This window comes from Perna viridis, chromosome 12, assembly GCF_037379345.1.
Source record: "Perna viridis isolate PV_CMFRI_1.1 ecotype Kerala chromosome 12, ASM3737934v1, whole genome shotgun sequence".
Taxonomy (NCBI): Eukaryota; Metazoa; Mollusca; class Bivalvia; order Mytilida; family Mytilidae; genus Perna; species Perna viridis.
The window spans coordinates 37443373-37504320 of NC_142456.1; the positions used below are offsets into that span (position 1 = coordinate 37443373).

The 60948-nt window shown below is 32.5% G+C and overlaps 1 protein-coding gene across 1 annotated transcript; it reads right to left on the bottom strand.

Moving 5' to 3' along the window:
* Positions 1-15497: 15497 nt before the first annotated feature.
* Positions 15498-41344, bottom strand: LOC148602194 (uncharacterized). The gene is made up of 2 exons (XM_088556385.1): positions 40963-41344; positions 15498-18291 (listed from the first exon to the last, which is right to left on the bottom strand). Exon 2 carries the CDS (start codon positions 18210-18212, stop codon positions 17061-17063), a length of 1152 nt encoding a protein of 383 aa, XP_088412511.1. The 5' UTR covers positions 18213-18291; positions 40963-41344; the 3' UTR covers positions 15498-17060.
* Positions 41345-60948: the final 19604 nt, after the last annotated feature.

The window sequence follows — 60948 nt, forward strand, 5'->3', positions numbered from 1 at the left end:
CACTGTTCAAGGGATGGTAAATAGCAGTAAATAATCTACAGAAATGTAATAAGTTTATTCTAATATTACAACAAAGATTAGTCAATCCAATTTTTTTTTTAACAATAAATCTTAACAATCGTGTTTTAATAAAAAATAATCCAGATAAGTTTGTTTGCACATTTTTTTAAAGAAATTTAATGCAGTTGGATACACAAGACATGTGGTATATGGTTTATTTCTTTCCGTCCTTCTTTGTTGTAAGTCATGTTAAGATAACATTTCGCTTGTATTATTCCAGGTTCATATTTGAAAAAAAAATTCAATGTTACTTCTAATAATATATCACTTTGATAAAAATAATTTCATTTTCAAGGAGTCTTGCTTTTTGTTTTAAAGTTAATGGTTTTGTTTGTCAAGGTTAGACGTATTTCTAAGAATTATTATTTGCATCTAAGTAATCAAGTGTTTGCCCTATTGTGCCCTACGGTGTCTTTCTTCGTTGAAAAGGAAAAAAAAATGAAAAAAAAAAAACATAATTCAGTCTTATTAAATGTGCCTGCTTTGATATAGTTTACAAAATATCATTTTTCAAATAAAGACATGTCTACATGGCTTTAGGCTACATTTTGTGAAAATCAACGTAAATTAAGACAAGCGTGTTAAAGTGTTTAAATAAAATGTTTCCTTTTTATTATATCAAATTACGTTTGTGTCGTAAAATTATAGTAAAGAGTCAAACTATATAATGACATGATTACATCAGACATGTCATTGAGTACTAAGACGGCTTTGGTAATTATAAAACTTCACAATTGTCATTCAGTCACGTTATCTGTTAATGTTTTCAGCGTCTATTATATTTTACTGAGATACGACCAGTTATCATTTGAATGTTTCTTTTTTAACTGGTAATCAGTTCATACCAAAGATGATGATTGTGGTTTACCGTCTATGTACTGGATTCCCAAACTCTACAAGAATCCATACAAACAAAGTTACATACCTGGATCTGCAAAATGTACCACCAAACCTCTTTTAAAACTTTTAGCTTCTATACTCACAGCTGTCAAAGAGGATCTGCAGTCCTACCACAAGACTTGATATTCCCGAAGTGGTATTAATTCAATGTCGATCCTGAAAAAATAGAAAGATCTTTTTGAGTCAATCAGATCAAGACTATTGTCAGAATATAATAGCATTTAAACCTATGATTTTTCAACACTGGATACTTGTATTCTCCATACTCAGTTAAAATCCCGACTTAATACATTTTGGATTTTTTCATAACATATGGTACACATAGATACAAATATATAGTACTTGGTAGAGATTCCTCATACTTTGTAAGAAATGATTCCAAATCATCTTCAAATATACAGAAGAAGATGTTTACAAAATGCTGGAATTTTTAATCGACAACATATTTGTCAAGTGTGGTGAACGCTACTTTCACCAAACGGTCGGCATTCCAATGGGAACAAATTCTGCTCCTCTACTTGCTGACTATTCCTTCACTCTTATGAGGCTGACTTTAAAGCTGATCTGATCCGAAAGAAAGAATATCGTTTAGCTAGTTCCTTTAATCTCAGTTTCCGCTATATAGATGACGTATTATATTTAAACAATCCTAATTTTGGGGATTTGATACATCGTATCTAAGAACCTGAGATAAAGGATACTACAGACACTGTAAAGTCAGCCTCATATCTTGACCTACACTTAAAAATCGATGGTACAGGAAAACTATTGACTAGACTTTACGACAATCGTGATGACTTCATTCAGAATTGTCAACTTTCCTTTCGTCTGTGGCAGTTTTTATATCACAACTCATACGTTATGCCAGAGCTTTCCGAAACTACCCAGACTTTTTGTATCGCGCTGGTATTCTATCAAATAGGCTTCTGCAACACGGTTTTGTTGCTACGAGATTGAAGACATCGATACAAAATTTTTATGGTCCTCACCATGAACTCGTGAATCGTTACGGTGTATCCATCTGCACCATGTAAACTGATTTGTTTAACGTGTCGTAGTTTTCCTTCTCTCTTTCGACTACAGCGGACTTGACTTTTATTAGCAACTCGGCGGGCGTTTCTAGATAAGCAGAGGACGCTTACCCGACCGGTGCACCTGGTCCATGCTTCCAGTTTTTAGTCCGAGTTGTTCATTTGCTTTTGTTATTTTGTTTGTATGATTTTAGTTACGTTATGTTCTTTGCTGTGTATGTCTGTTTTCCATGTCTGGTCTTTGTCCCTGGCTTAATCTTTTGATTACCGCTATAACCTTGGTTCCCATGATTACTCTATAGCATGGACCTTTAAAATCGTCTTAACAAAACTATAGGAAATTTAATAGAAGCATATATAGATTTAAGCAGGGGTTGACTTGTGAGAGTGTAAGCAGTTGTTAATTATCCGGGTAGTTAACCAATTGTGAACTATAAAGCTAACAAACCCTAATTAATGAATTAATTTGTCCTTGTCTGTATCTTTCTGATAGAGGGTGTTTTGTCCAGTTGTGTGTTTGATTTACACTTTCTGTATAAAACAGGACATGGCTTACTAGTGTTTTGTGAAATAAAGTACAGTGCTTCCAAGTATTTTGCATGATACAATAAATGACATCTTAGTGTTTCTACAAACGTCGGCGATTCTCTCCACGATTATGCCTTGAACACTTGTTCCTTAATTCAGCGATGATATCCACCCAATAGGCCGTGTGCAAATGAATTGTGCTGCATTTTTTTTTAAACGGAAGTCAAAGAAAGTTAATTCGAAATTGAATAAAAGCCACTGTCATTTAAAGCTATTCGAAATGATGGATCACTTTTTTCCAATTAAACAGAGTCTCTCTATGTAGACTGATCGTAGACAGAAGATACGATAAAAAATAAGGGTGGCTCGAGCAGATAAATGAATCAAATATCAACTCCAATGAATAATAAAACAATTGATACATTATAAGACGAAAGACAAATTTACGTTTTCCGTTCCATTTTGCGGAAGATTACTTTGAGTTCAGTAATGATGTTCGCCTTTAGAAATACATTCAGTTTGTCTTTAAAGTTTTACATCGCTTTCTCTACAGGCAACGCAGACATTTTTTTTTACAAGTAACTGTTAGTATAAATCATCTTTACATCGAGTTGTTGTACAATTATAAAGAAAATAATAGGATCTAAATTAATGAGACCGTCATTTTATTACATTGACAATATCATTGAAGTGGTTTGTTGTTTTGTGATAGATGGTGATAGGTAAACTGTTTATAAACAGGAATTTGCTGCTGTGAGATAAGACTATGAGTAAAGTTTGAAGGTACAGATAAATACATCATCATTCAGTTCTCCGTATGATGTCTCATGGTTCTTGGTTTAAGAACAAAATAAAATACAAGCTACCAAAACATTATTGTGAAATGACATTTTATTGTAGATCCTTATAAAATTGTAGCTACTATCATTGTTTCCTTGAGTAATCAAGGGAACCAAGGTTATAGCGGTAATCAAAAGAATGTAATCCAGGGACAAAGACCAGACATAGAAAACAGACATACACGACAAAGAACATAAAGTAACTAAAATTATACATACAAAGTAACAAAAGCAAATGAGCAACTCGGACTCCACTAAAAACTTGGAGCAAGAACCAGTGTAATGTGTAATTGAACGCCATTTATGCTGGTAATTCATCATATTTATAATTTAATAAAAATGAAATAAATCCTACCATATGTTTAAGTGTTCTGCTACTGAAAAGTTCTCTCGGAGAACAGTCTGAACTATTTTCGTGTATTTTGATATAAATACATGCCTTCTATCATGTTGATATATATATTATTTTGTTTGTTTTTATTCATATTTTTTTTACTTGTATTTTTTACTTTTTGAAAAATTACAAAATTCAGCTTCTACATGATATCCTGTTTTAATATGTGAACTCTTACTTTGCCTTAAGTACCAATCCAAGTACTTTCAACGGTAGATGGTTCAATGTAGTCCAACGAACAATGTTTTTAAGTCCACATATACAGTATTTTTCGTTACTATGGTTCTGTTCTGTAATGCTGAGAAAATAATACACTCGTACTCTTCTAAATCAAGCAAATTAAAAACAATAACTCTTGAAAAACTTCTATTTTCTAACAGCTTGAAACCATCCAGAGACAAACTAGAACGCGTTATAGTGTCTGCTACTGATTTTGAAAAGAAGTAAAAGTAATCATTGCATGTTTTCTGTTGCTACAAGATTGAAGTCATCACTACAAAAGTTTTATGGTCGTCATCATGAACTCGTGGATCGTTACACCATCCATCTGCACCATGAAAACTGATTTGTTCAACGTGTCATAGTTTTCCTTTCCTCTTTCGCCTACCCTGGACTTGACTTTTTATGAGCAATTCTGCGGGTGTTTCTAGAAAAGCTGAGGACGCTTACACTACCTGTGCACCTGGTCCATGCTCCCAATTTTCAGTGGAGTCCGAGTTGCTTATTTGATTTTGTTACTTTGTATGTATGATTTTAGTTACTTTATGTTCTTTGTTGTGTATGACTGTTTTCCATGTCTGGTCTTTGTCCCTGGATTATATTTTTTTTACTACCGCTATAACCTTGGTTACCTTGATTACTCATTGACATATATAAGTCACCTCCTGTACTGTTAAATACTGCTACCTTCATTACGTACTAACATATGTAATGATCGAACTGATCAATAGCCGATTTCCAATTGACAACTAAAATATCAACAAGACAAGTAAGATCCTAATTATTATTGTGTAATATCACGTTAAATAATTTTTGGATTTGTTTCCCTTTAATTTGTTTTTTGTTTTGTCATACATGACACAACATATTAAGTTAAGCATGTGCATAAAAAAATATTGCGTAGCTGTAATAGTAATCTAGGTACCAAATTTCGATAGGAAATCAAAAGAATGTATTCCGAGGATAAACATTAGACAGGAAAAACAGACAAACACAACCAAAACATGACATAACAAAAATAACACGTACAAAGAAACAAAAATGAATGGACAAACAGGACTCCACACTTAAATCTTTGAGTTGGCCAGATCGACCGGTAGGTTAAAATGTTAACATTTTTAAGAATTGGAGAGAAACGCCGTTGGATCGTTATGGTGTATCCATCAGCACCATGAAAACTGATTTATTCAACGTGTCATAGTTTTCCTTTCCTCGTTTGTCTACCCCGGACTTGACTTTTTATGAGCAACTCGGCAGGTGCTTCTAGACAACAGAGCACGCTTACCCTACCGGTGCACCTGGTCCATGCTCCCAGTTTTTAGTGGAGTCCGAGTTGCTCATTTACTTTTCTTACTTTGTATGTATGATTTTAGTTACTTTATATTCTTTGTTGTTTATGTCTGTTTTCCATGTCTTGTCTTTGTCCCTGGATTACATTCTTTTTGATAACCGTTATAACCTTGGTTCCCTTGATTACTCTTTGATAACCGTTATAACCTTGGTTCCCTTGATTACTCTTTAAATTTTATACAGCTTTTACTGGCGATGTACTGTTCAACTATACTTCAAGTAAAGTTTAAAAGTGCCAAATATGTAATGTCAAACCACATTGAAGTTTATACTATTAAAGAACTATAACAAAAGCTATTTCAAACTAAACTGAATTTTTGTGGAAAAAATACATCGATGACAGGCCAATCAACTTGTTTTGATCAGAGACATAGATTCAGAACAAATGTAGGCTGCAATGAAAAGATAGCCAGACTATCTACAACCTGTCAATCAGTTAAAAAGAAGACGAATAAAGTTGTCGTTAAACACGTTGTTTAGTACTAGGGAATCATAGTTTAATTAAATGGAACTTGAATCGATTTATTATCACACACGAAAATAACGAAGACATGGTAACATAGGGTAAAAAGATGCTTGGTTCATACTGTTTATTTTTTCTTGTTGTACTTTCAATTACTTTGTGATGTAAACGAAATCTTTAGATTCAATATTGATATCTTTTGAATGAACCATTTTAAACAAACATCACATTATCTTAAGAAGTGAAGCACATTTTTCGAGTATTTTGTTTGTATATTGAATTATGCAATGGAGTAATCAAGGCAACCAAGATTCTAGCGAAAAAAAAAATGAATGTAATCCAGGGACAAAGACAAGATAAACACAAGAAAGGACATATAGTAACTCAAATAATACATACAAAGTAACAAAAGTAAATGAGCAACTCAAACTCCCTAACATTTGGAGCATGGACAGTTGCACCAGTAGGTTAAGTGTCCTTTTCTTTTCTAGAAACACCCATAAAAAGTCACGTTCGAGGTAGACGAAAAGGGAAAGGAAAGCTATGACACGTTGAACAGATCAGTTTTTATGGTACAGATGGATACACAGTAACGATCCACGAGTTCATGATGACGACCATAAAATTTCTGTATTGATAACTTCAAACTTGTAGCAACATAACCTTGTTTCAGAAACTATTGCGCTGTTGTTGTATCGGTTTGTCTGGTAAATGTATTGATTTCATTCGCTGAACAGGTATACCACCCGACTCGGACACATTATTGTGACTCAAAGCTAACCATTCCTCACCGTTTGTCTTTAATACAGCATGATTTGCGGAGATGCCTTGACTTATTCCAATATAAAATCTTTGGTGTGACTCGGCCGGGAAACGAGCCCATTATCTCCCGCACTGGAGACTAGCATATTTCCCGTAGACCACATATGCGATGTCACGTGAATGTATAAATAAGTTTCTATTTTTTCTATTTCCATTTTAGATTATCGTTTTTATTACAAAATGTTCTACATACCAAAAGTTTCAATTTACCGTGAAAGTACTTTAATTCATGGATTAGAAAAAAAAAACATTAGTTCGTGGATTCTTGAATTCGTGTTTTTGAGGTTTTCAGTATTCACATCAATGGAAATCTCCGTTTCGTGGAGAGTTCTTGTTTGTGGTTTCGAAAATTGGTGCCCCACGAAGCGTAATACTTTCACAGAAGCGATGTGATATTAATGAAGAAAAAGTGACATTCTGTACTTTATTCATAGGTAAATCAAAGGAACCAGTGTTCGAGCTGTATGAAATAAAATATCATCTAAGGATAATGATTAGACAGAGGAAATACTCACAAAACAAAAAAAACATAAAACAACCAAAACACCTACAAAGAAAGTAAATGAGCAACTTTGATTTAACTGACAATAAAAATTGGAGGTTTATTGGTAAGATATGCTTCTTTTTTATTTTTTCAGAAAAACTCGCTGAGTTACTCATAAAATATCACGTCCGGATAAAACGAAGGAAGACTTAATAAAAACTATGACATGGTGAACATATCTGTTTTCATGAAGCAAATGCAAACACAAAAACGATCCTCGAGTTTATGATGACCACTTTAAAACTTTTGTATTGATGAGTATAATCTTGTAACAAATCAACCTGTTCTAGAAGCCGATTGTAAAAAAAGATTATGTAGTGGTCTAAAGAAAATAATTGGACACCCTAAGCTTATGATATTTTTTTTATTGTTTACTCAAATTCGAAAGCACGACTTTGTTGTCGAGATGACTATTCTTTCAATAGTACACAAACAAAATACTACGAGTACGCGTTAAATTTTGATACCTTGATAAAAGATCGCATCGGCTTTCATTTTTCAGAATGTGTGTGTGTGCTTACGCCTTTTTAATTTAAATTCAACCCTTTAAGTGACAGTTTTTGGATAATCTTGCGAAACCCATTTTACCATAATTACAAATATATATAACTGATATATTTACTGATAATTTAGTTAATAGTAATAGTTAATAATTTAGTTAGATAATAAATCGATAGATATCCATATCTTTATGGGATAAAAGGACTTTAGTGTGAAGGTTTTAAAAGGTTATTCTTGTCAATGTTTTCTTGATGTTCACTTTTTGTAAAAAATAATTGACAAAGTAGACAAAGATTTAAGTAGATCATATGTTGCAATGCTTATTAAGCAAACAATATAATATTTGCTTTTATTCATATCAGAGATAGTTTTGACAGTATTAATTATTTTAGAAACTAAAGTATGTCTCAATTATATTTCTGTTGAAGTGGAAAAATGGTCTGTCATGTTTAGGTGAACTAATTTAAGGAACAATTCATGCAAGACATGCAAGGTCAGAATAATTAAATAATCAGCCAAACACGTCTGACCTTAGATACGCATCAGTTAACTGATGGCTACAATATCGATTTGTTCTCTGATTACACCAGAGTATTCTAGATTAGTCAGTGTAGACATTTTTATTTATTTATTTATTTATTTTTTGTATGCTTTTATGTTCATTTGTATGGTTTGTTACATGATTATACACGACTACAATTGTGCAGAGCCAGCTTCAGCTTCTCCGTAGAAAGTTGAACGCACAGAAACAATGACATCTTAGTTCAGCTATTTTTGTGATTTACTGATTTACGTGTAATTGATCGAGGTTTTGACCAGTTTGTCAATGAATTATCTGTATGTCTTTATCAACTAAGATTTAAAACCTCAAGGATTGTCAGATAAAAACTCTATTATCATCTAAATATAATATGCCGCGAATATATAATCCAATATATCCCTAACTAACCAGGCAATAAAGAATACGTCTAGACTTTTAAATCCTCTTCGGTACTCATCTTAGGTAATTATTATCGGTGCTGAAAATTCTGTAAATTATTAAATAAATCCTACAGACCTCTTACTCAGAAAAACCTTGTTTCTGATTGACATTCGGTTATTGCAAATTATATATGGATTCTTCCAAAACGAAACTACAGTGGATTCAAATTAATGCACTTGTCAAATTAAGCTCAGTTCATGTTGATTTAACTCATAACACATGCTGTAATTAAGCATAGGAACTGATATGTATTATTATATCGCAATTGATGAATGCTTTTGTCTTATTGTGATCAGTTGCGTGTCAATTGAAGCACTAAGATTGTGTCGACGAAATGAAATTATGAAATCAGCAAGTTCTTGAGTGTAACCAATAACATGACCTGATACAGAAATTGTTGACTGTTTTGTTGAAAGGGTAATCAAGAGAATCAAGATTCGAGCGGACATCAAAGGAATATAATCTAAGGACAATAATAAAACAGAAACAAGAAACAAAAACAAAAGTGAATGAGCACATTATATATTTCAGTTATTTTATTATTATTTTGTTATTTCAACACTTAAAATTGTGCGATATGTGTCCGGTTTTCCTACAAATGTTGTACTAGTATTTGTTTGAGAGAAACTACTATAAATTGCTTTATTTTGAAATTGAAGATAACTTGTGTAAATAAATATTGCTTCTTAGTGATTCTTTCATATTATTGTACGACTATGCTCAATAAGTATTTTTAAGCGTTCACGATCTGCATAAGACATAAATCGGACCAAATAGATGGCTCTTCGGACAAAGAAACCAATAAAAGTAATGGGCATTGGCCCTCACTTTAATTTGGTTACTCTTACTTGCGCTATTTTTATTTAAGAGCCAACATCTATTATGGCTCATTGGAATTTCAATTGATGCATAGTGCAGAAGACCCTAAATAGAATTTGGAGACAAAACTTATGATATAGAAACAGATGGTTAACCATTAAATGCTTGGTTAGAGAAGTATACATTGGCACGTAGTTATTGTCAAAACAAACTGCAAACACTAGTGCCCCGTGTTTATTTGTTATGCATTGGCATGTACTTATTGCCAAAGCAAACTAAACGTTAGTGCCCTGTGTTTATTTATTATGCATTGGCACGTAGTTATGACCGAAGCACTGTAAGGACTAGTGCCCCGTGTTCATTTATTATGCATTGGCACGTAATTATTGTCAAATCAAACTGCTAACACTAGTGCCCCGTGTTTACTCAAACTTCCGGTTCAATATTTAGGACATGTTTTGCTCATTTAGATTTTATAGCTAAGAGGGACCTTTCCAAACTCATTTTGGTGTTCCTTACTCTACTATTGATGTTTGGCCGGAAGCTGCATTTTTTAATTCTTGGTTCTAGCATGTAGATATGACAATTTGAGTATAAAAATAATCACAAAAAAATGGACACTTTGTAGCCTGCCATTCAAACATTAGAAACAACGAAAAACGTTAAACAGATTGAATGGATCGCATTTGTCAAATTTCAAAAATAACAAATACGTCAACCAGATTCAAGGTGCACTATATGATATCATTTCAAAAGCTTGCATTGTTCGGAAAAAATATATATTTACATGTATTAAGTACAAAGTACATTTGTATTAATTACAACAATCGTTATGCAGGTTGTCATTTTATCAAATATTAGTTGACAAGGTGAGATAAAGATGAAAATATAACGGGGACAGGATAATTATGTGGGAGAGTGTCACATCAGTTCCACCCTTCAATATCGCAGGAATAAGGGACAACCATGAGTGATTTTTAATTGTTCCAATTTGACGCTTACCCTACCTGGTCCAGCTGTTCATGATCCATTTTTTTTAGTTCAGTCCGAGTTGCTCTTGTTACGTTAAATGTATTGTTTTGGTTATTTCATGGCTATCCACATATATTTCAAAGATTTTGAAATATATTTTATAGATTTTACAAAAGGGCATTTTGGAATTAATGGTTATTTATTTTTTGTTTACATGGGTGGGCTTTTATATAAGAGCCTAACTTAATGCAAAGATCGTCTTTTCCTTTAAACGGCGTTTGATTGTCGTCAATATTTCTCCATTAATTTAAGTAGCAGTCTCTATATATAAAAATCAGACAAGATGGATTAATGCATTCTAAAACTCAACAAATTCAGTATAATTTCTTGTAATGAAACAGCAACTGATCACATAATCAGTCTCATTTAAAAATAATTCAAAATTCAAGTTTTTCATTTGATTGATTGCTTTTGCGAGAACAAAAAATATATAGATTTTTCATGAAATTTGCACTTTGCAAGAGAAGTAATCAAGAGAACCAATGTTATAGTGGTAATCAAAAGAATGTAATCCAGGGACAAAGACCAGACATGGAATAAAGAAATACACAACAGAGAACATAAAGTAACAAAAATTATACATACAAAGTAACAAAGGTAAATTATGACTCCACTAAAAACTGGGAGCATGGACCAGATGCACAGGTAGGGTGAGCGTCCTCTGCTTTTCTAGAAACACCCGCCGAGTTGAATTTAAAAAGTCAACTATGACACGTTGAACAAATCAGTTTTCATGGCGCAGATAGATACACCGTATTGATCATGATGACGACCATAAAACGTTTGTAGTGATTGCGTCAATCTTGTAGCAACATAACCCTCTTCCAGTAGCCTATTTGTTAGAGTTCTAGCGCGATACAAAAAGTCTGCGTTATTTCGACATGCTCTACCACAATGTATGAGTTCAGATATGAACAATCCATACGCAGATGCTGAAGGGATGTTGCCACAGATGAAAGGAAAGTTGACAATTCTGAATGAAAAGTCATCACGTTTGTCGTAAAGTCTAGTCAATAGTTTTCCTTTGCCATCGATTTCTATGTGCAGGTCAAGATATGAGGGACAGTGCTTGTAGTATCTTTTTTCTCAAGTTCTTTTGAGTAGATGCGATGTATCAAATCCCCAAAATAAGGATTGTTTAAAGATAATATGTCATATATATAGCGGAAACTGAGATTAAAGGATGTAGCTAAAGATATTCTTTCTCTCGGATCAGATCAGGTAAAAAGTCAGCCTCATCAGAATGAAGGAATAGGTCAGCTAGTAGAGGACCAAAATTTGTTCCCATTGGAATGCCAACCGTTTGGTGAAAATAGCGTTCACCACACAGGACAAATATGTCAGCGATTAAAACCTCCAGCATTTGGAACATCTTCTTCTGTATATTTAGAAGATGATTTGGAATTACTTCTTACAAAGTATGAGGAATCTGTACCAAGAACTATATATTTGTATCTAGGTGTACCATCTTTTTTTGGAAAAAACAACGTTGTATAATGTTTTTTAGTCGGCATTTTAACTGTGTATGGAGAATAGAAGTATACAGTGTTGAAAATTTATAGGTTTTAATGCTATTACATTCCGATAATTGTCTTGAACTGATTGTCTTCAAAAGATCTTTCGAATTTTTTTCAGGATTTACATTGAATTAATACAACTACGGAAGTAACAAGTGTTGTGGTAGGACTGCAGACGATCTTTGACAGCTGTAAGTATAGAAGTTAAAAGTTTTGAAAGAGGTGTGGTGGTACATTTTGCAGATCTAGCTATGTAACGTTATTTGTATGGACTTGTTTTGTAAAAGGAGTGTGGTAGAAAGAGTAATAAAGGAAACCAAGGTTATAGCGGTAATCAAAAGAATGTATTCCAGTGACAAAGACCAGACATGGAAACAGACACACACAACAAAGAACATAAAGTAACTAAAATTATACATACAAAGTAACAAAAGTAAATGAGCAACTCGGACTCCACTAAAAACTGGGAGCGTGGACCAGGTGCACCGGTAGGGTAATTTTTTTCTAAAATACGAATTTTCATAGAGAGGATTGAATGATCTTGTTGATTACAGTGTTGATAACCGGTCGGGAATTTGGTGATATCTATGAAGGACGACCACACATTCTTTTGTTAAAAAGTTGCTGCCTTTCACCGACATATATTAGACCGCATAAGTTGCATTCTAATCCATACATTAAGTTTGTTGATTTGCAACTGAAGTCCTCGTGACTTCTTGTACGGAAGGTTTTTTTGTATGGAAACTAGAGAACTGAGATTTGGTTATAAGAATGTTGCATGGTTTGCAATTTTTGATTACCGCTATAACCTTGGTTCCCTTGATTACTCTTTAATACCACATTTTGTTATAGTACATTGTGGTTCGTCATCGTTGTAGTCAAATATATCATTTAAAGTGATGGAACATGGTTTGATTATTTTGAAGTAGTCAGATTTTTTGTAGTGGAATAGATGGTCTGCAGACTGAACGTGTGATTGGGTACTTTTTGTTGGAATGGTCGGAGCACTTTCCATACCAGATGTGAGCGTGCTAAGAGTCCTGTCTGGAGACACCACAGTCTTACAAGACAACAGTGTGTCAGATCGAACCTTTCTATACTGGGCGACGTCCGAACCAGTTCCTCTTGTTAAAGAATAACCAAAGGAACCAAGGTTATAGGGTAATCAAAAGAATGTAATCCAGGGACAAAGACCAGACATGGAAAACAGACATACACAACAAAGAACATAAAGTAACTAAAATCATACATAAAAAGTAACAAAAGCAAATAAGCAACTCGGACTCTACTTAAAACTGGGAACATGGACCAGGTGCACCGGTAGGGTAAGCGTCCTCTGCTTTCTAGAAACACCCGCCGAGTTGCTCATAAAAAGTCAAGTCCAGGGTAGACAAAAGAGGAAAGGAAAACTATGACCCGCTGAATAAATCAGTTTTCATGGTGCAGATGGATACACCATAACGATCCACGAGTTCATGATGACGACCATAAAATTTCTGTAGTGATGACTTTAATCTGGTAGCAACAAACCATGTTTAATTTTAGTGGAAGATGAGTATCTGATTATTCAAACAATACAGACTGAATACAGAAAGCATTATCGTTATATAGATAAATAGCATATATAGGCTGAAAAAACATCCTTTGTTCGATGGGTTGTTCTACACCATGAATTACTTTACCATTGGTAGTCTCCAACTCTGATATGGACTAGTACTTAATACTGTTTAATAGTCTATGCTTTTTTTAAGATTTAGTATCTCTGGCCTTCAGTCTGTTTGTATTTAAATATGTCACTGTTTGCTTTTTATTTGTGTTGTTATTTTTTAAGATGATTGCTCATCTTCTCATAGTTCATAACGTTTTATTTATTTGCGGTAATCTTTACTTTTCCCAATCTCTTGTACATGAAACGATATTCTTAAATATCGAAACAGTGATTGTGTCGTCATTAGATCTTCTTTTTTAATGTTTTGAATGTTTTTGAATGAGTTTTGAATGAAAATTACGTCGCGTACTAACTGTTTGTAGTCTAACTTCTAGATTTGTGTTTCGATGAAAGTACATTAAAATGATTAAAAAATATTGGATTACCGATTTCATATCTAAAATGATAGTGACCTACAATAAAGTAATATCGTTATCACGCTCTACGTGATATTCCACATGATATTGTAAGTATCAAAATCGAAAGTAACTATTATTCTATATGTCTGGTTTGCAATTAGAGATATAAAGAAGCCTGTAAACAAAACAGAGCAGTTAAGCGAGAAAAGCTATCATTGAGATGTTGAGTTCACCTTGTATCTTCTCTCAACCCTGACATTTAAGTCACAGACATTGCTATGCAATTGACGTCCAAGAGAAAATACTGGCTAGTTGCAGCACGAGAGATTGATGGATTAGCCTCGATTTTATTACAAGTCAATTATCTTGGCATGTCATCTTGTCTATTTTGATACAGCCCGAGATGAAAATTGTGAACCTTTACACGAGAATGCATTAAGTTTGATATTTTCTTTAATATAGATGCTAAAATTTCAATTGATTCCACAGCTTACCCCTGGTTTAGTTCATTGGAAGTCTAAACGATATATACCTTACAAGAAAATACCAATAGCTAAATGAAACATGTATTGTAATTGTTTAATCCGTAAGACATTATCATGAACATATTTCGTACTTTTTTTATGTAAAATGCTTTCAACACAAGTAAAATTAGCTAGTTAGATTAAAACATGTAGGGGCATTATACCTTTTGTTAGTACAGTTTAAAATCCACCATTGATATGTTTTTCGGTTTTTACCGACAGTTACTTTTATTGACGTTTTTACTGTTGCCTAAAACTTTGATAGACTTATTTTATCAGATTCAATCATGTAGGTCAGAATTACGCGTGATGGAGCGATGATTATAGTGTTGACAGCTACATAACTTGGAAATAAATTGATTTAAATTGTACAAATATTGAGTGTTAAGCACTTGACTTAATAAACATTTTTATCTTATCGATTTTGATTACCAAGAGTCAGAAATTAGGTCGATGCTCGGGATACATCGTAATATAATCTGTTGTCTCTCTTGTTTTGTCCACTTCTTAATCGACATTAAATTACATGAAAAATTGTAACAAGAACCTGAAATTCTAAAATTCGTTATGTGTGAGGTATCCGTCTTGACTTACTTGTATAAAATATATGACTGTATCCAACAACAATAAATTAAACATTAAGGATACCTACGATAAGGGACACAACTCTTACAAATCATTGACACGTTTGTATTCAACATTTTACACCAGTCTCATGTAAGCATCAAAGTAACTTGGACTTATTTCACCGTGTTTCAAATATAAGCTTGATAAGCTGTGGTAAAATTTAATATCATACAAGATGTCATTGATTTCAAGAGTTATGTCCCTTACCCTAGTTCTACCTCCCTAAGGTACAGAAATGAGATAATCAAACATCTAAATTATTTAATGATAAAGGCATAATACATAATTCTAGTAAGATGTGTAGAGCAACACTCGTTAATTGATAACAAATGTCCAAAAATATTTTCAATTCATTGCCAGACAAAGACAGATCTCAGAAAAGGCGGGTAACATATAACAATGCACAATTGACGCAATTACTTTAGTTGGTCTTACTTTGTACATGTATCTTGTTTTTATTGTGTGCCACTGTACAAACCCCACGGCGGACAGTTTGAACAGTGTTTTTCGAATATTAGAACAAACTAATAAACTCTACAAGCATTAACTATACACAGTCGACAATATATATCACCTGTTCACATATATATACTAGTCAACAACAGAAACAATGTAAATTTGTCAATATTTATATATTTATCCATTTAAAGAATCTTTAACTGTTGATATCTGCACATATCAAAGAAAAGATATAACTTTTTTTCTTTATTTATTAATTAATTACTTTTTTTTTGTCTTTTTTGGAAATTAAACTTAAGCTAAAACAAATACAGTCATTCATACATGTAGACATTAAGTGTTGTTTTTTATATTTCTTCCCTTTTAAATGTCCAACATAAACACGAAAACAAACACAACGTTTAGAAAACAAACACAACATCCCAGTTTTTAGTGGAGTCCGAATTGCTCATTTGCTTTTGTTACTTTGTATGTATGATTTTAGTTACTTTATGTTCTTTGTTGTGTATGTCTGTTTTCCATGTCCGGTCTTTGTCTCTGGGTTGCATTCTTTTGATTACCGCTATTACCTTGGTTACCTTGATTACTCTTAGATAAAAAGATCAAAGTGCTACTTCGCATTTATTAATTTTTGAATTGCAGAAATATATTTAAACCTAAGAATTTCTTTCCATTTTATGGAAACATTCTCGCAATTAATCACATTCCCAAGTTTGTTTTTTTAATGAATATTGGTTAATGTATAGTGGAAAAATATAGGAAAAATAACTTGAATGTAGGATAAAAATTCATTATATAAGTTCCAAAATGAAAATAATCTTCAAATATTTCATGTTTAGAAAAAATTGTTTACTCCTTGAATCACGTTTACACCTTATTGCAATTAGCAATATTCATATGATTGATATTTTTTTATGTAACGAAGTATATTTCTTGCATTGTTTTATACAACGCTTAGGATCTTCAAATAGTATAATAATATTTTCGTCAAAAGGTAGACAAGTTTCTTCAAATATATAACACATCGACGTTCATATCCTCGCATTCATCCAATTAATGTAAGCTGAACTAAAATCTGTTCGATAGTGTATCAAATATTGATTTTGGTAATGACCACGGAGACAAAATTGCTATTTCTTCAAGATGCATTAGATGTCTATAATCTGCTAAATGTTCTAAATTAACAAGTAAATTCGAAGAATTATAAAATACGGTTAACACATTTCGTGTACAATGTATAATAAGGCTTTTCACGCTTTTTATATGAAATAGTGTCTTAATGTCCATTTAAAAAAAAACAAGTTGAAATTCAAAAAAAAAAGAAAATCGAGTCATTTTACATATACATGTAATGTAACGAGTTAAATCTATTTCCTGATTGGTTACTTTCTATTGCAAACCCGTTTTAATAGCCCCTGTAAATCATCCCTAAACGATGTATTCATAAAAGCATAAATTATAGGGTTTCCAACATTATATATAAAGTACATGTAAAATACAATCATGTTATACGGTACTAAGAGATGGGCCATCAGCCACGCGGGCAAAAATGCAATGAGAAATACAACAGTCACTATAAATAGCATGGCAGCTGTTCGAATGTTGGCATAGAACACTTTTTCCTTCAACCCAAGAGCTTTCTTTCTAAACTTTTTTTGTCCTTGATTATCTTTTCCATCTATAGGATGACCGTTGTTAAGGACGGTCATTTGTGTATCAACAGCTGAAAATTCATGAGGGTATAAACTAGATCTTTTCCGTTTTGCTTTCAATGCCCTACGAATATGAATAGAGCGGTATATTAATCCGTACAAAATTAGCACAATAAGGAACGCTATTAAGTAAAATAAAGCATATATCTTTTGATATATATACACGAAGTCACCTTCAATCAAACCGGAAACACCTTCGACACATTGTCCAGGCATTATATCCATCTGTGCACTTCCGCTTCCGTCAGAAGAATTTTGGGTTGCCATTACAACGGAAGTAACATTGTCCATCAACGTCGTCTGTTGGTTATAATTGAGGTAACTTGTTGTCACTGTATTATTCAGGCTTAACATTTCAGTGACGTTTACTGCGTCCGGACCAGGAAAAATGCCACAGCTTAAAGCTGTTATGACACCGAACGAACAAGCAATAATCCCCATTACAAAAACAATAATTTTAGCACGGGGGATTGTAATGACATGTAAGAATGGATGGCATATACAAAAATATCTATCAAATGCTATGGCAACCATCACAAAAGCGGAAAAGGGAACGTTACAAGTGATGAGAAACATATAAAGCTTGCACGGAAAATCATACATCAAAATGTAGTTTAGTTTTAAGACGATCATATTGAATGGTATGATTACTAGACATGTGAAAAAGTCGGTTCCGGCCAATGTCAGGATAAATAAAGATGAGGTTGTTATGTCTCTTTTCTTTGAATAAATATATAAGACTAATGTATTACCAAGTGTTCCGATAACACTGAATATGCCTAACAGCACAAATACAACATAAAACTGTATGTTCTCTGACATTTTTGTGTCTTTAGTTGATAACACGTAGCGCTTTGATAGTTTACGCTTCCATATTCACAAGTATTCCATAAAAAGATCCCTGAAAAATAAAACAAAGACATCATTGTTAAAACATTATTTATTTATGCTATGACGGCACACAAAATATATAATAAGTACTTTGAGAAACTCAGAGGCGTATATAATGACTAAACTGGATAAAGTGAATGAACTTCAGACAAAGAAAGCACGCTACGTTGATCAGATAAACTTTTTTTAATCGGTCATGTCCGTAAATCACATTATATAAAACGGTTATCAAAACTTGGAACAATGACGTTTTGATATCTTTTTTTCAATATAGTCAAAAATAAAGTTCTTATATTCTATATATAATATTATTCCAATTCAAATTGTATAACTGCAAGAGACTCTTAGGCTTGTTTAATATACTTTGTAATGTTTTGTTAATTAAGTAAGCTGCGGACGCTGTAAGAGGTCATTTTAGACATTTTTTTTATTTCTTGCCTAGTTTTTTTTCCTCCTGTCCCTTATCATTGATTTAAACAGAAATCTGCATTACTAGAAATAGAAAGAAAGATCAAGGTAACGTAGATTCGAGCGGTATTAATACGAATATGTTTCAAGGATGAAAAATAAACATGGAATATAGACACGCAAAACAATTAACATGAAATAACAACAAAGCACGTACAGCGAAACAAGAGGAAATGAGCAACCTGTAATACACTAAAACCCTGGAGCATGGACCAGATGCACTGGTAGGGTAAGCATCTTCTACTTTTCATGAAACATCCGCTGATGTAGTCATAATACTTCATTTCCAGGGCTGACGAGAAAAGGGAAAAGTGAAACTTATGACCCGGAAACAAAAGACAAATCTATACTGATGAGGAGATTTACTCATATGATAACCCTCTCTTTTTTGAAGGAATTTTGCACAAAACAAATTAATTGTAAATATCATATTTTATTATTGAAATTTGCCTATAAAAGTGTCTAAATTCTAAGGTGAATAAGAATAATATCTCAGATTACTTTTCGAAAGATGAAATAAACATGTGTGCATAAATCCATTTCTAATGCTGGAATAAAGAGTTGTGTATAGCAAGTTAAAGGAAACGGAGTCTTTGATGTAAGATCTTAGTCCTCAATTTTATTCTAAATTTTGTTACTGTTCGGATTATTACCTAAGTTATTACGGGAACCAGTTTCTCAAAAGGATAATGATTATTCAAATCGGTCAAAATTTCCATCAAGTTGAATAAATCGAAAGGTACACAAGCAATTGTTCTAATCAAAAAGTAATTAATTAATGTTAATATAAAATAACATAAAAATGCTGGAAGTATCTTCAAATATTCCGCGTCTCTAACTGAGCTTTTATGGTTTACTGACATTGTGAATTCCGTATTTAAGACCATACAGTACTTTAGGTCAGTGAAAATATGTTTTTGGTTCATTTTATTGATATATTTAGTGTGTAAGCTCTGACAATGGTTTATAGATTTACAAACCAATCAATCATAATCGGGAAGCTGTTTTGATATGGCCAGGTTTTTGTTTGTTTGTTTGTTCCTCTACGTTTACTTCAACTCCACAAGAAGTTAAACCTACTGACGTACTGTTAAACGTCATTACGATCGACAACATTTAAGTGAAAGTCGTTGTAAGTCAGGCAAATGGGAGAAACATCGAATATCAACCATTCTAACAATATAATAGTTTCATGGACGTACAGTAAATAGTAATAAACGAAAATATAGAAATAACAATACTACGGTTTCAAGCCTCATTTCAATTTCTAAAACAATGAGGTCGTCAACTCTGAACCAAGCAATTGCTAAATTCGAATAACTAAATTACACACTATTGTAATAAAATTTCGTTCAGCAATCCAAAATATGAAACAGTTCAAATTAAAATGGCCTACTGTTATTCCAAACTTTTTCCAAAATTGATCGCCACTAAAATCACAAAAGCATTTTCTAAAACGTTAATATTTTAATAAAAGCTTTGATTTCGTCAACATTGCTGGCATATCAATTCAAGGCAAATCCCTTCAGATGTTTTATAATACCGAACGAACTCTCTTCAATTTGCTATTTTTACAAAAAGCCAACGCGTAAATATGTTTTGAATATTAACATTAAGAACATTATGCCAATATTTTGAAGTAACTCAAATATATTTTTTTCGTTCCTGTTCAAATGTTATTAGAGGTAATCTGAATGTTGTTAAAGACCAAGAATCGAAAACATTACTCCAAAAAAGACCTAAGTATCGTCCTCTAGCCACTATCAATCGACAAAATTGTCGTACCATCACCCAGGACTAACTCCATTCGTATTGTATGAACTGGATAAAACGTAAGGCAGTAGACAAGAAATATGACACCAATATTTCTATTGAAGATATCTATCCTGTAGAACTGTCTTTTAATTAAACAAATATTGATAATAATAGTAATCAAGCCTAAGGGAACCAAGATTCTAGCGAAAATCAGGAGAATGTTATCCAGGGACAAAAGACCAGACATGGAAAACAGACACACAAAACAAAGAACATAAAATAACCAAAATAATACATGAAAAATAACCCCCAAAAAGTGAGCAATTCGGACTACATTAAAAACTGAGAGCATGGACCAGGTGCACTAGTAGGTAAAGCGTTCGTCAATAAAGAATGTCTGTTTATTGATCTTAGTATTCATATCGATAATGGAAAACTTAATAGTAAAATTTACGATAAACAAGGGATGATTCTTCGATCGCTTTTTTCAACTATCCGGTTTAGATGGTGACGTTCCCTTATCACCATCATATAATGTTTACATGTCACAATCTTTATATAACCGAGAAATTATTACACCAAGGTATTCGATATCACGAGCTCATTAAAACATTCACAAAATGTTTCAACTGATACAAGGAACCCACTCTCAAATACAGATGTACTTGTAAAGGATTTATAGTTGCGGGTATATCTTATCCTTTGATCTACACAAAGCATGAACAACTCGATACTCGGTCTTTAACTTAACCATTGAATAAGCTCATTCGTAAGAAATATAGTTATGATATTGTTGTCAAATTGTTAAGGATAGCATTTTTTAGCATTTTGTTTAGATTCGCTCATAGGGTCTTTACATAGAAATTACAGCATTATATTTAATAGCAGGTTTTGGCATGACAATAGGTTGTGCCCTTATTGTATGATGTACCATGATTATCATCCATCCCCCACCCCCATGGGAAGAATTGGGATTAATTTTACCTACGATGGGGACATAACTTTTTTTAGGTTTAAACTTATCTGAAGCTGGCATTTTAAGAGAGAGGTTTATGATGCTGTCAAAGGACTTCAATCCCGCCGCATTTTTGTGCCTGTCCCATTTCATGAATTACGGGCCTCTGTATGTCTTGTTTCGTTTTCACCTTTAGTTTATTTTTTTTATGTTACGTGAATATATAAGTGCAATTCTTTCGCTGTATCTATGAATTATGATATTTAGGGCCAGATGTAGCTTGCCCTGTGTTATGATGACTTCCTCGTCGTCCACCAAGTCCGCTATTTACGCCCACTAGTGTTCAAATACAGTACAAATATCTCGTAATGGAAGATAATTGAGAGTAACCTATTTTGTTTTGAAGGTAATTTCAAAGATTTTTTTACAAATGAAACAATATTTTCAGCTGTTGTCAGTTAAAGCACTTAATGAAACCTGTTAACCTGGGTAAAGACAGGAATATAACTAGCAACTGACTTTCTTGTATTGAATCGGATGGATTTACTTGTTTTTTCTCACCTATCTAGAATGAACGATTGATACTTTGGTTATCAATATTACCCCCTCTTTTAGAAATGATGTCATGGCATGTTGCACTTTGATTTTGAAATAGAGTTTGATATGTTAATGGAGAAATAAAACATAAACATACTTTTCTTCGAAAATAAGATCCCAATCTTTATGCTAGAAAATGTATGTAGCAGACTGGACGTCAAATTATTTTAATATTTTCTAAGAAGTCCGGACTCTATTATCCCACCGAAATCTTCAGAAGCTTTTAGCCGAAAAAATTCACAATGCAAATTTATATTTGTGAACAAGAACACACCATTAACCATGAAACAAAATTACATTGAGTATTATAAAGTTGCATAATGGTTTTAGTTAAGTTTGATTTCATTTTGTCATCTTAAGAAGGCATGCTTAATATCCTACCGTATTTCATTCCTTCCAACATCCCTAAACATGATAAACTGTGGAATAAATACATGATTTTAATCAAATGGTGTAATTTAATTTTACTTCAAACTTCTTTTATAACAGATGAAAACTGAATAATTTATTCCAAATTCAATAACCAATGAAAAACTTTTTTTTTAAATCCTGATCAATAAGATTAAAGATATTTTTCACTGAATAAAAAAGAAACAATCACTCTACAGTTTCGACATTATTCATTTTTTGGGATGTGTTGCAGTCCAACTCTACAGTTTCGACATTATTCATTTTTTTGGGATGTGTTGCAGTCCAAGAAGGTTTGTACAGAAGAACAAAGATGATTCTAAAGCAGGCTAAAATTAGTATTAATTACAATGATGTGCACTTTTATAAATCAGAAATGGGATTGAATTAATGATATGAACAACTCTATTTAACAGAAATATATGGGAATAACTGGTAGATAGAAGATATATTATTGATGCTGTACAGCAACTGATGCGGTAGTCAGACATATCTGACATGTAATCTGTAAACACAGTTAATTAGTTTCGCTTACTTGCATTAATCGCAAATTATTATCCAAATACTAATTTTAGGTCTTTAGCATATAATGAACCCGAATCAAGTACATTTTGCAATCATGTGCTTGGATATTTGATTGTTGGATGTATGGTTGGAGACGCAAGTATCATTAAACTTACCGGTTTAAATCAGAGAATAAAAATGGAAATATATTACAATAATGTAATTTGTTATGTTTTATCATGTAGTTACAAAATGAAATATTTGCTTAGCCTTACAAAAACATCTTAACTGAGAGCAATCAGGGGAACCAAGATTGTAGCGGGAAACAAAGGAATGTAATCCAGTGAGAAATACTAGACATGGAAAACAGACACGCACAACAAAAAACAAAGAAAAACCAAAATTATACATACAAGGTAATAAAAGTAAATAAGCAACTTGTACTAAAAACTGAGAGCATTGACCAGATGCACCGGTAGGGTAAATTGCATTATATAACTGTACACTGCACTCGGTCCATAGATGATGTTTTCGTAACTCTAGTAATAACAAAATGTCTTTTTAAAGGAAAGAAAATTAATATGGTCCATGTTAACAGTAATGAAAAACAAAGCGAATTTTCAATCTACACACATGCGTTTTGAAGCAAAGAACTAAAGTTGATTTAGATTTGGTATGCCAAGAGTTAATATTTCAATCAAATTAATATAATATAAGAAGTTATATAAAAGGGTAAAAACAGTAAATTTCGGATATAATTGTCATTATCATTTCCGGATTAGACCATACTAATAGTACTTCTGTCGTCTACTTATACTCTCCATAAGCAGATTTGTCAAACGGGGAAAAAGTAAACAAAATAATAATCTTATTACGATCATCAAGACCAAACTGTGAGACAACATTAGTGTACCCCCATAATACAAATATATTATTTAAGCTTAATTCGGGGATAACAAAATTAACGGGCTCTCAAAGCTTTTAAACAAATTGAACAAAGCTTTCACAATACAACTACCCCATTATGGTGCCCCCCTCTTCTAAAAATATAATAGTTCCTTCCAAAGTACGTCAAGAAAACAGTAGCTACAGAATTTCTGGATTTGAATTATCACCAAGTGATGATTTGGTGATAATAGGATATATGTACACTGTTTTTAAAACACTTCAGAATACGATTCTGAAAGAAAGAATATCGTTTGGCTAGATCCTTTACTCTCAGTTTCCGCTATATAGTTAATGTATTATTTTTAAACCATTCGGGGATTTGATGCATCGCATATACTCCAAAGAACTTGAGGTAAAGGATATTTCAGACACTGTAAGGTCAGACTCATATCTTGACTTACACTTAGAATTAGATGGTAAAGGTAAACTATTGACCAAACTTTACGACAAACTTGATGACTTTTAATTCAGAATTGTCACGGTCATAGTTTTCCTTTCCTCTTTTGTCTACCCTGGACTTGACTTTTTATGAGCAACTCGGTGGGTGTTTCTAGAAAAGCAGAGGACGCTTATTCTACCTGTGCACCTGGTCCATGCTCCCAGTCCGAGTTCCTCATTTGCTTTTGTTACTTTGTATGTATGATTTTAGTTACTTTATGTTATTTGTTGTGTATGGCTGTTTTCTGGTCTTTGTCCCTGCATTCTTTTGATTACCGCTATAACCTTGATTCCCTTGATTACACTTTCTATTGAATGAGTAATCAAAGAAACCAAGATTCTAACGGAAATCAAAAGAATTTAATCCAGGGACAAAGACCGGTCATGGAAAACAGACTACAAAGAATATAAAGTAACGGATAAAACAGATATATCATAGATAGACAAAAAAGTCTATCGACCCATGTTTTATTTGGTTAATTAGAAATGGAGAAAGGATGTTGCTTGAGTCTATAGATTAAACTCCTATCTCAGGTGTGACAAAAAAAAAATCAAACCCCCATCTCGTGAATGACAATAACAGAATAAATCCCCATCTCGGAGTCACAAAAAGAGATCAAACCCGCATGGGGAATGACAAAATACATGTAGTTTAAACTGCTATTTCAGTAATGACAATAACAACCGGTAATATGATAAGACTGGATATCGTAGATAGAAAATATGTTCTACAAAATACAAAACCGATTCCTGGAATCAAAACCCCCTTGTCAAGTTGGGTATATCGAAAATTTAGTAAGAGGATAGCTGAACCCATGTTTAAAGTTAAACGGCTATAACCGTGTTATTTGGTGCAAATCATTATCAAAATAAATCAAGAAGAACATGTTTAAGTTGAAAGTTAAAATAGGCAGATCGGTTTGATTAATGATTAATTTATGTCAACTACAATCAGACAGGAATATTTGTTGAATTATATCAGCTAACTTGGCAACTCTTTTGCTTCACCTGTGTAAAATGATGGTTTGACGTCAGCTTAAGTCTGTCCACTGGTATGGTTTGGGGCCAGCTTCAGTCTGCCCTGTGATATGGTTTGGGCCAGTTGACCTGTGGAGAGTTTCTTAAACTTGATATATTTTTTAGTGGTCCTGTTCGTCAATATAGATTGTCAGATCTGCACTGAGGTTAAAGGATTGTCTATAGTTTGGAGAGACAACCTTGAACTTAAGAATATCATTCGGATCTTTGCAACGAAAATTACTGTCTATATATAAATTTACCGTTTATTTATTATTTCTTTACTTTTGTCATTTTACTAAAATAATAAAAATCATACTGTCGTCTTGAGAAGAATCCAACATTACTTTCACATATTGTATCGTAATTTCAATTATTGCAAGTAAGTCGCATTTTCGCAAAAAAAATAATCATCTGAATTTCAGTACTTAAGTTTATATAATGTGTGAAAACCTAAAATGTGTTGATGTACGTTTAGTGTTGATAAGATACGTTCAAATGTTTAACGGTTAATTCTAGTCTTATAAAGGTGTAGTGTAAAGTATCTTTATGGAGGGAACGCTAGGTTAGAGCTTAAAGACACGTTCAGGTGACAGGATATTGCGAGCAAAGGCTTTATATTTTTCTGTAATTAGAGTGCGAAACCACATCATATGTACCATTCTGGCGATGCCATAGTTTTTTAAGCTGCGTGTTATTAATAAAAGAAAATAGAAATTCAGCCTTTCGTTCTGCTAAAGGATGTTTGACCAACCATAGAAATTTTTTTTCTTCAAATAAATTATACTTTAATGTAAAAATTATATCATAACCTTTTCGTTCATTGTCGTGCTTTGAAATAAATTGTGTCGCAGTAAGCATCTTCGTTAGCGGGTCTGGCACAAATTTAAATTTAAACAATAACACTTAAACGACAAAATCCTTTATTTCAAACCACTTACAATAGAAGAATATATGTTGAGTTTATTTCGCACACATGCACACACATATACGTCACAAGCATACATTACAATGGAAGATACAACATCAAACTATGTGACAATGCGGTTTAAAAAAATATTAAAGTGACATGAGTTTGAACTGTCTACTGTGTGAGTAAGTACCATTAAAAAGACATTGGATTGTAGAAAAGGGAATCCTTATTGAATGGGACATGCAAATCGGCAGAATTTCGTAGGTTGAGGCATACATACGTTGTGAATAATAAGTTTAAATTCGTTTGATTATGTCTTTCCTATGTTTAACTATTCATTGCCAAAATATTTATCCACAGCAATAATGAACTTTGGTGCTTTTACATTCATCATGCATACCGATGTGCACCTATACATACCGACGACCACTTTTTAATATTCACATTGTCAACTATCCATGTCTTTGTAGTAATTTTTAGAATTCTTCATCGTATGGAGTTTTTATCTCACAACTCATACGTTTAGCTAAAAAAAATCACAGAATATTAGGAAAGGGCTCAGCTATTCAAATTAATGCTTATTAGACAATGCATTATTGAAATTGTTTTTACTGAGAACACGTTGGCCCGGATTAACAAAATTGGGTTTTTTAATATCAGAAATTTTAATATCAAATTTTCATCGGTCATATTTGTTTTTTTTTTTTTTTTTTTCTTTCTTTGAGGAAATTTGTATAGGACATGTTCACTATGGTGCGTATCTGTGAAGAACTGTACTCTATTCAGAGTAAGATATTGGTTTTCAGATGTTTTTCGTGATGCTCCTTAATGTACGTACAGTTTCAATTTTTGTTTGTTTTTGTTTTTGTTTTTTTTTTACATTTTTGTTTTATATATATATATATTATTTTTATTTAATTTTTTTTTTTTTTTTTTTTTTTGTTGTGGGTTTTTTTTTTTTTTTGTATTTCTTTCTTTGTTTCCAAACCTCTTTACTATTTCGTTTTCTTAGCACATTATGACAGACAGGAGAGAAAAAATTAGAATGATCCATACAAACAGTTAAGCACAAGGAAATGAGAAAAAATAAGTATTGGGTTCGAAATTTTTCTATAGAAGTTGAACAAAGTTCATCATGGAAATTTAAGACCTTGGTCTATTAACGGTCAATTCTAAATACAAATGAGTCGATCTGTTTTTCTACAAAAAAACATGGAATTAATCTTTGATCTTCGTAACGCTGATTGCCTAAAGATGTTATAAAATATTTTGTTGTTTGCTATATACTACGCACGCCATACCTTCTACAGCCAATACAAGTAACATTCTGTCTTTAACACTTAAAGGATCAGACATATTCCAATACCCCTACACTGATTAAAACAAATTATTTTTAAGAACTACATCAGATGCGTTTATCAGTAATCTGTTCTTTTTTCCTTTGATCTTTTTGAAAAGTAGTTTTCTATCCGAAGTAGATGACAAGATATTCAAAAAATATCCGGCAAACCATTGGCAGTGATTGTAACATTATCAGACGTTTCTTTAAAGTTTTAAGTGAAAATGACGTCACACACCAGCTGATAGTTGCAATACTGGAATGACCGATAATCGAAATGAAAGTTATACAATATTTTCAAAAATAGAACGAAACTATTATTCTATATAAGTTCTTGCAATATATCTTCCTACACAGAAGATATTTTTAGGTATATGCTCAATAATAAAATCTTGAATTGTGACCTTGAATAAATTTTGCTATTTGGCATAATAGATTACTTTGTTTATTTTAGTTTCTCATTTACTTAATCACAAATGTGCGTGTAAGCTTTCAAAAACTGGTAAAGGTTGCGTTATTCAAAAGTTTAGTTGAAAGTCAAAACAAATCAGAATCATTGCTTGAAGCAATACCTTTTTTGCTTCAAAATCACAATTATACACCTGCCAAAATAATTTGCAATACAGTAAATTTAAAAAAAAAAACATATAACGGCATGTGCAAATCGTGTTTTTATCTGCTTCCTCTATATTGGTGGTTTTAGTTCTCTTTATTGATAATCAGATGATTTATAATAATCATCAAGGGCATTCATGTAGTCAATTGTATCATTCCACTTTTCAGTATCCGTATGATGGTGCATGTACAAAAACGATAATTGAAAATGTTAGAACAAAAGAATGCTCTCTCAATTAAAAAAAAAAGGAGACAATTAATAACCAAGGAAACCAGTGAAATATCACCAAAGAAAACGTCATATGTTTGCTGATAGATCTGTCTACTTATGTTTGGATGCAGTAACTTTCGTCAGGTGTTGATTTAAATTTAAGGTTTTTAGTCATAACTACACAACTATATATGGATACTTTCAGCAAGTAGCATAATCATTATATTATAACCAGAAACAATTTTTCTTTAAAGTAAGATAAATCTTAATTAAATTGAATACCATTTAAGAACTACTTATGAAATATGCAGCTACTCGTCGAATTCTACTACAACTGCAATGAAAGGCCTGACAATGTCTCATTTATTATGATAAAATACATGTAAAAATTTAACAAAAACATATAAGCGATTTTGACTTAATTTTGTTTTCAATATAAGAGGAGTGGGGATCCATTTTCAAACGTTTATACGTCTTTATTGTTTTGAATTATGTAAAATAGACAACAAATAACGACTGTTTTTGATAAAATGATAAAGAAATATTATCAATCGTAATTATGTTTCCAATTATTGCAGCATTTTAGAACTACTTGTTGTAACGAGCTAATATTGCACCGAGTCTTATTCAAAGAACAAAATGTAAAAGTAAAACCATTGAAGAAATTATGCAATAAAGGCAAAACCTAAAGGTGCTGTTCTTATATCTTATGTAACTGCTGTTTCCTGTTTAAGTCGATTTAATTGTGATATTTATATTAAAGGTAAATTTAATACGAACTTGCTGCAGATAACAAATAGCATGAACCGTGGAAGCATCGGTTCTTTAGGTAATGAAAAAAGGTGATAGTCTTATAAAAGAAATTATATTTTTATCTGTTTACTAATTTATTGACTGGTACAAAGCATTTGAGAAACGTTCGTTCAATATCAATATTATACAAATAATATTTGTTTACCAAATGATCCTTTTGAAAATATTTTTGATAATTCACACTGTCAAAAAAAATCAACTGATATCACTCTGGAACTTCCTTCTGACAAAACGTTACAAAACTTCAAAACATGATTATCAATCCGCCGTTTACACAATTTAAAATTTGTGTTGTAAATTGCAACAAATGATGGAGGAAATTTATATTATTTAATAAATAGGATAATCATTGGTAGTCATTCAAAACAAACTATGATCACTCATGACAAAAAACGCATTAATATTTAACTCGTGCGCCGAACAGGTTCCGCACTCTCGTTAACAAAAAGGTAACAAAAAATTACAGAACACTAATCCGTTTCATAATCAAGTAAAGTCCAAAATATATCTGACAAAATAGATTACACCACCGGAGCAGCTGGTACCGCAATGGTCCTGTTTTGGTATAGGCACTTCAAACGAAATGGTAGGTTAAATCTAGGTTTTATAGCGCACTTAACATTCCTCTTTCTTTGCCACGTGACTATACCAGTGGTGATTAAAGCGTTAGCATGCTATTTTCATAACCAGTGGTCACATCAGCACAAAGAACAATTAAAAAAAAAAGAAAAACAATCATTACTCATTGTTTTAGGAGAAACTGAAACTGAGTATTTTTCAACCAAGGACTTATATCTAAATATAATAAGGTAAGACCCTTTTAAGACGCAATCCTCATACGCCTGATTCAGGAGTCTGTTACGCAGATATTTATGGCGTTCAAGGAAATCTGGGGTCTGTTGTTCAACTTGTCATTAATTTTAATGAATCATTAAAAATGCAAATTATGTCATTAAATTGAATTCACCGATAGGGCCTGAATTAAAAATTTAATCATACAATTAAAACACCATTTACACAGTTTGTGATATTGAATCAGGCTCCAAATCATGTTTTTAGTACAACCCGGGTAAAGAGTTATCATGAAATTAAGATTTAATACAATGATTAACAAATGCAATGATTAAATTAAGTTGTACAACAAAATTTAATCTTGAGTTTTAACGATTCATTAAAATTAATTACACAATAATTTTAATGACAAGTTGAACAACAGACCCCAGAGTAGTTAGTACTTGCTATAGCGTAGCGAATCAATTGCAATAAACACCATATACAGGAGATGAAGGGATATTGCTGCATAGGTAATGAAAATTTATGATATTAGAATTAAAGTCGTCTCTTTTATCCTAAATTTTAGTGCTGAGATTACCACTGTTGTAACATTCGAAATGTAGGCCCAAAGAGATACAAAACAATCTGTTTCTGAAATCTCCTTCATCTCGAGCTCTGGTGGATATATTGACGGTGACCTTTTACTAAAAGAAGGGTTGCTGTTGGGCAATACATCGTCACTATATCTGTATGTAAAGTTAAAGGATTTAGCATATTTTAAATGTTTATTCTTTACAAACAAATCAACTAGGAGAAGAGCACAGTTAATACCATTGGAATGCCAAATTGTTGGAAAATAGCTCCTCCAAATATGACAAATGTGTTATCAATGAGGAAATCAAGCATATCGCGAAACAACTCTATGTAGCACACTTTGCCCTCCTGCAATGTTTTAGAAAAAATATGTTGATTTGTAACCAAGAATAACAACATAAGTTTTTGAAACAGCAAACGATTTACGAATAAGTCCTTTCAAACGAGATTTCAATGTATCATATGATAACGTAGTGAAAAGAGTTGAGAAGCCAAAAGTTTGGAGAGAACTAATTTCCGAAAAGCAGCGGGATTTTAGGTCTTGAAGTAAATATTTAGAATTTGTTAATATCCACAAATGATTCATGGTACTACGAGAGTAGGTGGTATTGCAATGATCTAGGCCTTCTTAGACACTCGTGATTATAATTTGGTTAGTCATTCTTTCCAATTCATTATAACTATTAGTAATGCAAATTCGTGATACGGCCAATTACAATTTAACACCGATTTGAAACTGTTGGAATTATTTATCAACAATATACTTATCTAGAATTGTGGATATATGTTTTAACACTCTGGATTACCAATAATTATATCGTTTCTGATCTTCCGTTTTCATTCATTCTTAAGAGAAAGATTGTATATATCAGATTAGAACTGATGTCAATCTTGTAGGTCATTTAACAATAAATCACGATATGATGTTCTGTGATTCATCAAGGGCCGATGGTATTGTCCATCAAACTTATCCTAAGACAACAAGAGGTAATGTTCATATATTGACCACCTTGACGACGTAGAATGTATCAAAACTATATGACACACGTTATGACATCAACATTATCAATTTTTCAATCGTCTCTGGTAATGTCCCTAAGTTAAATAATCATACATGATGTCAAATCTTGATTATTCTTTACATGATTTTATGAAATACTTATTGATGTTAAATATTCGACAGGTGCATGACATTATTCGATATTATTTCAGTTTTTAAGCAATCATCACCCTTGAATAACATCACAACATTAGCAGTTACAAGGAAAGACATGTAGAAGATAATTTGACTTTTCGGTACGCCAATCAAATGGGTCATATATTTACGTTCATTACAAGAGCAAACATATGATGTTACAAATGAAAAATAATTGCAATTAAAGCATAGTATTTAATTAAAGGGTATAATTTTAGATTGTATCAGATTGGTGTTTTTAACCTGCCTGAAACGTACCGAACTATAAAACGCCCAATAAATATCAAGGAAAATCATTGTTAGTAGCATTTTGTTGTTAATTTGTGTCGTATGTAGTCAAAATGGCGAGAACACATTCCCTAACGGATTTGAATTGATTGATCCCATTTATGTATGTGTCTGCCAAGTGATGCAATTGATTGAAAATAAAACTAATTATTATTTAGTTATCTAAAATTAAATGTGAAATAATGATGAAAAGACAATATAAATTACAAACCCCATTTTATTCAGTGTGGTTTTGATAAACCCAACCATAAAGTGAAGAAATGGATAAGATATGGGTACTAGTATAGACTTGTAATAGTAAGGCATCATCTCAAATGAGGTGTTTTTGTTTTGTTTTTGTTTTTGTTTTCGATTTGTTTTGTTTTGTTTTGTTTTGTTTTGTTTTGTTTTTTGTTTTGTTTTTTTGGTTTTTTTTTGTTTTTTGTTTGTTTTTTGTTTTTTTTTGGGGGGGGTTTGTTTTTTTTTTATCTTCTTCTTCACTATTAAAACCAGCTTTGGAATAATCACGTTTACTCAAACACCCTGTATGCCACGTTTTCATTAAATTATCTAGCGTATGATAACATTTCCCACTAAACACGAGGTAACTGTTTAAAAACGGCTAATGACCATATAAAACAAATTAGAGTTGAAATACATGATCAAGTACGTAAAGTAGATCTATTATGCATTTTCTAAATAATACAAACTATTGTTTCCTTTTCCTCTGAATTGATACGTCTTTATTGTTATTTAATCATAAGTTTTTTTTCTCTTGAGAGAGTAAACGAACATGAGTTCTGTCGACCTTTGACTATACTTTGTGGCGTTCATTTGTACTTTAAACCCGAGAAACTTTTTCTTTCATTTTTTTTCACAAATAAAGATGAATTTTTCAGTTTCAAAATTGCAATTAAATCCAACCGTCAAATTTCAACAACAAACGCGGGAAACACAAGCTATCAGTTCCCCTTAAATTAATATGAAATTCGTTCAAATCAGATCAGATGCATTTTTCGGACCGTTTTTTCATGATATAAAATTTTAGGTGTGTTTTATTAATTTTTATGGTACAAACTCTATTTCTATATTTATAAATTGCATTCATTTAGACCATTTTCTCAACAAATATTTATTGAGTGTTTATTCGATGCTTGTCACAGTTTATTTTTCCTAAAAATATATTTAGATAATTTAGCGATTACTGTTGTCCTTCGGTGAATCAATAAACGGATTGGATTGCGGGTATGTAGAAGAGATATCATTTTCTGCATGACAGAGTTGACAAATTCTACAGCGTTAAGAAACAATATGTTTATTTATAAATGTTCATGACCCTAACACTCATTTCCATATCTTTACAAAGGCGTTGAAGTATCAAATACCACTATCGCCCATCGTTTAGCATAATAATGGCATTTCTAAGACGTAATCGTCTGATAACTATGCAATGAATAGAACCAGTAAATTCTATAGATCAGTTTTATATTTTATTCACGCTGTCATTCAGATAATGGACTTTCTACAAGTCTAAATATTGCATGAATGGTCATTCAATTTTATAATAAACATAGCGTCTTATTTTACAGTGCATACACTAAAATTTGTTTCCTTTGGTCATTGGCAATTACCAAGTTAACACGGGAACTTTTTGAACTAATCAACAATATTTAAAGAGTCATGAACACAAACTGTAATCTCTTCGCAAAGTTCTTGCTTTAGTGGGAAACAAAAAAATATTTTGAATTTCGTAATGATTTTTAGGAAGGTAGACCTTGGGTAAGGGACACAACTCTTACAAATCATTGGAACGTTTGTATTCACCATTTTACATCAAAATCATGTAAGCATCAAAGTAACTTGGAATGATTTCATTCCGTTTCAAAGGAAAGCTTGCAAAACTTTGATGAAATTGAATATGAAACGAACGTATCACTGATTTCAAGAGTTATGTCCCTTACCCTAAATCTATCTCCTTAAAATGATTTTCAATATCCATTTACTTCGACAATATGTACAAGTTCATTGTTAACTTCAACTAACAGTTAGGGAATTCAACTCCTTATCCAATGGAGAAGCTAAGGGTCTATCTTATCAGCTTCAAACAGGTAGATAAGATTTTCGTCTTAGTTGTGCCTTTCATTTATATGAATACATGTACATTTATTCATCACATTTCAATAATTAAGAAAACAATAACATTTCAATGACCTTACGATGGTTAGGTGTTCCTTACAGCTGTAGTAAATAGAGATCAAGACGTCTAGTTAATTTGTTATTGTGTAGGACTTATTATAATACTGTATTTATTATAGTTAATATTCGAAATGATGTAAATCAATAAGGCAATTATTGAAATGTATGTCTTTGTGTTATCGCTATCATAAATAATCATAATGTCCTCGAACAATTTCATTTTTCCCGTTTTAAACAACAGACACATTTATGAATTTTGTTACTTTTGCATTTTGTTTGCATTCATAAGAAAGAAACAATTCAATCAAATTTAAGATGGACATTTTAAGCCAAATAAACTTCTCACTGCTAGATATTTCGTGTAAGCTTTGCAAAGACTACATTCTTTTTTTTTCGCACAATTAACATGTGTTTTGTGAATTGTGTTTTATATCTTATTGTACCTTTAAAGAACGTTAATTCGTTAGAAGTAAGATTAGTCATTATTGCAATACTGATGCCCAAATGGTAAATCAACATCATGGTCCGCACGTCCTGTGACAATTTTTTCCATCCGTTTTTAAAGCGTTTTATTGAACTTAAAAAAAAGTTGGCCTTTTTTTGTAAAATATTTAAAAAACGAAAGACATTTCGAAGAATTTTCTGTTTTACATAGTTTACATTCATAGAAAGACAACAAGGTAATCAAAATCAATATGGACATTTTAAACTTTTCACATGTAGTCGAAGCCCAAAACAACATTGTTTTTGTCTGCAAAACGTATTACATCCAATGTTTATTATCAGAGGTAAACGTAGAAATAGCAAAATAGCAATGATATGAATTATTATGCCACTCAAAATAAGAGAAAGTGAATAACCATAAAGCTGTACTATCCTCTATTTGTCTCTATGCAAAAGACGATGATTGTGATTTACCGTTTATGTACTGGATTCTTAATTTCCACAAGAATCTATACAAACAATGTTAGACAGCTGGATCTGCAAAATGTACCACCAAACCTCTTTCAACACTTTTGACTTTTATACTCAGAGCTGTCAAAGAGGGTCTCCAATCTTACCAAAACACCTGTTACTACGTATTGGTATTAATTCAATACGGATCCTGAAAAATTCGAAAGGTTTTCTGGAGACCATCAATTTAATTGCGTTTTTCAACAAACTTTCGGCATTCCAATGGGAACAAATATTGCTCCCTAACTTGCTGACCTGTTCCTTCACTCTTATGAGGCAGACTTTATAGTTGACCTGACCCGAAGGAAATAACATCGTATAGCTATATCCTTTAATTTAAGTTTCCGCTATATAGATGTCGTATTAATGTTAAACAATCCCAGTTTCGGAGATTTGATACATTGCATGTACCCAAAGATCTTGAGATAAAGAATACTACAGACACTGTGAGGTCAGCCTCATATTTTGACCTACACCGAGAGATCGATGGTCTGAAATGTGCAATACTAAGTCAGGTTGTGTCATTTTAGTGATGATTGCTCACAGGTTTTTTGTCTTGTTTACAGTGGGGTTTTCGCTTTGTGTACATTTTTGGATCTAATATGTTTTATTCGCCGTGAGTAATTCTGTTAGGTTCCTATTATTACTTCGTCAAGGATTTCATCATGTTTGTAAATAAAGTATCACTACTTATAAATGAAAGAGTAATGAAGGGAACCAAGGTTATAGCGGCAATCAAAAGAACGTAATCCATGGACAAAGACCAGACATGGAAAAAAGACACACACAACAAAGAACATAGAGTAACTAAAATCATACACACAAAGTAAGAAAAGCAAATGAGCAACTCACTCTGACTCCACTGAAAACTAGGAGCATGGACCAGTTGCACCGGTAGGGTAAGCGTCCTCTGCTTTTCTAGAAACACCCGCCGAGTTGCTCATACAAATGACACTATGACACGTTGAACAAATCAGTTTTTTAATGGCGCAGATGGATACACCGTAACCATACACGAGTTCATGATGACGACCATAAAACCTTTGTAGTGTTGACTTCAATTTTGTACAACATAACCCTGCTCCAGAAGCCTATTTTTTAGAATTCTAGCGCGATACAAAAGTCTGCGTAGTCTCGGCAAGCTCTGGCATAACGTATGAGTTGTGATATGAACACTCCAGGAAAGTTGACAATTTTGAATGAAAAGTCATCACGTCTTTCGTAAAGTTTGGTCAATAGTTTTCCTTTACCATCGATTTCTAAGTGTGGGTCAAAATATGAGGCCGACTTCATAGTATCTGTAGTATTATTTATCTCAAGTTCTTTGGGGTAGACGTGATGTGTATCAAATCCCCAAAATTAAGATTGTTTAAGATAATACGTCATCTATATAGTGGAAACTGAGATTAAAGGATCTAGCTAGAGATGTTCTTTCTTTCGGATCAGATCAGCTATAAAAGCATTGCAAAAGGTATACTATTGTGCATGCACTGAACATATCTGACAAAAACAAAATAATTATCTGCATGAACTATATTGGTTTTTTTTAAAGTTTCTGTGCTCATAACTTAGATTAGTGACAAAATGTACAGACATAAATAATAAAATGAGATTGCTACAACTTTCGTGTGGCCGCTTGGAAATGACAGGTCGATAAAACTGATTAGATTGCCAAAATTTATGAATCACAACAAATATGGATTTGTATATACCAAACGTCTATAACGTAATCTCTTGATTTAAACAGGAAAGTTTTCTGAAGAAAATTTATTTTTAAGAAGTCGGCTGAATTTAGAAATACCTACTAGTTCATTGCAATTAATATATGCGATAAACACTTTGAAATGTGAAAACAACAATTAGAAATGAAATAAGGGTATATCACATCAGTTTACAGTAAAATGGGAGTTATGGTCATGAAGAACACTGTATGCAATGAGGAAAGATATTTTGGTAAATTTGGTATTTTATGCTTTTCTTAAAACATGTTTTTTTAGCAGTGTATTGAGAACAAAAATGATAATCCAAGCATGTATGGAAAATTTATCAAGAGAACGATTTTAAATTTATCCGATAAATACACGTAACAAGCAAGTTATCAAGGGAACCGTTTATTCAATTCTTTATCACATGTAATAGGGCAGCTGTCAAAGAAGGGTTTATTTATTCATTCGGTACATGTAGCTGGAAAGCCATCAAAAGTATCAAGGGTAATAATGCCAATAATTTTCGTTGATACGACATGCAGTACAAAAACTTTCTGTACAAAACTGTACAAGACATATTATATTCATTTTGCAGTACCAATCATTTGTGAGCTGCTACGCCTCTGAATAATTGTATCATGGGTGGGGTTTATTTATTTCTACAGAACATGAAACAGGAAACCTATTTAGGGTACTGTTAATTAATTTCGTCAGTACATGTAACATTAATTAAAGAATCTTGGGCACAGCTTATTTATTTCTTCAATACATGTAACAGTAAAGCTATCAAAGTTACGGTTCATATATTTCTTCAGTACATGTAACAGTAAAGCAACCGAGGGTACGGTTTATTTATTTATTCAGTACATGTGACAGTAATGCTATCAAGGGTACGATTCATCTATTTCTGCAGAAAATGTAACAGGAAAATCCATAGTACAGTTTGTTTCGTTCTTTTCATTCGGCGTTTTCTAAATTGTTTCGGTAGACAATTATGATTTTTGTTAATAGAAAGGAAAAATTCAAAATTTTCTTTTTCTTCAATACATATAATCGCAAACCAAAAACATGTAAAAAGCATATTTAGCAGTTGGTATGTTTTATTCAAATCAAAAGAGTAATTAAGAAAACGCTTGAAATATTTTGGTAGACCTCGAAGAAGTAATCATATTTAATTCAATTTCTCGAAACATGTAAAAATTAAATTACTCTCTCAGGCATGCATTTCCAGATTTCTAACTTGATTAGAGTAAGATCATCGCATTAACAACGACATGAATCGATCTATGTGATAACAAAACATCAATGGGGAATTGTACTATCTTTTAACGTTTATATCAATCTTTGAATAAGTCCAAATGTGGATTGATACCAAATGCTTTCCTTGAGAAATATCATGATTATAGCAAACTGAGACATATACGAGTTACAAGACGATATCACACTGATTTATTAATAAACGTTGCATCAAACAATAATGAAATTATTTTTACATAATCTGTGGTTAGAGTTGATAACAAAATATGAATATATGAAAAATTTGATAATTTTGCAAGAGCTGTATAACAAAAATACTTGATAAAAATAACCCTATATTATGAGTAAGCAATCATCTGATCGCGCAAGTTTAGGTATTTTCAAAAATTAATTTTAAAAATAGCCTTTTAAAAATCTGGTAAATGTCTGCTTAAATTTTTGTAACTGCGACTAAGCTTGGTTCGTGTTATTCATAGTAAACATAGATGTTACAATAAATGCTATATGGACACCTTTATAACACAGATTATACAACATTGAACACATAACTTCTGATCGACTAACGTCAACAAATAAGAACATAGGTATCAATCACTAGTACTTGACAATTAACAAAGATAATATATCGTCTCTTAGAGTATTAAGGGAACCAAGATTTTAGATTAAAATAATGAAATTCAGGGATAAAGAGTAGACAAGGAAAACAGACACACACAACAAGGAACATGTTGTACCTAAAATAATACACACAAAGTAACAAAAGTAAATGGTAAAACAAAACTCCGAATCCAAAACAACTGGCAGCAAGAATCAGCCGTTTTGTTTAGCGTCCTCTGCTTTTCTAGAAACACCCGCTAAGTTGCTCATAAAAGGTCAGATTATGCTTGCTTGGTTTCCTTGATTACTCTTTCATTGACCACTTTAATATACACTATATATATATATTTACATGTATGGTTTGTTTTTATTAAGGTATAAAATATCAAACAACTACATGTATTTGATTTTTTATGAAAAATTCGATAAAACGCGTAAAATATAATTAACAGTGTAATGTTTTCCCCACGTGAAATAAGAAACATATTGAGCTCTTCGGGTTTCTCATTTCAGGTAAAAATTGTTCTGATTCACGTTCTTTGATGTGTTTGGTAAGACAAGTCATTGTTATGGATATTAGAAGCTAATTTGTTGTGAAAATGAACGTATTAACCTTAAACTATAAGTATACTGCATTACAGACGAGTTTAATTAATTGCGGGTACCTTTGTTCTGTCGAAACCTATAATATTTCACTGAAGACTCTTGTTGACTTTCAAAAATCGGCTTTGTTTCTTTTCTTAACATTTAAGCACCAATCTGTGTAAGAATCATGCAATGACGGGCACATCATTTTTCTCAATTTGGTCTTTTTTACCTCAAACACATTTAATACATCTGGAAAACAATTAAAAAGCAATTTAAATTTATCCTGAAAGATCTATTACTTAGATATTTTTTACTGCTTACATGAATATAGTTAAAATGTGCGGAAAAAATTTCCCGCCATTTTTCCATAAGAAATTTCAACTTAAATTGATCTATAAATAAAAAGGCAAACAAATACTTTGACAGTTATTTCTGGAGGTTATGAGGTACAAATATCGATAATGCAATAAAATCGCTTCGTTTTTTTTTTCTTCATGTGCCACACCTTGTACACATTTTACCTGATTCTTAGACAGAGAAGTAATTAAATATATATATAGTTTTCACATGTAACTATATTTTACATGTAAGTTTATGTTTTGTTGTTAAACTATCGTACTATGCAACCCTTATACTTCAGGTAAAATCAGTTTATATGTGCATGGGATGCAATGTGGTTTTTTTGTAAAGACGTCTTTGATGAAGAAACCGTTCAATTTTATTGTTGACATAGATGCAAATATCATTTCACATATATTAATGCATTTTCGTCTGTTGGAGGGTTATATTATTATAGCTATATTTCGTTTAGATCTACAGAAAAGAAGAACATCATGTTCAAGGAGAATGTGTCTTATAGATTATTGGAATGAAATGATCTTATATTCATTTTTATAGTAAAATATGGTTGACAGATAGAAAAGTGAAAGTAGCAATAATTCTGCTTTGTCATTTAATGCAAACACATAACAACTATTCCAAAAATAAAGGTAAAAATGTGATGAATGATTGTAGAAAAGAGTTGGTTTCATTAGATAATGTTACTAAAGATTGGAGGTCGAAATATCAATACTCAGCTGCAGTAATATTTGAATTGGTAATATTATTTCTGGATGAAAAACCAAACGTCAAATTATCACTTTAATAAAAACGTATTACTGATAAAAGATAATGTTAATCATGTTTAAAAGGTTGATATACAATTAATTTAGTGGTTTTCAAACCAGATGACATACATAGAATAAACATATACCTATTAAAATTACAAGATAAAAGGTTTATTTTGACCTTTTTAACATATTTTAATTTATATTAATTGATAATGACACTTAATCAAAACTCTAGACCTCATACAGAAATAGGTCATTTTTTTACTTTTTCTTCAATCATTTCATGTTAAGCTGAATTCCGTCTAACTGTTAAGTTTGTTTTTTTCGCCAGATTATTTTTAATGCAATTTTACAATGGTTTGACCCGGTACAACCTTTAATGAAATAGATATTATTCCTTTTTACAACTGAAGCTGATTATTCGAAACTGCAATAAAGTAAATCTATAATTGCATTAACTTACCTTAAAACACGATACGATTCCAACGATACGTAACCCACGATACGTAACCCACGATACGATTCCATTCAACTAAAGTAACAGCTTTACTTTTCCACGGTTTATCAATTTAAATAATTTTGATTGCTTACTTTTTTTCTTCTGTTCGATCCTCCAATGAAATTTGTCTAGCCGATCACAAGGCAGGTTTTCAACCCGACCCCGTGATTTAATGTAGTAATGATACTACATATGGTTAAAATATCACGCAGAGAATAATCTGAATACTTCAGTTTGAATTGTCCTATATACTGAGCATAATCTATAGCGTTTATCATCAGCTCCCCTTTACCCTTCTGACGCTACGAGTTAGGGTTTATAAAGAAAGTCATTAATTGCTCAACTTCTCTGCCAATATGTTTATGTCACATGCTTTATGAAAAGTACTGAGATTTGATTCAGTGACTTAAGCTTTCTCCACATTTTTGATTTGCCAATGAAATTTCTCCAGTGCCTTTAACAGACGTATGGTACCTGACGAAAGATGACTTATTGCAACTTGATCAATTTATCAATATACCATATTTGAGATGATAACTCTGGTTTTAAAGACAATGTTAGTTTGATAGCTGAGAAAACTTGAGAATCGTTGCCTCAATATGGTAATTATAGCTATTGATATTCGTTGATATTATCTTTATTTGCTCACTTGGATAAGTTTTTATTTCTACTCAAATCGTTTCTATATCGACTTCCAATTTATTATCTCTATGACAGTTACAAGTAATTTCTTCAAATACTAGGACAAATTTGTCAGCTTGTATTTATTGTCTTCATATAAAGTTACATTCTCCACAATCTGACGTGAAAATACAATGCATTTCTATCTGCTTTAGCTTTGCTATTGATTGATTATTGATACGAAGCAAACTTAACCAAGAATAGTTTTACTATTATAGTTTTATCATTTATAACTTTCCTCGTTTGTCTACCCTGGACTTGACTTTTTATGAGCAATTCGGTCGATGTTTCTAGAAAAGCAGAGGACGCTTACCCTACCGGTGCACCTGGTCCATGCTCCCAGGTTTTAGTGGAGTACGTGTTGCTCATTTGCTTTTGTTACTTTGTATGTATGATTTCAGTTACTTCATGTTTTTCTTGTGTATGTCTGTTTTCAATGTCTGGTCTTTGTCCCTGGATAACATTCTTTGATTACCATCATAACCAACCTTGGTTCCCTTGATTAGTCTTTATAGTATCCCATACATGGAAAAATAATCTACATCTTCTAATGACAATTTCCCATCAATAGAAATAAAAACAATAAACATTGTTCCGCATTACTTGCATTACATATAGGGCAATACATTCTTTTATATATAGACATCTATAATTGGATGAATGAAGAAAGACAGAATATGGTCATGGCAACTCAAATCTAGGTATTTAAATATAAAAATGATGACGTCATAAACCGTAAGAAATTTTCTGAGACTTGATTTTTTTTAAGTTTTGTAGAGCTGGGTAGATTTTTTCCCCATTATTCCAGAGTCTAACTGATTATCATATATGATCTGATGTTTTGTATTAGTATTTGTGTTTTCTACTTATTCATTTTCTCTTCTTTTAATCTGGTTAATCTGTTTAAAAAAACCTACAGTTCATATTTTAATATCAATTATAATAAATGTTTTTCCATGTACGTTTTCTTGAGATATTTAATAGCTTAATTTTATCGAGCATGTTTTAATAATGTACACTTTTTTTATGTGAAACCTATCAATGTATAACTAAAGGATTTAATTAAAACAAAAACAGTTCTGAAACCAACAGTCAGTTTTTTGTTCAGTCTTTTTATGCTATTACGATACCATCAAACAAATAATTAAATGAAATGACAGTATGACAAGTTGAATAAGATACTGGGAAAAAATGGTATATCATTGTGCTTTTGTTCGATTGATGGATTGTAGTACATGTATCATTGTGCTTTTGTTCGATTGATGGATTGTAGTACATGTATCATTGTGCTTTTGTTCGATTGATGGATTGTAGTACATGTATCATTGTGCTTTTGTTCGATTGCTGGATTGTAGTACATGTATCAATGTGTTTTTGTTCGATTGCTGGATTGTAGTACATGTATCAATGTTCTTTTGTTCGATTCCTGGATTGTAGTGCATGTGTTGTTCAAGAAGCCATGATCAAAAATTAAATTGAAAATTACACACCACAAAATAATTAGAATATGCCAATTTAAGCTCAATGGTACCTTGACTTTCTATGTAGATTACTAAACTTGCACACGGCAAAACATGAATATAAAAAGCATCAGGTAACGAACTAGATAATTAGGGAGATCGTTTTCAAAATTTCATTTAATTATTTAGGTGATATAGAAAATTTACCCTATTTTTTTGTTTTAAATGATCTGTATACTTTCTTTTAACTTTGTTCAAAGAACAGCTATCTGGCACTATCCACATTCAAAAAGAAAATTTGGATCAAACATTTTACAATCCTAAAGACTTAAATTCCCACACAAAAGACACGACTGGAATCATAGTTTTTTTACAATTTGGGTGAAAGACAAGTGAAATAAATAGTCCTTTATATACAATACTTTAAACCTATTTCTTCATGTCCTGAGACAAATTACGATAATATGTAGAATTATGGATACATATTTGCTATTGTCTTTCTGTAATATTTCATATCGTCAAAACCTGTGCCTAAAAGCATGTATACTAACCAAACCTTATGTTATGTTCTACAGATGTACAGCTAGCTTAGCAATTCAATAATGTAAATATAAATCGAATATATTGTGGAGGCTAGATTAATGACAATTGTAAAACAATTCTACTGTATACTAATAAACTTTGACATGACTCCAACTATACAACAGGAAACAAACAATCACGGAAAAGATATTCAACTACATTGTTGTAATGCTGTCATTCTATTGTAAATAAAATAGTTGATTCTTCTTTTCTGACACTTTATGTTTCTCAGTTTATTCGCCTTAACAGTTAATATCATACAAAACCTTATGACAACTTATTTAATAGAGTAATCACGTACACCAAGATTAATCTAGCGGATTCAAAAGAATGTAATACAGGGGCAAGGACCAGACATAGAAAACAGACACACACAACAAAGAACATAAATAACCAAAATACTACATATAAAGTAACAAAAGTAAATGAGCAACTCGGATTCCAATAAAAACTGAGAGCATGAACCAGGTGCCCATGTAGGGTAAACGATTATTCTTTTCTAGATACACCCGCCGAGTCACTCATAAAAAGTCGTCGAGGGTAGACGATAGAGGAACATAAAACCAAGACACGTTAAACAAATAAGTTTTTATGTCGTAAATGGATACACCGTAACAGCCCATGATGACGACCATAAACCTTTATAGTGATGACTTCAATCTTGTAGCAACGTAACCCTGTCCCAGAAGCCTAACTGAAAGAAGTCTAGTGCCATACAAAAAGTCTTCGTAGTTACGGCAAGCTTTGGCAAAATGATATGAGTTGTGATAGTAATATCCTTAATATCAAGTCCCCTAAACTAGGGTCATTTAAAGATAATGCGTCATCTACATAGCAGAAACTGAGATTAAAGGATCAGATCAGCTATAAAATCAGCCTCATAAGAGTGAAGGAATGGATCAGCAAATAAAGGAGCACAATTTGTTTCCATTGGAATGCCGCCCTTTTGTTGAAAAACACGTCCAACACATTGGACAAATATGTTGTTGAAAAAAAATTCGACCATATTGAAACATCTTCACCGTTATATTAGGAATATGATTTGGAATTATTTTTACGAAGTATTAGGAATCTGTACCATAAACTATATATCTGTATGTAGGTGTACGATGTTTTAACTGAGTATAGCGAATAAAAGTATACAGAGTTGAATAATCATCGGTTTTAGTGCTATTGTATTCTGATTATAATCTTGCATTTAGTGTCTCCAGAAAATCTTTTGAATTTTTCAGGATCCACTTTGAATTAATACAATTACGGGAGTAACTCTTGTCGTGGTAGGACTGGAATCCCTCTTTGACAGCTGTGAGTATAAAAATAAACAGTTTTGGAAGAGGTTTTGAGGTACACTTTGCAGATGCAGCCATGTTGCGTTGTTTGTATTGACTTTTGTGGAGTTTAGAAATCCAGTATATACACGATAGATCACAATCATCGTCATTGATAGAGAGATAAAAAGAGGATAGCACAGATTTATGGTTTTCGAGTTTCATTTCTTCGGAGAGTGTGGTAGCAGTATAGGTCTTATTACTGCTATTGTTTTCTACGTCTATGTCTTAATAATAAATGCCCCGTGCAGGTCCGGGTGTTAAAAGAATAGGCCTGCAGCAGCGCTAAGCTTGTCGTATAAGGCGACTAAATAGTGCTCAGAAACCTAGCCGGGGGCTAGGCGCTCTGCCCACAGAGCAACTGGGATGTGTGCCCCAGGTGGTGGAATGGGGTACCGCTGGCGTGTTACATGCTGGGGTTGTCAGGCTATAATACGGAAAACCTGACCGCAAACCATAGTAGTGCACCGTGTTGGGAAAGATGCCACGTTCCTTGCACGTTAAAGAACCCTGCTGTGGTATTCGATAGGAGTAGGAACCTTTGCGCTCCGCCACAGGAGGCTAAATTGCCCGACCTTACCCACCCCCCTTTTTCTAGTGGCAATCAAAATTTGTCGACCCTATTATCCTTGTGATCCATCCTTTTTTTTTCATTTCATGTTCATTTTATCATCCATTTCATGTTCATTGTCTGAATATAGCTGAAATATTGCTGCTCGGACGTTAAACCCCAACAAACAAACAAACAAACTTAATAATAAATTGGATGTAAAATGTTTTGCAGACAAAACAATGTTGTGTCTGCTGGCACGACAACATATTTGTCATGTTTAATTTAATAGACAATTGTTGTGCTACAGCGGAGTTTTTGAAACTGATGTAGCATTGATGCTCATTGAACTACTTAAAATTTTCACACGTTTCAAAATTATAGACCTCACAGCCTTTACCCATTCTGACAGAGAATCAATGTCATCTTGTTCTCATTTTATCCATTGTCTTGCATAGTCCTCTACGGCATCTGTAAGTTATAATTCCAAATTATGGAGCATGATTCCGGTACACAGATATTCGGTCATCTGCAGTTTCCTTCAGCCATCGGATTAAACACCCTTCCTCATCCATTCAATCGGTGCACCCCTATGTATTATATTTCTGTAGATCATTCCTGATCGCTAATAGTGAACTTATATTGTCTTTATTGAACGACATGAAAGTAGAAATAATTAGAAAATGTTATAGGGATATAAAAAAAAACTTTGACACCGGCCACACCTATAACTGTTTTTCTGCACTCAATGATAATCGAAATCTCCTTCACTGAACTTTCCTATTTACATTTATGGACTTTTTTATCCGAGTTTATTAATGCAGCGATAAATACCCTGTTTTTTTTATAGTTTTAGAGCAGACTCATAGAACTATCAAACTGAATATTAAATAAAACACGGTAGATTTATGATGGTAGTAGTATTATTATTATGGAATTATAATCGGAGTATACCCACTTGCAATATGGCGGGTACCGCTTGCGGAGCAGGACATGCTTACACTTCCAGAGCACCTGATGTCAGTCTCATTAATCTACTAGATGCATAATATGATTATCAACGTTGCAACTTTTATCTATTACAAAGATTCCTTTGATTTGTTGTTACATTTTGTATTCTGTTCGGTTTTGTTTTGTTTCTTTGTATGTATGTTTTTGTTTTTGTTTTTGTTATTGATTTTTGTTCTTCATTTTTGTACTGTACTGACTTTTTTTGTTTTGTTGTTTTGTTTGTTTGTTTGTTTGCTTTTTTCTTGTGCTTTTTTTTTATCAATAAATAAAATAGTTTATAGCCAGTTAAAATGAAATATAGTCCCAGGATAAACCATTCAGCTGTTATATGTGTCCTTAATGTTAGTAGCAATTTTATTTTTTCTGGAATAGGTTATTATTCAGAAAGATTCGATGGTCCTTAGTTTCCTATTGATGTTTATTCCAATGATTGTTTCTCGATTATAATGTTGATTATCTGTATAATCCATAATGATAATTGATATTAAAACTCCGTTGTCAACTTCCATAAAGGAAAATACTGTGCTGAAAAGATAATAAAGTTAATTGAATAGTTATACATATTAGTACATTGAAACTGTATAATCATTTGCAAAGTAATGTACAAGTACCAGTCGATTGGCCAAAACCCAATCATATTTAAATGAATATTTAGTAAATACAAAAAAAATACCAATCAAATATAGTGCAAATTTTGTTTTCTTACAAACAGCATTTAATTAAAAAATGTAGAAATTTCTAAATTCTAAAATCAATTGAAATAGTACTCAAAATCAACACTATCGAAATAGTGAAAACCAAGAGGTTCTACCAAGTGTAATACAAGGCATGAATCCTCCGTGTTTTGGGTATTTATGGAGTGTAAAATCTACAAAAGCAGGACTGACGAAATATTGCCATCCACGAATTGAAAATTTCGATTTGACTTATTGTCTCACGCTTAATCTTGCTTCAATTTTTTTTTATAATTTTGAAAAATAAAATCTGATTAATTCGTAGACAGACAAGTCTGACATCTAGGTCGGTGAATATCCTCGGAGACCAACCTTAAGCTTGGATGATCAGTTCCAAGTTTCCAATATCAAAAACAGCAAAATTCTAATTTGATTGTCACAACTTATCAGCTGTTGTTTACAAACTACATTGAGAGAATTTCATTGTAGCTTCTAAATTTAACATTCGTTAAAATCTACCTTAATTTCCATTCTCGATATTTATAAGATAATAATCTATTACATAATAAATACCCATCGATCAACAAATAATTGCTTACTTGAGTTTGACAAATTATTTCGTAAAAGACTGATATAGATTACCTGTTAAAATTCATTGCTTTTTGTTTATTTACACTGGTCTGCTTTCACGGTTAGAGTACAAGTCAATATTGTTAACGAATTGTGTTATCTGTACAGAATTCTTAACTAGAAAAAGATCAATGGCATGCCATCAAGTGAGTGCCATTCGATGGCCCTTAACAGAATTGTCGCAATTCTAGAAAAACTTCGAACAAAAATCAGAGGAAAGCGGTACTTCTGTAACACAACAAAATAAGTCACTAGTTTTGTTCATAAAACTTTGACAATTTTTCAATTTCCGATTGCCTTCGTTCGATATTTTTAAATTTGAATACATTGTATTTTATTTCGTAAGATTTTTCTTTCTTTTCTTTTTTTTAAATTTATATATTGCACATTATTTTTTTAAAGTTGGACAGTGGCGTTCAAGAGATTATTATTATTGATACATCAATCATAATAATCTTGAATTATACATACATAGTATATATATATATTGTCTTGTAATATTAATTAATAATAAAGTTTACAATACTCAAATTTTAATCTACTTGTAAGTGTCAGAGAAATGATCGATTACACCGCGTTTAAAATTATCTTGTAAGGATTGGGAACGATATTTACGGAATCAGTATTATTAAGATCTAAGTTTGTACATTAAGTACTCCTGTAGTTTCCTTTCCTATGTGCTCTACCCCGGAATTGACTTTTTTATGAGCAACTCGGAGGGTATTGCTAAACTATAAAAAGATTACACTTACTTGCAGTATGACGGGTACCGCTGGCGGAGCAAGACAAGCTCACCCTTTCGGAGCACATGGTTTCGTTACCGGTTCTTAGTGAGACTTCATATTGCTGGTGCTTTTTTTTTTGTTTTGTAAATACAAAAATACCAATTATACATACTGCAAATTTCGATATACTGTACACGTGTTTCTATTAGTAACTTCTCAGCAGCAGTATTGATATCAAATATATAAGAAGATCTATACCCAACAATTGTAGGTATACAAAAATATTCACAACCAAATAAAAGGCCAAATCCATAACTGCGAGGACGTGTTCTAATATGTACAATACAAGGAATGAAGATATATAAAATTACCATTTTCAACACGGTCATGCGTAATTGGTCATGCTAAATAATTGTTTCTATTCAGTTGTTTATTTATTTATTTATTTATTACATTTTGCTTTCCTGCTATTCATTTGTTAGCTTATTTCCAATTGACTTGTCTATACGACATTTAATGGAACAAAGATTTATGTTAGAGGCATAAAAGGGCTCCAATGTTTAAATTTAAAGCATAATCAAAATAAATAACGATCAAAAGCATCATAAAAACTCAAAAGTTCAGAAAAAAACAAAGCAAAAAATCTGAAAAAAAAAATAACTAACACGAATCCATCAAAGAGTCTTATTAGGCACACATGGAATTGCTTGTACATATTTTTGATAAATACTGTATTTGTTTCAGAAACATATCTGCAACATGTAAATCGAAGTTTTATGTATGGTTTTAACGTTTTCGTCCTCCAAGTATCACATTCATGTCCCAAACTTTCCCTATAAGCCTGGAAATTTCACGATAAAAAAAAATCCAGTAATAATTTGGTAGGTAAAATATAAAATCTCCAATAATGTGTACCTACAACAACAAATCAGTAGAATATTATATACCTTCAGACATCATTCGTCAATGAACTGGGTGGGAAATTAGATATCTTAAATATAAATAAAACGTATAGAACTGTATAAGAGTACACTAAAATAAGAAAAAAAGTCAGAATTGATATCAATAATTGTATATTTATAAATTCAAAAGCTTATTGAAGGATGGGTAAACAATGGACATTTTATGCATGTTATATTCTATTACAAAAAATATGTTATTTGAAATACCTGCAAATGCTATTGCATGGATATGAAAACAATTATGTGACTTATCAACTTTTTTTAAATAAGATCTCACGAATATCTTCACGAATATGTAAACGGTCAAGACGACGAAAACGATCATTTCTTCCACTACCGTTTGTCAACAAAGGTATAGATGCAATTATCTTGGCTAACATACTCTACCACAAAAACGTCACCAACAACCCTATATTTTTAAGGACAAATCAATACCGATTATTTCCAATTCCTATACCTCACCAATTGCATCCGAAATGTTCAATGCTAAACCACCTGATAGTTCTTGCAAAACCATTCAAATATGGTCCTTCTAGTCACGTCGTTACGGGAGATTTAAGCATCATCGAAACGAATCTCTGAGTAAAGTCCCAAGTACCGTGAACCACGCTCCATTGACTTTTTATGAGCAATTCGGCGAGTGTTTCTAGAAAAGCAGAGGACACTTACCCTACCGGTGCACCTGGTCCATGCTCCCAGTTTTTAGTGGAGTCCGAGTTGCTCATTTACTTTTATTATTTTGTATGTATGATTTTAGTTACTTTATGTTCTTTGTTGTGAATGTCTGTTTTCCATATCTGGTCTTTGTTCCTGGATTACATTCTTTTGATTACCGCCATAACCTTGGTTCCCTTGATTACTCTTCCATATATTGGAATTGTAACTTTAAAGTTTTTATGGATGCGTGTAGGACTACGCACGAATATGAATAAAACGAAAACAAGGAGACATTGATTCTCTGTCAGAGTGGACAAAGGCCATGAGGTCTTTAATTTTGAAACGAACGAAACTTTTATGTAGATCAATGAGTGTCAATGCTACATCAGTTTTCAAAGAACCCGATGTAGCAAAAACATTGCCTACAATTAATGACAAATATGTGGTCGTGCCAACAGACAAAGCCCAAAACAATATTGCTTTGTCTACAAAACATACTACATCCCATGTGTATTATCAGAGTTAGACGTAGAACATACAAGCAGTGATATGAATTATACTGCCACTACACTCTCCAAAGAAGAAAAGTGGATAACCATAAAATTGTGCTATCCTCCTTTAGTCTCTCTACCAAAAACGAAGATCGTGATTTACCGTCTATGAAAGTTACATAACTAGATCTGCAAAATGTACCGCCAAACTTCTTTCAAAACTTTGAACTTCTATACTCAAAAGAGGGTTTCCAGTCTTACTACGACACGTGTTACTCCCGTAGTGGTACTAATTCAATGTGGATCCTGAAAAATTCGAAAGATCTTTTGGAGACTCTCAATTCAAGATTATTGTCAAAATATAATAGCATTAAAACCCATGACTTTTCAACACTGTATACCTCTACTCCTTATACTCAGTTAAAATCCCGACTAAAAACATAATACATCGTTATTTCTCAAAAAAGGATGGTAATACTTAGATACAACTATATCTTGGTAGAGATTCCTCATACGTTTGATCGACAACACTTTTGTCTAGTGTAGTGGACATGTTCTTCAACAAACGGTCAGCATTCCAATGGGAAAATAGTGTCTACTTGCTGACCCATTCCTTCACTCTTATGATGTTGACTTGATCTAATCCGAAAGAAAGAACAGCGTTTGGCCAGATCCTTTAATCTCAGTTTCTGCTGTATAGATGACGTATTATTGTTAAACAATCCTAGATTCCATGATTTGGTACATATCATCTACCCACAAAGAACTTGAGAAAAAGGATACTACAGAAACTGTGAACTTTACGACAAATGTGATGACTTTTTTCCATTCGGAATTGTCAACTTTCCTTTCATCTTTGGCAACCTCCCTTCAGCACCTGCGTATGGAGTTTTCATATCACAACTCCTACGTTATGCCAGAGCTTGCCTTAACTACTCTGACTAGTATCGCATAAGACTTCAAACAATTAGGCTTTTGTTTATGTTGCTACAAGACGTTTTATGGTCGTCATCATGAATTCATGGATCGTTACGGTCTATCCATCTGCACCATGAAAACTGATTTGTTCAGCGTGTCATAGTTTTCTTTTCCTCTTTCGTATATCACGGACTTTACTTTTTATAAGCAGCTTGGCGGTGTTCTTAAAAAAGCAGAGCACGCTTACCCTACCGGTGCACCTGGTCCATGCTCCCAGCTTTTAGTGGAGTCCTTATTTAGTTTTGTTACTTTGTATGTATTATGTCACACACGATCTTCAATGAACGATCTTCAATGATTGGTTAAACTGATAGCATTAAGCAAGCTGTAAAAGTTCCCAAATAAATAAAATAAACTATCCATAAAAGACGTTATTTGACTTAGTAAACAGAAAACGAATAATAATGAACGTAAACAATTTACCCTGCGTTATATACATACTTATTTTATTGTTTTCAATTTTTAAGTTGAAAGTTATTTCTTTTCTTAAATTTTTTGGTTTTTTTTATATTTTGTTTTTTCAGTGTACATTTCTTTTTATCCATTAATAAGCTTTCGATGTAATCAAAATTAAATGGTTTTGATTATTTTCAATATGTTCATTTAAAATATAAATTTATAAGAATTTTCTGATTAAAATTGCAGTAAAAATTAATAAAGGTTATATTTCAGATTTAACAATAACCTGACAAGAATTTCTACGGTTACTAGTACAAAACTATGCTCATTGCTAGCCATAGCGCACGTCTATCTGTACAGTTTGAATGAGCATACTTAATGTTCTATGCCGTGCAAGTGAGTGTGTGGGATGTGTGTTTTGTTTTGTCATATGTTCTTTGAACGTACATAAATTTTAAGAGGTACCCCTCCGATTCAAGAAAATATCATGCCGCATCAAAACTATCAGATCAATTTATTGTGAAGATGTCCTTTGTTATGATATAAAAGGACTTCTGTATCAACAAGAGAGCAGAATTAATTCAGTGAAGGTTCATTTCTACTCATGTGGGAGAAATATATTCTAGTGTTGTCTCACCGTTTAAAGCATGATCTATTGCTACTATGATTGAATCAATCCGCATAGAATGACTCGTACTTGAACCTTTGGGGAAATAATACATGTAGCCTAGTTGTCGATATTAGTATAAACTGATGGTTTTGCATCATACGATTCAGGTAAAAATAGTATCTTCATTTTATCAACTAATTAAGTAAGGTCAAGATTAGAGATCCAGTAAATCAATGTTAAAATTTGGTTTTTCATAAACCAAAAACGTATGATATGTAATTGAGTTTGATATACCTATCTCTAGATTGAGAATTATTTCCCCTTTGGCGTAATTTGTATTAACCACATGATATGACGACATATAATTGAATATTGAATAAGAAGAGGATTGTTTTTTCTGATTGTTAATCTTATTTTCTGTTGGACGCTTGATACGTGGATATACTACCTGTAAAAGGACGTTACTGGTACTCAATAGTGATGTTATTGACACCATAACGAGGCAGTTCCATTTCAATAGTGAAAAATCATAAAATACTAAAAAGTCTACAAATACAAGTGTAGAATTATAACTAACACCTGACACAAAGACATGCCTACTGAATGATGCGGAATTAAACTAACATTTGACCAATATTTAATATTTGAAAAACTGCAAACCCACACTTACATTGGAATAAATAATGGCAGCTGAAATCATTCTTCATGTGTGGAAAATATTACTGTAAAATAGTATCGTATCATGGATAAAAGAACATTTAAAATAAAATTATATTCCTTTTGGATAATTCGGTGTATTAAGTCACATTGAATCCTTTGCCTGATATAGCATATAGGAAGTAACATCTTGTCTGATTGGGTCATATTTTCCGTTCACCATCCCAAAGACGTAATTTTACAATGTAATTTTTTTAACATCATATGATTGATTGATTGATTGATTGTTGGGGTTTAATGCCCGAGCAGCAATATTTCAGCTATATTCAGGCGATGGACATGAAATGGATGATAAAATGAACATGAAATGATGATGAAATGAAAATGGGATGGGACACATGGATAATGGGATCGAAAAATTTTGATTGCCACTGGAAATTGGAAGAGGTGGGTAGGGTCGGGCAATTTAGCCTCCTGTGGCGGAGCCCTATGGTTTCTACTCCTGAAGAATACCACAGAAGGGTTCTTTAACGTGCGCGGAACGTGGTGTTTTACCCAACACGTTGCACCACTATAACTTGCGGTCAGATTTTCCGTATTATGGCCTGACGACCCCAGCATGAAGCATGCCAGGGTTACCCCAATCCACCACCTGGGGCACACAACCCAGTTGCTCTGTGGCCTGAGCACCCTAGCCCCCGGTCATGGTTCTGAGCACTATTAAGTTGCCTTGTACGACAAGCTTAGCGCTGCTGCAGGACTATTCTTTTGACACCCGGACCCGCACGGGGCTTTAACATCATATAATGTTTTCTGATATATTTATTAAATTTTCAATTTGAAAAAGTACTTTCACTGCTTCCGCAGATCTTGAGGTGAATGAATACATATAGTAACTTGGTAAGTTCTTCTGACGTTACGTTATAATAGAACAACATAGTAACGTTAAAAATAGAAAACAAAAGTATAAAAATAAATTGTATAAATAGACAATCTAAATATAGATTTATGAATAGCCATTAATTCTTTGATGTCCATTCAATGCCGCCTTGAATTTTTTAATAAAATTTCTTTCCTTTATTTCTCTTTTTTGGGGATTAGATTCATCGCATCTACCTAAAGAAATTGAGATACTACTGATACTGTCAGCCTCACATCTTGACCTACACTTAGAAATCGGTGGTAAGGAATTGACCAAACTTTACAACAAACGTGATGACTTTTCATTCAGAATTGTCAACTTTCCTTTCATCTGTGGCAAAATCCCTTCAGCACCTGCGTATGGAGTATTCATATTACAACTCTTACGTTATGCCAGAGCTAGCCGAAACTACGCAGACTTTTTGTATCGCGCTGGAATTCTAACAAATAGGTTTCTGGACCAGGGTAATGTTGCTACATGATTGATACATCAGTGGTCGTCATTGTGGATCGTTACGGGGTATCCATCTGCGCCATTAAAACTGATCTGATCAACGTGTCATAGTTTTCCTTTCCTCTTTTGTCTACCCTGGACTAGACTTTGTAAGAGCAACTCGGCGAGTGTTTCTAGAAAAGCAGAGGACGCTTACCCTACCGTTGCACCTGGTCCATGCGCCGAGTTTTTAGTGGAGTCCGATTTGCTCATTTGCTTTTGTTACATTTTATGTATAATGTTAGTTACTTACTGTTCGTTGTTGTGTATGTCTGTTTTCCATGTCTGGTCCTTGCCCCTGGATTACATACTTATGATTACCACTGTAACCTTGGTTCCTTTGAATACTCTAACATATAAATTGATATCAATATGTTTTGGTCTCTTTAAAATAAATTCAATGCATTTGGTCTTCCACATTTAAAAATAGCCCTAAACACGAGTGCACGTCATAATTGGAGTTATTTCTGCAAGCACCGAAAAAATATTACAATCATGTCTTAAATGTAGCCTTTCGGACGGAAAAAATTTACAATTGTATCTTAAACAATGGGCATTATCATATATTGATGACAACCAAAGGGAGAAGGATATCGACAAATACGAAAGCCAGGGCATAATTGATGTCGAGGTCAATATAATTTCCCTGCTATCAATATTTTAATATTTCAATATTTAACATTTAACTAGTTCCTTAGTTAAGCGAATTTAAATTTCGACATTTTGACTATAAAAACACTTATTTTCAAACAGTTTAATACGTCACCAAAAGCGTAAAGAAAGATTTACCACAATATCTCGAATTGATTTATTGCTTGCATCATAAGTTTTTGGTTTTTCATATTTTGTTTCTAGATGTGTACACTACTATCTAGATGATCTCCATACAAGGACTATCAGTGTGATGTCCCATATTTCCTGACCTTTAACTCATGGAGTTAATATACCATACAGGTAGAAGATATTGCACATTTCGATACGATACGATGTTTTGCAGTATTGTTCCATGAATAGGAAAGTGTACTCCAGAAGTGCAATCAAGTCACTAGAGATTTATTTACATATTCCTCGTTAGTCAATCCATCTGTAGTAGTTGAAATAAGGCAAATCTAATCTCAGACTTCTCATAATATTAATTAATGTTTTAACACGGAGGGCACTTGGTATCTTAGTAATGTTTGGATCTCTTATATTTTGTGTCGCTTTTGATTCCCTATCTTGTTCCATGTATAGAGTAAAATCCATGATGAATGATTATTATACATCCAAAATGCACGCTACAAAATGTCCCTGCAACATGTACATATTATCAAAGAACGAATGATAAATCAATAAGAAGGTACACATTTAGAGGATCTAGAAAAATGTGATATACGCGTTTAAGACGTGTTGTGGAGGAATATGTCAGTCTACCATTTGTTTTCAGCCGTACATTTATTAAATTAATTAAATATGAAATATATCAAACAATATCTTGATCTTCTTTTTAATGGCCAACATTAATTATACGTTAAAGACTTGGATAATTGCAGTTTAGAATAGAGATAAAACCATTTGTCATTCCTGCAACAAGAACTCCGTATCGTGACAATGGTCACGAGTCTAACATTTATTTTAATATGATGTGCTTCAAAGCTCTTTATACCACAGCCATGGTAAAAATGTGTTATAAATGGCCAATCCTTGGTAAAAAAAAATAGAAAAAAAAATAAAATAGAGTTTCTTTGATTTATACCATACGTTAAAGACTGGAAGAGTAATCAAGGGAACCAAGATTATAGCGGTAAAAGAATGTAATCCAGGGACAAAGACCAGATATGGAAAACAGACATACACAACAAAGAACATAGCAACATAATCCTGTTCCAGAAGCCTATTTGTTAGAGTTCTAGCGTGATACAAAAAGTCTGCATAGTTTCGGCAAGCTGTGGCATAACGTATGAGTTGTGATACACTCCATACGCAGGGGATTTGATACATCGCATATACCCAAAAGTACTTGAGATGAAGAATACTACAGACACTGTGAAGTCAGCCTCATATCTTGACCTACACTTAGAAATCGATGGTAAAGGAAAACTATTGACCAAACTTTACGACAAACGTGATGACTTTTCATTCAGAATTGTCAACTTTCCTTTCATCTGTGGCAACATCGCTTCGGCTCCTGCGTATGGAGTGTTCATATCACAACTCATACGTTATGCCACAGCTTGCCGAAACTACGCAGACTTTTTGTATCGCGCTAGAACTCTAACAAATAGGCTTCTGGAACAGGGTTATGTTGCTACAAGATTGAAGTCATCACTACAGATGTTTTATGGTCGTCATCATGAACGCATGGATCGTTATGGTGTATTCATCAGCACTATGAAAACTGATTTATTCAACGGGTCATAGTTTTCCTTTCCTTGTTTGTCAACCCCGGACTTGACTTTTTATGAGCAACTCGGTGGGTGGTTCTAGAAAAGCAGAGGACGCTTACCCTACCGATGCATCTGGTCCATGCTCCCAGTTTTTAGTGGAGTCCGAGTTACACATTTGCTTTTGTTACTTTGTATGTATGATTTTAGTTACTTGATGTTCTTTGTTGTGTATGCCTGTTTTCCATGTCTGGTCCCTGGATTACATTCTTTTGATTACCGCTATAACCTTGGTTCCCTTGATTACTCTTTCATTTAAACACTTTAAATGATGATAATATTCATGATTTCATCCTTCCTAAAATGTGACATATTTTGTAAAATGTTATCATTGGTTACTGCTAATTAGTACTTAAAACTAAAGTGTTTCATGACAGACGAAAAACAAATAATTATTGGTATTTACCCTTTACCTTACCGGTGCACCTGGTCCATGCTCCCAGTTTTCAGTGGAGTCCGAGTTGCTCATTTGCTTTTGTTACTTTGTATGTATGATTTTAGTTACCTTATGTTCTTTGTTGTGTATGTCTGTTTTCCATGCCTGGCCTTTATCCCCAGATTACATTCTTTTGATTACCCTATAACCTTGGTTCCCTTGATTATTCTTTCAAATATTGATACCAATTATGTTCTGATACGCTATGGTTAGTTTGAGATTCACCTGATAATACAATCTCTTCATTATTAGCTGTATTGAAAAACATAAATTGTATCATAGATAGATGACAATCCATTGCATTTATATATCTTTTAATGACATTTATAGGTTTTATGATGAGTGAAAGTTGAATATTGCAAAATATCAACTGAAGTTATTTATAATCTTTTTCTCTATGATTCTTTTGGAATAGTATAGCTGTTTGACATTCGGTATATGATTTATTATGGCAGAAACTTTTGCGATTTTCTGTCTACGACATAACCAGTGGTGTCGGGAGAACAAAATTAGAATTTCACAACGTTTTAGTTTAATTAAAATGATGCAAAGTCACACAACAACCAATTGCAACAGCGGAGTTTCCATATCATCAGTTAATATCACATCGTGAATGGTGTGATGTTCTCAATAACTAAAGGTCCAAGAATTAGATAAAACTACTTAATCACGCGGAATGAATCAGTCAGTAAATTTTGAACATTTACTGTGACGTGCATATTAAATCATACAGATGATTATAACTCAACTGGCAGTATTAGAACATACCCAAAAAATATATCGGGTAAATGAGAGGTTTTTTATTAGATGAACTCTGTCGATGATAACAAAATACGAATTCTTTTCGTTCAATGAATTGAATAAATTTTGTCACCGAATTTTGGCTTGATATTTCGACATTCCTCGATAGGGTCTGGTTTTAGGGGCGGTTTCTTTTATTTTATTTTCATAAGATGTACATTTCTAACACTTGAGACATTTTTTTTCAATTATTATATTGAATTCATTGACCAACGCCGGACTTTTCCGGATATATAAATTTCACTATTGATTCATAAGGATAATGCGCGCATGTTCAATTTGTTTATAATATTTTCTTTTTAATCGCCACTTTTGACAGAACGGTAATTTTGATGAAACCGTGTTGTATTTCTTTATTTGGTAATATTTTTTCTTGATTTAATTGTTGCAAATAATAAACAAGTGTACTGGCGCTTTAATATCATATTACTGTTTTCTCTTAATATAAATAGTTTGAACCTCTTCGCTGGTTCACAGTTATGAAATGCTATTATTGTGTATTTGTGTCATTATATTACTTTTAATTTGATTATCATAGTTCTATTCAATTGGAATTTTTCAGAGCGTATTCAAAATTGTAGACGATTTGGTAATTTTTTGAAAGTTTTACTGTTTTGGATTAGGCTTATACACTGGTGCATTTATTACGACGTACCATATCGGTTCTCCTTTCTATCATAATGGCCCTCATCAAACTCCAGTACAGCGACCTGAAGTAATACAATAATATAAAAACAGTAATGATAAATTTATTTCCGTGTAAAAGAATTCGATTTATTTTTATTTACGTGGTTGTCTTATATTATTGTTAGTTTAGAGCGGATGCTTATCCTTTCATTTGTATTTGTTCTATGTGACCTAACATACGAATGGAATGACCTTGTTCAATGTTTAGTCGAAAAACATTTCCCCAAAATATCTAGATTAAAAAGGGACATTCTTTCAAATCTAACGAGCTAATAGTTTACACATTTCGTTCTTTGTATTACTCTGTTTTAATTTCCGTACGCTGCTGTTTTCCCTTTTCTTCAAGATACAACTCAGCTGCATGTTAAAATTTAGCAGTATTTTCATGGTCAGAATCATACTGAAAATTATATGGTTCAATTGAAAGTCTGCTTATTGAGTGTTCTCGTTTTAAAAGAATTTAGATCTTTCAATAACATATGTTTATGATCACCTTGAATACATTTTTATTTTATTTCTCAATGTTCAACACCATATACATGTTATGCCTGTTTCTAAAACTGGGAAGTACTTAAGGAGTAACAGCCATTCATTTGTGTGCAATTTTTTTTTTTTTTTTTTTTTTTTTGACAACCTCAAAGATGAAGTTACTGTGCCGATTGACCAAACAATCCACCATACAGCAATCGACGAGTTGAAGAAAACTGCATCAGGTGGTTACTGAAAAGGTCCATAGATCCCTATTTTAACTAAGGGCTCATATCCATGTTCCCCCTGAAGAGTGAACAGTTCTATTTTTTGCAAAATTTTAGACGTTCTCTTTCATTACAAATATGCAGGAGAAATTAGAGATTACGATGACAACCCCCTCCCTTTGGAAGAAAAAAGCAATAAAAACTGTTAGAATTAACCTTTTACTGGTTAAATACAAAGTATGAAATCTGAAAATCGTTCCCTTTTTCTTAATGTCGATGGTAGGAAATTCCGTTAGATCATGTTCAAAAATTATTTATACTGAATCAAGCAACACAAGGCAAGTCAGGCGCGGTAGAGACCCTTAAATAATAATATTGTGTAAATAAAACACTAAACAACGCATTAGAAAAAAATATAATTCTTACCTGAGCAATTTCTTTAAACAAAGATATCGATAATTTGCTTGAGGATCGAAGTTAGAAAGGTTGACTAAATACAACTGCTTACAAAACAAGGACTATAGCACTGAACAATGAGTTCATATCTTTAATTAAGTATTGAGTCATCACGAACTCGATCTCAATCGCTTTTTCATACTTTTAGTACCAGTCCATATAAAATTCAGACAATGCCAATGGTAAAGTAATTAATGGTATAAAAAACAAACCCATAGAGCAAACGATGTTTTTCAGTCTTCATATTCTATGTACTTACATAATAAAGACATGACAAAGACAAGACAAGGAAAACAAACAAACACAACAAAGAACATGAAGTAACTAAAATAATACATACAAAGTAATAAAAGTAAAGGAGCAACTCAGACTCCACTAAAAACTGGGAACATGGAACTATATATTTGTATCTAGGTGTACCATTTTTGTTTTTGAAAAACAACGATGTACAATGTTTTTGAGTCGTGGTTCTAACTGGGCATGGGGAATAGACTATTAAGTGTTGAAAAATCATAGGTTTTAATGCTATTATATTCTGATAATAATCTTGAATTGAGGGTCTCCAGAAGATTTTTCGAATTTATGAGTATAGACGGTAAAAGTTTTGAAAGAGGTATGGTTGTAAAATTTGCAGATCCAGTTC

Coding starts and splice junctions, on each gene's coding strand:
- LOC148602194 (XM_088556385.1), bottom strand. CDS start 18,212: ATGTCAGAGAACATACAGTTTTATGTTGTATTTGTGCTGTTAGGCATA.